The 51,396-nt window shown below is 39.0% G+C and overlaps 2 protein-coding genes across 8 annotated transcripts; both read right to left on the bottom strand.

The window, feature by feature from the left end:
- Positions 1 to 6,719: 6,719 nt before the first annotated feature.
- On the bottom strand, positions 6,720 to 10,621 carry Nbr (exonuclease mut-7 homolog). Its single transcript, XM_065221294.1, has 9 exons — positions 10,292 to 10,621; positions 9,861 to 10,221; positions 9,376 to 9,796; positions 9,135 to 9,316; positions 8,886 to 9,069; positions 8,335 to 8,831; positions 7,791 to 8,277; positions 7,374 to 7,545; positions 6,720 to 7,304 (listed from the first exon to the last, which is right to left on the bottom strand). The coding sequence occupies exons 1-9, from the start codon at positions 10,352 to 10,354 to the stop codon at positions 6,795 to 6,797; spliced, it is 2,877 nt and encodes a 958-aa protein (XP_065077366.1). The 5' UTR covers positions 10,355 to 10,621; the 3' UTR covers positions 6,720 to 6,794.
- Positions 10,622 to 18,105: 7,484 nt separating this feature from the next.
- Positions 18,106 to 43,921, bottom strand: sqd (RNA-binding protein squid). Of its 7 annotated transcripts, none has more exons than XR_010517590.1 (8): positions 43,549 to 43,921; positions 39,886 to 39,926; positions 39,362 to 39,636; positions 38,879 to 39,143; positions 30,411 to 30,551; positions 20,447 to 20,524; positions 19,335 to 19,710; positions 18,106 to 18,796 (listed from the first exon to the last, which is right to left on the bottom strand). XR_010517590.1 is itself a non-coding variant. In XM_065221388.1 (7 exons), exons 1-7 carry the CDS (start codon positions 43,656 to 43,658, stop codon positions 19,628 to 19,630), a joined length of 1,011 nt encoding a protein of 336 aa, XP_065077460.1. In that variant the 5' UTR covers positions 43,659 to 43,921; the 3' UTR covers positions 18,909 to 19,627. The 7 variants fall into 7 exon arrangements, 1 of the variants encoding a protein (XP_065077460.1); XR_010517589.1 differs by having other exon boundaries at positions 19,335 to 19,731; positions 20,450 to 20,524; XR_010517591.1 differs by having other exon boundaries at positions 19,335 to 19,731; positions 20,450 to 20,524; positions 30,474 to 30,551.
- Between the last annotated feature and the right edge of the window lie 7,475 nt (positions 43,922 to 51,396).

Below are 51,396 nucleotides of genomic sequence, written 5' to 3'. Positions count from 1 at the left end.
TTAATTGATTTGTCCCGCTTAGCGGTTCCTACTCGGGACATCCCAGGAAATTTATCAAAATTAACTTTTCCCGATTTCCTTGAGTCTGTTCCTCTAAGGAGAAAGTTTGAAGAGACTTTCAGAGGAACTCCAAAGATCTTCTAAGGGAAATTGGAAGAATGATCCAGGATAAGCCAAAAGGAAATTTTGGGAGCAGGTCAGGAAAGCTTTTGGGAGAATCAGAAGACATTTCCATGCGAAGCCAAAAAGACTTATCAAGCAAATGGGAAGAAACTTCCGGGATGTAAAAAAAAAAAACTTCAGGGCAGTTAAAAACGGTTGAATAGAAACTTCCAATGAAATGTTTAAGGAACTTGCTGAAGAAGTTGGATGAACCTCTCTCCGGAAGTCAAAAGAAGCTGCCAGGACTTCTGGAAGAAGGTTCCGATGAATCAGATGATAATTCCTAGGCAAGTTGGAAGAGACTTCTGGGAGAATTCTGAATTATCTTCTGGGTCAAAAAAACTACCGAGGGCAGTCGACGAGAAAATTTTGGAAGAAGTTGGAGGAAAAATCGAGAGCAGCTCGCAAACATTTTCTGGTGGAAGTAAAAGTATTAAAATTAAGTGGTTAAACTAGAAGAAGTTAAATACAAACATTTTGATGAATAACTGATATGAATTCAACTTATTACCATTCTGAACTTTGAAACACTAGTTCTTATGTTCTTAAAGCTTCCCTAAGATTCTCGTCTCAACTATCCTGAAACAAATGGAATTGTCCAGAAAATCATAAAAAATCCCTGATGTTCTTTGGACATGTGAAGATTTCCGAAATATTTATGATGTTTCCTTAAATGCACTGGAGTCAACCGGTGAACACTCGTGTTTATTTCAGTTACCGTGTGGACGTAATTTGTGATAAGCCCCGGTCCCTTTCAAATTGTATCATTATTTATGTACGGTCCATATATTTGAAATGACGTTTCACATTCATCTAGTGATGGCCGATTTTCATTCGAATAATCGATTAATCGATTAACGAACCGAAAAGTAAACTATTTGTAATCGGTTATATCATGCCGATATAAGCATTAACTACTCCAGAGGATCATCACCGATCGTTTCAAACATTTGCTGCTCTCTCATTGGTGGAAAAATTGCAGCACAGCGAACAAAAAATAATTGATTAGTTGTTAATCGAGTAATTAAAAAATGGGACGCCTCTGATTTTGGTGTGTTTGTTTTGATAAAAATGAGCGCAAAATTTCATCTCTACCAAGGGGGCACCAAAACCACAAAATTACCTTGAATACGGGGGGTATTCATTGGATGAAAGGGACCGTGAAACCAAAAGTTAAAATAATCCACCAAATGGTTCAGAGCCTTAGTATTCATCTTTGGTTTTATCCTCGGTTTCATCTTAGTATTCATCTTTGGTTTCATCTTAGTATTCATCTTTGATGAAACTGTCTTTAATTTATCGGAACTTACCCTTACAGATCTTGGAACTTACCCAACAGTTTGGACGTTTCTGAAGTTTCAGAACTTCGTAAAAGTTCCTACAGTTTTCCTAAAGCTTATGGAACCGCAATAAAGTTCTGGAAGTCATTCAAGTTCCAGAGAAGTTTGTTTTTATTATCTAGTTCGTTTTTTGGAAGGCTCAATCGCGTTAGCTTTACGGAGCCGATAATTCATTGTTCATTGTATCAAAATTCACTAAATTCTATGTCTAGTAGAAATTGGTAGCACAGGCATAGAGGTAACTCTAAGACCAGAAGGTCCCGAAGAAACGTGCTCAACTTTTTGGCTCAGCTCTGGTACTCTCTTTGGTCCCAAGCTAATCGATACACCCCTCGAAACATAGGAAAATCCACGAACCCCTCATTTTATCTGTCAAACTTTCATAGCGAATCAAAACAAACATAATGTAGTACTAGAATGTTGACTAGAATGGGGTACGTTAATCGATTTGCTTGGGACCAATAGGCTAGTCAAGTAGTGAGCCAATTTTAAATCGTTAGTTGCCACCGGTACAGGCTACAGGTACAGGCTTAAAGCTTTTGGAAGACGACGATGACGTGTAGGCAGCTGGATCAGCAAATCGGACCGGACTATCCCATATTCTTCGGTTCAATGAATATCAGTGTCCATCCAGTTAAAGCTCCTCCCCTTTTTAGTTTTTCTCAAGTTGGTAAATCTTAGTCTTTAGCAGAAAGACGCTTAACACTTTTTTCGGCGAATTTATCATCTTGTTTCACGTCATGGTTCTTCTCTATGCCTGTTCAGTAGTCGAACTCGAACAGCAGAATTGCAACCTGAACCAAAAGCGGTGCGATGCTAGTTTTCATTGCTACACTAAACCTATGAAAAACGTCAATTTTACCTAAAAATTCAGGTGACTTCTTAAAACCAAGAATATAATAGGATTTACATGCTATACGTAAAATTCAACGACTTAGTGATGAAATTTACTGGATTTACTGGTCGAGTCCATGTGTCATGCTGGTGAAGGTTGTGTGAAATTCATATACATTTTACGTGATCTCATGGTATGAAAATGTTCTGTGCGTAACCTCGGAGTTCAAGATGGTGACAGAGGAAAGTATAGGCATTCCCCATTGTTGGAAGATTTGGGATTACCAGACAGCTCAGTTTTTAACTTTCATTGGAATTCAAAAAATTATCTTCATTTTTATTAATCCAGAAATGAAATAGCGAATGCAGGATCAGATTACTTGGGCTACTTATAATTTCAATTGGCGACCTACATATATGATTATTCCAACAAATGGGTGATTTTTTTTTCTGGCTAAAATAAATGGTAAGAATCAACTATTTACATTGAAAAAAATAGAACGATGATCAATTTTCGCTTTCCATTCTTTTATACAGAAATCAGCGATCTTAATGAAAATATCGAGCTCCCAGAAACTGAAGCCCTTTCTTAAAGTACAAAACGTGAGTCCTTATCACTGGAAATCCTTTGTATGAGTGCTCATTGCAAGACAGCCTATATTACGTGATATAGGCTGTAATGTGAACGGGGTATAAGCATAGAGGTAACTCTAAAACGCTGTCCAGACTGGAGAGTTATAACATGTTATAACGGTTGTCAAATAATTGCAACACAGAAACCACCATCAAGATAGCGCTATAACATGTTATAACTCTGTAGTCTGAACGTAGCATAAGACTAGAAGGTCCCGAAATAACGTGCTCAACTTTTTGGCTCAGCTCTGGTACTCTTTTCGGTCCCAAGCTAATCGATTCACCCCTCGAAACATAGGAAAATCCACTAACCCCTCATTTTATCTGTCAAACTTTCATAGCGAATCAAAACAAACATTGCGTAGTACTAGAATTTCGACTAGAATGGGATATGTTAATCGTTTGCTTGGGACCAATAGGCTAGTCAAGTAGTGAGCCAATTTAAAATCGTTAGTTTCGTATTGATTGTTGGTATAAGACTAGAAGGTCCGGAAGATACGAGCTCAACTTTTTGGCTCAGCTCTGGTACTCTCTTCGGTCCCAAACTTATTTTTGCACCCCTCGAAACATAGGAAAATCCACAAACCCCTAATTTGTGTCTGTCAAACTTTCATAGCGAATCAAAACAAACATAGTGTAGTACTAGAATTTTGACTAGAATGGGGTACGTTAATCGTTTTGCTTGGGACCAATAGGCTAGTCAAGTAGTGAGCCAATTTAATATCGTTAGTTTCCACCGGTTTTTATAACTCTCCAGTCTGGACAGCGTTTTAGAAGCCGAGGGGTGAAAGTCAATTGGAAGATTCCCGCAAAAGCTCAATGCAGATGTCGCCACTGCATAATGATGATAATGTTGACAGACTGCATATAAAATTCGTGAAAATTAGCATTAAATCATAATTTTCATCAAGCCTGCGTGAAATCCTTCCAATATAACATTCAAATTGAAGAAGAAAATGTTTTTACGATCAGACTGATGTGCATCTTTGACTTTTCCAGGTGAACTTTCATAAGATATATTCATTTCATTTCACGGCTCCATCAATGCTGCATGGTAAATATGATGGTGAACAGAAGTAAATTGCTCAATTACTCAAAATAAAGGTGATTTGTCATATTGTTATCACTTTGAAGACCATCTAGCACCATTTTATAGCATGGTGCGTGTTGAGTAAATCAAGTTCTGGTGCGTTTTCCGTCGAAAATTGTGAGTATCAATATGTTTGCTTAAAAAAGGCCATAATGTACATTTATTGAATATTGGCGTCCTATACAACCAATTCTCCATTACCACCAGCATGATACAACCTTTCCTAAGTAAATTCACTTAATTTCCACTTTCATCTTGGTGAAAATCGCACATATTTACCATTTTCTGAAAAATGCAGCTGCGCAGGAGGTAACCTCACCCTGTGGGTGCAAACTTGTTATGCATAATTTGCCATGAAAACATCTCCGATCCATACCGAAATAATAACAAATAGTTTTCAAACACGTTTTCTTACAAGGAAAATTATTAGTTTTTCTTTATGGACCGATTTGCCCCAAAAAGCGTCTGTTTTACTTGGTAAGTTTGGAAACTATCCTCCTTCTAGTAGTTCTCACTTCGAAATGTAGGTGGCGAAAGCTTGGAAAAGTTTCACTTCAAGACGCCAATTCTTTTAATCGCTTTCCTCTTTTGATGACCATGGCTTCACTAACCTATTTCGCACTATTTCTGCTATGCTCTTTTATCACCCAGAACAACAAACGTATCAATGAATGTGTTTGCCGTCGAGTTATTAACGAAACAGAAAGTCGATGAAGAGAATCGATCGAAACCACTTGCACCCCTGCTTCCAAGTTTCCAACTCTGGAAAGCATTTTATGTGGTCGTTGGGGGCGTGTGGTTCTGAATGTGGCGATGAGTGTGCAAAATGTTACGAAATTGCATCCTCCCTTTTCGCACACGCCCGAAGATAGGAGGCCAATGCCACATCGACATGTTTCGTCTAGAAACGATTCTCTGATGACTGTGTTGGGGAAGCAACATATGCATGTACGTAATTGGTGGTTTTGTAAGTTATTTCGACGCTTTTGGACAATGCTTGACATTTACCACCTTTCCAATAGTTTCTTGTTGTAAATCATCGCATTGCGGTGGAAATATTTCTGATCGATTGGTGATAAAATTATTGAAATTGGTCCGGGGGCAGCTGAGTTATTAACGCTCAAAATCTTTCATAATTTCGTTACATGTTCCATTTTCTATTTTCACAAAGTGTACCCCTATATTGAAATTACAGATGTAGTCCTACGTCAAAAGTTTCCGGGAAATGTTTGAATTAACTTCGGAAGGAAGCCACGAACTCTTCTGGAGGAAGTTTGAAGAAACTTTGCTTTTAGGAAGAGTCGGAAAAATTTCCGGGGAAGTTAGTCTAACATTTTTTTTTAATATTTGCTCTAGAGAAAAGTATTTTGTTAGACTTAAGCCTATAGTATACAGATCGAAGCGAAACGAAAATTGAAGCACGCGAAAAATCATGAAATTTCGCTAGTTGTGAAAAAATGTTTGTGGAACATTTTCCAGTTTCCTTTTTTTGCAGTTTACAGTTCATTCGAAACGAAATCGATCAGTTTACACCTCCGGTAAAGTGAAAATCTGACAGATACGCTCTCCCGAAACGTCAACTTTTCGCTTAGCTGCTGCTCTTTTCGCGAGCGCTGCATGCGCGAAAAAAAATAAACGTAAGCGAAAAAGATGCGATCCACAAAATTAGATTTCGCTGGATCGTATCTGTTTAAGCCTAGTATACAGATCGAAGCGAAACGAAATTTGAAGCACGCGAAAAACCATAAAATTTCGCTAACGAAAAAGGTTGTGAAAAAATGTGTGTGGAACATTTTCCAGTTTCCTTTTTTCGCAGTTTACAGTTCATGTGAAACGAAATCGATCAGTTTACACCTCCGGTGAAGTGAAAATCTGACAGATACGCTCTCCCGAAACGTCAACTTTTCGCTTAGCTGCTGCTCTTTTCGCGAGCGCTGCATGCGCGAAAAAAAAAATAAACGTAAGCGAAAAAGATGCGATCCACAAAATTAGATTTCGCTGGATCGTATCTGTTTACAGTTCAAAGCGAAGCGAAATATTTGCCAATTGCGTTTTTCGCGTAGGTGAAAAATGTAGTATTTTGTATGAGATTTTCGCTTCGCTTCGATCTCTATACAGGCCTTTAAATGAAACGGATAGTTGAAGTAGGCGTCAAGCATTAAGCATGCAACCGATTTTTTGTTTTGTAAAATATGTTCAATAAGGTGGTTTTTAAGAGGGTGGTCACATTTCCCCACAATCCCGCGTCGAAAACCATCTAAAATTTACTTAAGAAAACCTCATACAGTCACATAATCAACAATCATCCCATGCTGAGATACTTATTTGCAGTAATCATTATCATGAAACAATCTTGCATGAATATCAGTCTCCAGTGCTGCAAAATTGATTACACTATCAAACCAATTAGCCATCTCATTACAAGCGCCCGGCGCAAAACTATCTACTTATTTTATTCAATTGCCCCGAAGGCAAACCGGGAATTATGAATAGCGTGCGATTATTCGCAGCTGACCTGTGCCCTTTCGCCAGACCTGCAGACACACCTTCTGCTAACATTAATGTCCCCAGCTGGCACGTGTATCAAAGGTAGGCACAAGTATTACCGGTTGTTGTTCGGCATCCATCGATTGCAACTAGGTATAGTTTCCTATGCAAAACGGTTAATACATATCTTTATTCTCTCTAATCATATGCCCTCCCCCAACACATACACTCACAGATAGTAGCTTCTCCTAATCGTACTTTAGCGTGAGTAAATCGGCCAGCTTCCCGGCGAGAATATTCTCCAGATGCGATCCATCCCAGTAGCACCGGCCGCACCCATCACAAATATAGAACACATCCACATTGGCAATCACAGCATCGCTTACGTAACCGATTTCGATCGGAACACCGGCATCCGTTCGGCCATCGCTTCGATGGCGCTCGCCGAGGGCATCCAAGATCCAGCTGCGATCGAGTTTCATCCGATTACCGCCACCGTACTCCTCTTCCTCCGGGCTGAGCGGATCCCTCCGGTGGATTTCCCGGAAATTGGTCGGCATGGAGTTTTGGTTCTTCAACACGTAGATATCCTCGGGTGTCGCCGATAGGAAACGACCACAATTGCACAGCTGACACCGACTGAAGATGTTCTCCTGGCGGATGACGACCTTGTAGTACCGGAGAACCTCCAGCAGTTGATCCTCGACGCGATCGTTGCCGATGTTGTAGCAGTGACCCGGGGGAAGGTATTCACAGAACTTCCGGAATATAAGAGGCATATATGTTAGCGGTGATGTGTATGGGACTTCATTTTGAGTGAAAGATACCTTGACAAAATTGGCTCCCCTGGTCAGGACGTATCGGCCTTCCTGGAGCGCCACGAAGACACAGCGATCGCCTTTCTCATTCCGAATTGCCACCGTATCGATCCCGAACCGTCGCAGCATCTTGGCCAGCCCTTCCAGCATCCGATCGCACACGAAACGTACCTCCGAGGCTCTAAAAGAAATCGCGAATATGATCCAAGCTTTAATCGATCGATCGACTTGTGAAACGACTATAGTAATCACTCGTCTGCGGTCCCCAGCTATGTCGGTATGTATCGAAATGAGAAGCATCTTGGGATCATGAGATGAAAACAGTTTTAATCGAATAAGAGAAATAGGTAGTAGTAGCAGTTCAGGTTACAATTCACATATTTGTACGTATAACTGGGTTACTGTGTCAGTTTCGTTCCAACTTACAGTACGGATTTAAGGTTTGGACCGTCAGGTTGCTGTTGTTCGCGGGAGCCAACACCTTTGGATTTGTTTCGGTTCTGCTGATGATGAGGATGATGATTCTGATAGCCTCGGGAAGAATTTCCTCCGCCCCCGTCGCTGTTGTACGTCTGTCGCTTGTTGTACTTATCACGATGTCCTGCGCCGCTGCGTCGCGAACTGGATGATCCATCTTGCTTTCCGGACCGCTTGGTGCCACCCTCGTGCGACGCCGATCGAACGTCATTCAGCAGCGCATTCAGGATCTCGTTTGGATCAAGCTGAATCATCGTCAGTTGCTTCTCGATGGCTTCATAAATTTCCAGCAAGCAGAACGCATCCAGAGCAGCGTACCGAAGCTGTTCCTTCCGCAGTGGGCGCTGGGCCCAATTCGAGAATTGGTTAGATTTGTCCAGTTTCTTACCCAGACACAGCTTGACCAAGTTGGCAAGATTTTGGTTCAGAGATTCCTCTGGAATTGAGGATATTTGTAAGGATTGTTGTTTGATGTTGATGGGCACAAACTTACCATGGAAAGGAAACCGGAAGCTATCGTACCGTTCAACGTGTCGCCACAGAAGCTGCAGGTCCAGTATAGCAGATGTGGTCTGCGAACTGTACATCACATTAAAAGCAGGCAGTGCCTTTTGGAACATGGAAATATCGGTGGAAGGAGCGAATGACAGCTTCAGAATATCGTCTCGATTGAACACATTCTTCGCCAAGGAAGCCCAGTCCAGGCCTTCCAGCGGGCAGACCATCACGTCGATCATGTACACGTCGTCCCACGTGGCCAGTTGAATCAGAGAAACTTCATTAGCACCACCGAAGGTGGGCTTCCACTCCGAATCGAATGCAATCATCGACTGGCGAGTAAGGTCCGACAGCATGGCGTAGAACTTATCCTTCGTGTCTACCAGATGTACATGGGATTCGTCCAACCGAAGAGCGTGCGCTGGCTCACTGTGCGGAGCATCCCACTGTTCATCCTCAAAATCTTGACGAGTCTTAGGCTTGGTGTCGTCTCTAAAATAAAAAATGGTAAATTTCAACCGACAGAGATCTGAAGCCAGCACTCACTGTTCGATGATGTAGTCCTGCACCAGTAGAGGAAGTTCATTCAGCTTCAGCTGGAAATGATGGGCCCACTTGGCCGCTTCCGGCTGATCGTTGAAGTTCGAACAAAGACAAACCAGTTCCAGCTGTAATTCTCGATCGGTCTCCGAAACAGTGTCCCGCACCATCTCGTCCCAGGAGTCTTTGTCTAAGAAGGAAGTTCCCAAAATCATCAACTACAATCACCCCCAACTACACTCCAACGATACTTACTCAAACTTTTCTCGTAATAGCGCTTGTGAACCAGAAACTGCAGGGCTCCAAAATTCTTCATTTTATACACGTTCGGTGTGAACTGCTTCGGGATGTTATAGTTCTTGGCCAATCGTTGCACCAACTTGCTCAACGGTTTCTGGTGTAACTTGCTGTAGTATACATCGGTAACGTTGTGTTCTCTAAATAAAAACCATCATTTACCGACCATTCTACCATCTGATAAAGCTCTTATACTCACGAAATATATCTCGAGCAATGGTTCTCCACCGATTGTTTCTTATCGAAGAACGAATCCAGCAGTTGCACAACGGGTCTCTGCAGTCGTTCAGCTTTGTTCAGATAGTCCTCAGCGATCGAAATCTTGTCCTGCAGAAACAGTGGCATCACAAAGTCATGCTCGTCAAATTCGTCAAACAGCTCCAGATCGACCGCAATCTGGCCGGCTTCTTTGTACTGCTTTCGGTCCAGGAACTCCCGCACCTTGGCAATAAACAACTCCCGACAACGCAACAACTCAAAAGTATCCACCACCATACGAAACAACACGCAGTGGCCCTGTTTGGCTACGAAATTGAACGCCACCATTCGAAGGTTATCGTCCACCAGCTGGTCCGCTTCCAAACTATACTGCTTCTTGAAATTGCTCATCTCCTCCAACACTACAATCAAACAGCATCAATCAACCATCTCCATCCGTCGAAAAAAAAATGTGAAACCACTCACCCGTGTACGCCAGCGAATTGCTCTTCGGCGAATTATGATCCGGACAGTTGGCGAACAACTTCAACGCCCACTCGAAAGGATTGCGCGTGTTCAGGTAGAACATCTGCAGCCGTTGCGAAATCAGCGGACCCTTTTTGAATGTCTTGAAACTCTCCCGGAACCCCTCGAACCAGGTGGCAATGTTCTCGTCCAGCTCGATGTCGAAGTCCCGCTCGTCAATACCGGCGTGCCACCCAATGTGCGGCACAATCTTGATCCGTTCGTCCTCGAAGCACCTACCACCTACTTCTCCGCTTCCGCCGGAAGCCACTGAAGTGTTTGACATCGACATCATCAGCATCTCGTCTTCCGTGTTGTCATCCTGCCTCCGAACAAAACTCCCCGATAAAACATTTTTTTTTTTCATCCGACAAACCAAAAATAATACTCACGCTATCGTATTCGGCTGGCACGAAACGAGGCTGGTTCTGTAGAGGGGGATTAGAATCGCTCATGATTCATTCGAGTGGGCGACGCAAGCAAGTTGAAGAGAGCGATGGAAATCCGAAAATAAAAATCAAACAATCCGACGCTTGCTGTTGTTTAGCATTCGATCGACATACTATTATTATAAATATACAGAAGATCAATTGGCCTGGAAGAGGTTTTTCGAAAAATGACTCGGAAAAGGTACGCGACTGCAGCGGAAAACGGGAAATTTTTCACGGGAAAATCAGATGTTTTGGGGGAGTAACTTTTGACAGATGCAGTAGTAAACAGCTTTCGTGCTGGTGTGATATAAACTTCAACGTGGGCACTGTCGCGGGGGAATAGGCTGTTGCAGTGTGAAAGTATAGTCTTTTTCGAGGCAAGTTATGCTGGACCGCTGGACGTCATGATAAGTTGAGCACAGTTTTAATTACCGGTTGAAATCAAACCGAGTTCGGTAATATTTTCTAAGTGTGTACATATGTATACGTGCGTGCTGAGTTTGTTTGCTTCGGTGAACGGAGAAGATGATTCTGATTGTTTCCTCGAACAAGATGATTCAAATTAATTTTTATTAATTAAATACAGATACATAGCTGAATCCAGAGTCAAGTAACGAGTTCAAACCACGAGAAGATGTTCCGGACGGTTCTGCAGGGCATGCTTGGCATGCACAGTTGTACACACCAACTGCTCAGGGCCCATGCATTAATTATGTCACGCTAAATCGAGGAGAAATTTACCCCCCCCCCCCCCTATCGTGACGTTTTTCCTATACCTAATGCATTGCTTGTCACAAAATCTTAGACCCCCCCCCCCCCCCCCCTAGAGCATGACATAATATATGCATCAACCCTGATTTGTTAATAATTTTTCGCTCAGTTGTTGAAATTTGTTTAAAGTAATTGATAGATTACGATCATAGCTTACTACAGCAATGAATTTTTACACTTTATGTCCGAGATGTGCAGCGAGCATTTCTCACTTGGTTTTTACAACACAAAAACAATATTACAGTTTATTACTAGAATGGATCACATCATTCGAGCAGTTTGAAATGACGTTTCCTACCACTCGAACTTTAACGTGGAACAATATTATAATATTTTTTTTCTTGTACAACCTAGAGAAAATACGGTCCTATTTGTAATATGCTTGAAAAATCTGGAATTCATTGTTTCATTTCCGTAAAATCTCTGGTAGAAGGTCGTTCCAAAACTGCTCGACAATATGATAAATTAAAATCTACTTTTTCGTACACTTATTACAAGCTTAACCTTTTTTCTATCTTTCGGTTGTAGCCGATAAACTTGCAGAATATTTAGCCAGCCTTTCTGCCATCAGTGGGTCAACTTTTCATCAGACGCAATGCTACCTCCTTAACGTCGTTAGATAGAGTTCCCCTTCCACAAGACGTCTCCTCTCTACCGATCAACCAACCTTTCTCCTTGTTGGAGTTAAGCTTTGCCCTTGCGAACAGTAATGGTAAATCTGCTGGCCCTGACGAAATTGGTTACCCATTGCTGAAACACCTACCACACACCTCTATCTGGTTCACATTTGACAGAAAAGTGGTTCATTTTCACCCCCGTATTAGCATAGAGGTAACTCTAAGACCACTGGGTCCCGAAGAAAATCATTATTATTTTTGGCTCACTCAGTACCAGAACAACGGTCCCAAGCAGTCCCAAGCTATTTCACTCACCCCTGCATGTTCTGCATGAATCCACACACCCCTGATGTTATCTGTCAAACTTTCATAGCGAATCAAAACAAACATAGTGTAGTAATAGAATTTCAACTAGAATAGGGTACGTTAATCGTTTGCTTGGGACCAATAGGCTACTAAAGTGGTGAGCCAATTTAAAATCGTTAGTTTCGTATTGATTGTTGGTATTAGGTCGTATGAATAAAATCGTTTACTTTACTTTTCCCGTAAGAAAAGCACAGGAAAGTAAAGTAAACTCTTTTTATTCATACGACCCATTGTCACCTCTTCTCTTAGGGACCAACCTACAATCGCTGCATAAGAATATATAGTATCTGCACAGACAAACAGACATAACACATTGAATATTTCTCACTGTAAAACATCGTAGCTAAAACATTACTGCCGTCTGTTGAGTACACTGTGATGGGCACTTCGCTGGATAGATGGCGGTAGTGTGTAAACGTCAAACGCAAGGGAATTGACTATGCGTGCAACAGTTGGTGGTACTACCAACTATGATACTTTTAAATAAACCGTTAAATGTTTGTTCGATGAACAACTTGTGTTATGTCTGTTTGTCTGTGGTATCTGGTTTGCTACCATCCACGCCGGCGTCGTCAGCGTGTGTCGAAGCTGGAGTGTTACCTTTCCATTACATCATGGCCATAACCACCTGCTCGAGAGCTTTGAGCTTCATGGAAAAGACATATGGAGATGAGGAGGGAGTGTTCCTCCTAAGGGAGGCTAACAAACTCCTTCAGAAAATGGCGCATCAGGAACTCCCACCGGTAGCTGAATTAGACCGGATCGGAGGCTAAGGATGGGACTCTTCCAAACCGAAGGTCAGCTGGTATTTTCAACGTCGGAGAAAGTAAGGCTGGAGCTATAAGTACTTTCAATCGTATGACTGCGACGACGTTAGCTGGATATGATTTAATATACACCGATGGTTCCAAGGCCAATGGCAGAGTAGGTGTTGGTGTGTCAGGAAGAGATCTTGTGATACACCAGCGGCTACCAAATATGTGCTCAGTCTTCTCGGCTGAGGCCATAGCTATTCATCAAGCAGCGACCAATACAAAGGCAACTTATACTGCCATATTATCAGACTCCGCGAGTGTCCTTAAAGCTCTTGAAACGGACCGTATACGTCACCCATGGGTACAAATGATCCGGGCGACAGTGAAACCTAACACTCTTTTCGTTTGGATTCCTGGACACTGCGGCATCCCGGGCAATGAAAGCACAGAAAAGCTTGCGGCCTGGATGAGGTCGAGATTCGCAGCTACTTACCACACAGATACCCTTTTAAGTGCTTTTAAGATGCCAAAACCTGGGTTAAAAACATAATTTCGGTAGCTTGGGCAGTAGCATGGCAACAAGAGAGAGAGACCTTTTTCTTCGTAAGGTCAAAGGTGGAATGACCAAATCAATAGAAAAGATCAACGAATCCTATCAAGGTTGCGAACCGGCCACACACGAATTAGTCACTTCCAGTCGGGACGATACGATCAAAGCCTATGCGATTTTTGTGGGATTTGACAGTCTGTCGAACACATTATTGCTGTTTGCTGTTATACGGACTAAAAACTGGTATAAGAGACATTGTTGCTAACGACCCTTCAACAGAAACAGCTTTGCTCTGTTTCCTTAAAGACACAAAACTGCACGAACGAATTTAGCTGACATGCGCCACTACAGGACTACGATTAAGCTTTCTTGATTAACAACTTTACTGACTTGATGATGAACAACGCAACTAAACCGAACATTTCAATTTATGGAACTTTATAAAATAATTGTTACGAAAACTATGTAATATGCTTTGCCAAGGGGGTCTCCTTCGATGCCTCTTCTGTTAAATAAAGAGACGAACCAGACTAAAGGTTGAAAGTCTCTGTAATAAAGACAAAAAAAATATTCTATCTACTGCTTCAAACAGAACTATGTTTTGTCAATTGTGTGCAAAGTTATCTGCAAATGAGCAGTTCGTGACCAAAACTGTGTATGCCAAGTGTATGTCTTGGAAAACAAATATCCAGAGATGTGTTTAGAGACCTATGAACACCTTTTTCTTTGAAATAATTCCTGAGTAACGTGGTATCACAGACAAACAGACATAACACATTGAATATTTCTCACTGTAAAACATCGTCGCTAAAACATTACCGCCATCAGTTGAGTACACTGTGGTGGGCACTACGCTGAAAGGATGGCGGTAGTGTGTAAACGTCAAACGCAAGGGAATTGACTATGCGCGCACACACAGGTGACGGTACTACCATAGAGGTAACTCTAAGACTAGACGGTCCCGAAGAAACGTGCTCAACTTTTTGGCTCAGCTCTGGTACTCTCTTCGGTCCCAAGCTTATCGATTCATCCCTCGAAACATAGGAAAATCCACTAACCCCTCATTGTATCTGTCAAACTTTCTTTCATAGCGAATCAAAACAAACATTGTGTAGTACTGGAATTTCGGCTAGAATGGGATACGTTAATCGTTTGCTTGGGACCAATAGGCTAGTCAAGTAGTGAGCCAATTTAAAATCGATAGTTTTGTATTGATTGTTGGTTCGACGTGGTTCGACTGTGTCATCATGGACGACGAAACTTATGTGAAGGCGGATTTCAAGCAGCTTCCGGGACAGAAGTGTTATATGGTTTTATCTAAAGAGCCTGAATTTATATATTTATAAATTCAGGCTCTTTAGTTTTATCGCGTCAGGAAAAGGGAAGGTGGCTGAAATTTTCAAAACCATCAAACTATCGAAGTTCCCGAAAAAAAATATCTCGTCTGGCAGGCCATATGCACGTGTTGTCTAAAAAGCGGCATTTTCATTCATACTACGGGAACCATCAATCGTTCAGGAGTCATCGACAGTCTGACACATCATCAAATTTCCTTCATTCAAAAGTATATTCTCGAACATACAGATATACAGTTTTTCTGCTTTTGATGTTATTCTCAGTCATAAGGTGATACTCTAAGGAAGCCTTAGCGTGAAACTTTAAAGGCACAAATGTCAGCTTCCACAAAACATACAAATTTGAAATTGCTACTCCTTGTTTGCTGTGCTACTACAAACAGAGAGTAGCAATTTCAAATTTGCATGTTTTGTGGAAGCTGACATTTGTGCCTTTGAAGTTTCACGCTAAGGCTTCCTTAGAGTATCACCTTTTAAAGTTTCATGCTAAGGCTTCCTTAGAGGTACCTGTAAACTCTCGTCATAACTGTAGCAGCTACATTGTTGTGTGTGTGTGTATTCCCTCTAACCCCCACTGGCCGGCAGTGTTATTATGGAAGAACTCTCTCTACAATGTCGCATTTATGGTCATTGTAGACAGCTTTAGTCCGGGAGTTAGAAGGTGATAGCTCTATTGCAGATCCAGTAACCCATTTCAGAATGTCTGGAGAGTCACGCCCATTCCGAGGTTACTTTCACTCACAATAAGCCCGCATGTATGCATCACCGTTATCAAATGGATATTGGTTATACAGTGGGGGAAATTCGTTTAAACGCAATGTCATTTTTGCGTTTATTTTCAACACAAAAGATCGAGACAAAAAATCAAATATAGTTTGTCATAGCCCATCAGAAGTCTCGTATTTGAGAACACAATTTGAACGGAAGTTCATTGTGGTCTCTGAAAAAATCCAATAAAGGTGATTTTAGAGGGGAAATTCGTTTAAACGCACACTAACGTAAAGCCGCATTGAGCGTACCTATGCTCCTGTTATCTTGCGCATCTGTCATATTTACACTGTATAGCCCTCGTTCGCCATTAACACGAGTTTAAATTTGCGTTGCGCGGTAGTTGTTGCTTGTTTTCAGCAAAATGGGTAAAGGAAAGTATTTAAGCCAGTCGGAGCAAATACTGGTTCGAGAACTCAAAAGTCGCGGTGAGAGCAATCGCAAAATTGCACGTGTGATCCACAGATTGGAAGCAGCAATCAGGAACCTGCTGAAAAAAGGCAAGACGTATGGCGTAAAAAAGAAAACAAAGGGAAATTCGAAGATCACCAACCGTGTCCGAAACCAAATCATACAAATGGGAGACTCTGGAAACTTCTCTGCTGCGCAAATCAAGCAAGAAATGGAGCTTTCCATTTCTAAGAGGCGTGTACGGCAGATTCTACATGGAAGTGGCCACTTAAAGTACACCAAAAAAGCAAAAAAACCCAATCTTCAACCGGCCCACATTAGCGCCAGATTGAATTTCGCTAAAAAATACATGTCTTGGACTACGGAATGGGACAATGTTATTTTCTCTGACGAGAAGAAATTCAATTTGGACGGCCCAGACTGCACCGCATATTATTGGCACGATTTGAGGAAATCTCCGCAGGTTAAGTTGAGCAGGAACTTTGGAGGTGGTACTCTAATGTGTTGGGCCGCTTTTTCGATCCATGGAAAGACCCCTATTGCCAGCATTTCAACCAGGATGAATTCGGGAAAGTACTTGGAGCTTCTGGAAGATGTTTTGATCCCGTTTACTGAAGACGTTATGCCGGAAAATTTCGTATTTCAACAGGATAATGCAGCAATTCATGTCAGCAAGCAATCTTTGAAATGGTTTTCTGAACGAGACATCAGTCTTTTGGATTGGCCAGCTCGTAGTCCGGATCTAAATCCTATCGAGAACTTGTGGGGCATCCTGGCACGACAGGTTTACAAAGGCGGAAGGCAGTTTAAAACAGTTCGTGAACTTGAGTCAGCCGTAAGAGAAGCCTGGAGCTTGATACCTGATACAACTCTGCAGAAGCTGGTGAAATCAATGCCGAACAGAATTTTCGAAACTATTCAGAAAAACGGAAAGCAAACGAAGTATTAACTATTGTTTATTGTTGATTTTTGAACTGTGAACTCGATTTGATTAATAAAACTAAAAGTGCGTTTAAACGAATTTCCCCCCCAAAATCACCTTTTTTGGGATTTTTTCAAAAGTCATTATGAACTTCCAATCAAATTGTGTTCTCAAATACGAGACTTCTGATGGGCTATGACAAACTATATTTGATTTTTTGTCTCGATCTTTTGTGTTGAAAATAAACGCAAAAATGACATTGCGTTTAAACGAATTTCCCCCACTGTATATACACACTCCAGGTTCGAAAATATTTTTTTCAAACCTGGCATGTATTTAGTTTAATTTTGATATTTTTTTTAAATAATTGGAAAGCTCTCACCATATTCTGCTCTTCCGCCGTCGTCAATTGCTTATTTTGGAATCCCTTGGACATTTTCTCTAACGCTTCGTATTTCATTCCGTGCTTCCTTCACCAGCAATTTCCTTCCGTAGATCGTCCGGCTTCCGGATCATTATGCACTTGTAACTAAACCCAAATGGACACGATTCAACAGCGCGTACATTAGAAAATTCAGCGGAGATCTGCTTTTTCGCAACATTTCACGGCGGCGGCGAAGGAAGAAGAAAAAACCCGGTTTGTTCACTCGCGGTAATCTTATAAACTCTTTCAATAATTTTTTTTTTAAATAACCAAACACAGCACTAATAAACACACGCGAAAATATTGAAAAAGCTTTCTGGTGTCCAAAATGCACCAGCTAAAGGACTTATTGCACTAATGTCGTTTTCGTTTTTGCGGTGTAGCACTAGTGTAGTGTAAGCAGGAATAAGCGCGAGTCTTTGACAGCTCAACAGCATTTGCTTGTAAACAAAGGTGCATCCTATATCTACACCCTAAAATATTTCGGTGTACGGCAGTGTAGCACCGGTGTAGCTACACCGCAAAAACGAAAACGACATAAATTTTCAATAAACTTCTCAGAAAATAAAGCAGCAGCAAATTCAAAACACGTCAGGTTTCAATGCACGGCCTACCTCGATCATAACTGTAGCAGCTACATTGTTACTTTGATACTTCTTTTGACAAAACACATGAATGGAACGTGTGGATTTTGAGTGTATTTTGAGTGCTCCATTTTCCAAAAATACACAACGGAAGACTGGTCATCAACGGTGAAGAAGGGATGCGTGATTTTTCCGTCACATCGAATCACGGTACTGTATAGGGATTTCTCAAGCTGAAATAAAACAACAACGTTCTATTGTTTGGCGACTGAGACTGCTTTTATTCAGTGAATTGTGTGTTTTAAAAATATAATACATTATAGAGATGTTATTGTTGTTTGGAGCCTTTTAATCTACATAAAATATATGTAAATAGTTGAATTTTTGTTTTTGCTTTAAATTGTCAGTGTTCTTACTCGCTAGGGGCAAATATATAAATTAGTGGGGGAGTATTATCTACTTGCTTTCTGTCCGTCAGCTTTGCATCAGTTTTTTCTTCTTCTTGTTTTTCAACTGCCTATCATAGGCAGTTTGCATACATACTCACTAGTCTGTGTAGTTACGGAAAATAATCTTTTGCTTTTTAAATGCCACAAGGAAAAAATTGTTCAACAATATAATTTAAAGATTACATACTCCACAATCCTACGTGTTTAGGCGTCCATCAATGGACGCGTGTGTTTGTGTGTGCATGCACACTTAAGTATCCAATTTGTCTTACTTTTATCGTGCTTGCATGCACATTAAATACATACAGAGTTATGACGAGAGAATGGGGGGGGGGACACGACAACTAAATGTATTCATCAGTCCTGTTTTGTTCTGTGTATTTTTGGGTTAACGAGTATAGAAAGAGGGAGATTATCTTGATCCAGATACTTCAAATCCAAACAGCCAACAAGAGAATCATGTTGAAGAGTAGTCACGGTGGGAAACTTGGATCCTACGGGGAAAGAAAGATCAATATTAACGGAGGTAAACATTGAGTGAGATAATACCAATCAAGGAGAAGCCGCAGGAAACTTTCGTCGGAAACCAAAATAGGAACTACTGAGTTGATGTGTTTAAAATGTGTTTTATTCGTACTTTCGCCTGCGGAAATTGTATGAGGTACAGGAAAATGTAATACTGCATTTTGTTCCTATGCAACTGTTTAGTAACTTTCACAATGCAGTAGTTTCACATGAAAATGAACATTACGTCTATTTGTTTGTAGCTGTGTTTATCATCGTTCATTTTATTCGAAAACTGAAAAATGACATCAAATTAATCTCTAAAGTGACTTATGCAAATCCTCAATGTTTTGTTGTACTAGGTATTCAAATATAAAAAAATGAGACTTAAGTAATATACTGGTTCTATGTGTGAAAGGTGCCTTATTACTGGAAAAAGTACCGTAAACATGAGGTGACATTGATGGAAATGGGACATTCTCCTCGGTTGGCATCATCATTCTCAGCAGGTGTGAAACCAATATTTACCCTGGAAGGTGTACGACTGTTGCTGCCTTCCCTCTTCTCCAGTGTGGACGGGATGTCCCGTGTGTGTATTCAGTGTGTGTAGCGGAAGAATTTTATCTCTCTACATGTTCAGTTCTCTCACACGCTCCACCTATGCTCTCTCTCATTCACTCGCTGTCTTCTTGGATCTCGAATAGGAATTATTACGGGGGCTTATCTCGCTAGTATTTAAAGGGTTGTTTTGGAGGGGGCGCTAAACTACTAGTCTATAGTAATTAAAAGGGAAAGGACGCTGTGTCCACTGTCTGCAGCATCTAGTACGGCGTATGCCTTGGCTGGCGGTTGCCACCGCCTCCACCTCGCTGCTTACCGCCCTGATATCCGCCGCCACCGCCGCCTCCACCACCACCGCCGGAGCCTATTTATGTTTTGGAACATTTTCAGGAGAAGAAAAAGAAGGAATAACAGAGCGAAGAGCATTAGTATTGCGTTCGAAGAGCGTCGAACAGCACAGGGGTAAACACTAGGGAACGAATTCTGATGGTGCAACTATTCTAAATTGGTACGAACATTCTGAAATGACGAACACACACAACGGCATACTTCATTTCAGCATGAACTTACACAGCAAACGGTTCAGTTGAGTTCTGTTATTAAATTTGGTTCGATAGAAGGACGATTTCAAAACTATTTTCGTGTAATTCACCAGAAGGAACACTTTGGGCACGAGAATGGGCCGATGTATCTTTTAGATAGTAGGATACACTATTATTGCTCACTTCTGGACAGTGTCAACATTCTAATTTTACAGCATATTAGTCGAAATCAACTTAGAATAAAGTTTAAAAATCGAAGATGACATAGCTGAAACAAGTCACCAATGAATTAATAAATTAAGAAGGTTGGGGGGGCCAAATAGTCAAAACATCCAATCAATGTTGGTCGCAGCGACGGATCCCAGCTATGCCTCGTATATAATTCGGAATAAATTTTGAAAACATGGTATGTATGCAGGTAGTAAGGTGAGTAACAGAACAGCCGGAATGGGGGCAAAATGCAGGCAAATAGAGAATAAAAAAAAGCACAAGCACAAACGCAAAGAGCTACTACATAAGATTGCTGTATAGTCCAACTACCTTTACCCCCGCGAGGACCACCAAGTCGACCACCGCCGTTGCCGTAACCGTCGTTGTAGCCTCCGTAGTAGTCGTCTGGCGAACAGTAGGTACATTAAATAAAATAAAAACGGAGGAAGGAAGCGAGAAATGTTCAAGTTTGTTTTGTTGTTGCTTGCAGTTTGAATTGATGTGTTTTGGGGGGGGGGGGGGGGGGGGGGTATATTTGGAGAATTTAGGTGTGGAATGTTGATTTCAAAATAGGGAAAAATAATGCTGGTCATCTACGAAATTGACTAGAACAGAAAATCCACCATGGAAAAACAGATAAAGCGTAGGGGCCGCGGCTAGGAGGAGCTTGTGCTATAAGTTATTTCTAGATTAATAGATACTACGAACAAGACTGAACACTCGTGAGTTCTCAGGGGTCTGGGGTGGAGACGAATCTAGTGCGACATCAACTGTAGGGTAGAATTGGCTAACAAGTAGTTTGACTTACAAAGTCACATGATCCACCAATCTTTAAATTGGGCTTTATGGGATAGGGATCTGATAAATTTAGTCCGTCAATGTTTACCTAATTTATGATAACATGATAGAAAGAAATTTTGAAATATAGGGGAAATGCAGGTAATGTCGGCCTAAGTGTCCCTAATTTGGGCCCATACATAAATTCAGCAAATGACTAAATTTTCAATAGCAACCAAAAATATCCATTAGTAATGTCCCAATAACGCGTTCATCTAGATAAAATTGATGAATAGCAGATTTTTAGCGATGGGCCCAATCTTAGATACATAGGCCAACATTAGAGACATTTCCCCTATTATCGGAGTGTTTTAGAACCTCACTGGAAGAGACTATGAAGCCTCGTCTTCAGGTCGATATCGTGCTGTAGAACTTTATAGAACCAAGGACGGAGAAAAAAAAATCGAATTTGAGAAATTGCCACATTGGGGAAGTATAGTGAGCTTCCTGTGCTTCGAAAAAAAAAATTAATTGGTTAATAACAGTGGCGTTTCCTTAACCTCAATTTACCTGTGCACCAACTATTAAAACATACAATTTTCAAAGCAATGGATAGATATCGAGTAAACTAGAAGATTAAGTGTATTTTTCAACCGATTCGAGTATGAATATGGCATTAAATCTGGTGTTGAAAGTTGGTACACAGGTAAAAAGTGAGGTTACGGGACGCCACATTCGACCAAATATTGCTCTAACATTAGTATAATTTCTACAAATTCGAGCAGATTTTAATACAGTCTATGAGTAACCGTGCTTTTAGAAAGATTGAGCAAACGGAACTTAAATTGGAAATAGATTCTACGGCCGTGTGTATTTTAAGAACCGCTCCTTTTTCATTTATAGATGATTCAAATATAGTAATTCTACATGATGACCAGTAAGTAAATCCCGATTAGCCATTTCCCCGTTTGTCTTCCCTGATTTTTAGGAATTTTCCCGGTTGTGGGAATGCAATTGAGTCGAAGGGATCACCAGGTTAAATGGGTCATTACGAAGACAGCAGCATTCTCTTCCTGGATTTTGAATGCATTTCTGCGGTCGAAGTCTTCAAAATTTGATATCTTTAATTTTGTCGAATTTTGTGGAACCCCTTATGATGAGTTTTTGAGTTATGTTCTTTTAGTGGTGCTGGGTACTTGGCACTGAGGAAATCTACCAAGTAGAAAGCAATTAACCACTTCATTCGAGCAGTTGAAATGACGTTTACTACCACTCGAACTTTGAAATAAAACATTATTCTGAGGCCGTTCGCAATGCTGAGTTTCAAAATTGTTTTAAACGACTTGACAATTCTATAATTTGAAACTGTCAAAAATAAAACTGCAACACGATCAGCGCAACGCACAGTTCTAAAAGATGTTTGTAATCACCAAGTTCCATAAAATTTACTGTTCTCTATGAAGTTCATAGAGTTTTTTTGTGAAGCTCTTCGAAACATCTTTAAATACATACAGAAATTTGAAACAGAGTTCCATTCGTGTTTCAAACTCGCTCAGAAATAAAACAGAATAGTCGAGCAGTTGCAAATCTGGTGCAAAATAGTGCTCGAATAATGAAACTGCAACTCAGCATTGCGAGAGGTGCGTTTCTGTTCTAGTTTCAAATTGAAACAGTCCTTATAAAATACAACAGCATTGCGAACGGCCTGAGGATTTTTTTTAGAACCACGAGAAAGAAAAGTAGCCAACATCAGTGAGTTTCATAAAAAAAAATAGCACTTAGTTGGTCGAGTTTTGTGAAATCGCTGGTAGAAAGTCACGCCAAAACTGCTTGACAAAGTGGTAAATTCTCGATGAACATTTCAATAGGTCCTACACCTGCTTTGATCGATTATCTTCATCGACTTTCTCTTTTGAGAACCACTGATATGCAAACAGATTTCGCACTATTTTTACCACAGTTCGATAAAAAAAAAGGTTCTTATCTAGCGTCAAAAACGTCAAATCAAGACCAACTCCATTATGTGAACAAACCTTGTAAGGCCATTTTGTCCTGAACCGAATTCCGCCAACGCAAACCAACAAAATGAACAGGTAAGGGAGATTCTCCTCTACCCGATTGTGTTTTAGGTTTGTGAATGTAAGTTTCGGTTCGCGAGAAAATGGCCTTTCAAGGGTTGTTTACAAAATGGAGTTGAGGCCTTTTCAATTATTGGTCTTGAAATACAACAGGGAAAGGTTTTGCAACTGAATTATTAACGAAAGAGAAAGTCGATGAAGAGAATCGATCAATGCAGATAAAACCTTTTGAAATGTTTATCTAGAATTATAACGGAATTAAAAGACAATTCTAGAGCCACAATTGAAATAGACGGAACAACCAACCGTAAACAATGACTTTAAACGCAAATTTCCTGAGAATAAATACACATCCACGAGATCTAACACCAGCATCTGATAGAGCAAACTTCCTTTATCGAATGGCATTGTTAGGTTTGCGTGGGTGTATTTTGATTCTCGAGAAATTTGCGCCTAAAGCTATTGGCCCTTATTAAGGGTGTCACTTCACGGTGAAAAGGAAGTGAAGAGACAAATTGTCTTTCACGGTGAAGAGATTTCCGGGCAAATCAACTGAAAATCACTTCACTTCGTATTCACGTTTAAAAAAAAAAAAAATGGACACCCGTAATAGGGACCATTATTTACGATTGCCGCCTATTTCAATTGTTGGTCTAGAAATAACTCAACCCTCTTCTCAAAGCTCTTCTTCATAATTTGTTAACGTTTTAACTACCTTGAATATTTGCTGATATATACAGTGGTGGCCTTTTAATTAGCACAATAGGCCGATTGGCATACAAACTAGCCAACTTTGGCATGTTGCAACTATGTTTTACTATGCTGAAATTTTGACACAGAACAACAATGCTGAATTTTGCGTGTACGAAATATCAAATTATTGGAAGTGCTTGCCGGAAATTGACTCGCTGGTTGAGAAAATGGTCAACTAATTATAGCGCATTTATAGTTCAAAATTTCCGAAGTGCTATAGTTTTGAAATTTTCAACCAATTGCCAATAAACGACGGCGTGCTTAAGAAAGTTATTTACGATATAGTCAAAAATTTCCGAAATAATAGACTTCGGAAGTTTTGAATTATAAGTGTGCTAATTAGTTGACCATTCAACTAGCCCGTCTAGGCCCACCACTGTACATTTTATCGGAATTAATAGTATGTTCGACCAATTTTGGGACGACCTTCTACTTCTAATGCCAGCGATTTTAAGAAAATGAATAATTCCAGATTTTCCAGCTTAGCAAAAACAAGACAGAATGTTAGTGGAATGTTCTTAAGAATTTCCCTTCACGGAGTTCTTTTCAGAATTTCGGAAGGTTTCCGTTCATAATTCTTTTTTAATTTGGCTTGAATTCTACTTGGAATTGAAATTTTCGTTCGTATTTGCTCCTCGGGCTGAAGCCTCCTAAAAAGGCAGCCAACCTCCTGAAATTTTCAATACAATTCAGAATTCTCGCGTCACTTTTCAAACAGACCAATCTACATTGATCGATTCTCTTCACCGACTCTCTCTTTCGTTACTAACACGGCTCCAAAAACATGTTCAACTAGTTCAACTGTTCTTATTGTCCAATACACTTAATAATACTTTCTTCTAACATAATCACCCATTCTCGTTTTCGTTCGAACCGTATTTACCATACAAAAAAAAGTTTTTTTTTGTATGGGAAATACGGTTCGAACGAAAACAAGAATATGGGTGAATATGTAGAGAAATTTGAATGCAGCCAAGTTATTAAAGAAAGAAAGAGTCGATGAAGAGAATCGATCAATGTAGATTGGTCAATTTGAAAAGTGACGCGCAACATGAGAAAAGGGCCTGTCATTGTTGTTCGATTTTCTTCATCGATTTTCTCTTTCGCGAATAATCCGACTGCAAATGAATTTCCCATTCAGTGTGTTGTTTCAGGCGCAAGCTAACATCATCTTCTGTCGAACTGTGCTGCGAGCTTAGCGAGAAATTCAAGACCAACAATTGAATTGGCCTTAACTTCATTTTGTAAACAAACCTTGTAAGGCCATTTTCTCGCGAACCGAAACCTTCATTCGCAAACATAAACCACAATCGGGTAGAGGCGAATTTTCCCACCTGTTCATTATGTTGGTTTGCCTTTGCGGACTTCGGTTCGCGAGAAAATTGCCTTACAAGGTTTGTTTACAAAATGGAGTTAAGGCCATTTCAAATGTTTGTCTTGAATTCGTTTATGTTGGTTGCCGTCAATGAGCTGGATTACCGAGGTGAAGCAATCGGTTAAGTTGTGTGAGTAAAACCCCTGTCCGATACAAGCAAGTAGTGACGTCACTACTTGCGTTTACGTTGATTTTTTGGTTTACTAATACAACCATATTTCACGATCTGCTTCACCTATCTCTGTACCTCATTGGGTTGCCGTGGTAAACCAAAGAGAAAGTCAATGAAGAGAATCGATCAACGAGGATAGGCCTTTTTCAAATGTTACGCGAGAATTGTCATTGTAATTTGCTCATAATTAGCTTGGAGTTTTCCTCTAATTTCAATTACAATTATCGCTAGAAATTCTTATCGAGATGCCCTTGAAATTATCCTAAGGATTCCCTTAAAACGCTTCTCAAAATTGATTTGGAATTGCACCCTCAAAATTCGATTGGCATTTCCCGCGGTTCAGAATCATCATTAAATTTTGTACAGAATTACCTACTTAAATATTCAACTCTGAACTCAAATTGGCTCTCTTGGAGTCTCCCAAAACTGCCTAGAAAATTTTCTCTGGAATATTTTAGTGTTATCCCTAGAATTAATTTTAAAATCTCCTCAAAATTCCTTTGAAATTTAATCTCTTAACAGTTCTTCAAGTAACTGTATTCTGAAAATTTAGTAGTCCTAAGGTCCAGAATCTTTTATCGAAGCATATTTTTAACAAATTTGTCATCGAAAATCACGGACTTCTCTCGAACTCCAGGCTTTTTCCTCGGCTTACTGGCCACCCCTGCTATTTTGGGACTTAAAATATCGTCAGCAACTTCTGCCCTTTTGTAGATAAAACCGTCTTTGTTTAAGTCAAAAGTGTAGAATTAGGTTGTAGTATCTTTAGTTTTAATTTAATATTTGAGAGAACAAAACAAAATTGGTGCCATTATGTTATGCTATGTTGTAACCTTCCGTACTATGTGCATCAGATAAAAAATGGTTTACACCCGAAAATTTACCTGTTTAAAAATTATCTGCACCTTCAATTGCAATAATATTTTAAATTTAATTTTTCACATATTTTTAAACGGTCAAGTTACCTAAACTTCCACCCATCGTTTAAAAAACAGCGTACCTATGTTTTTTAAACCGCGCAGTAGGAATGTTTCCTAAATTTTCCAAAACATGATCAGGAATGCATGACAACTAAAAATCGAGTTTTTTTTTCTAAGAAGGCTATAATTTACCGAACGCACATAGCCAAATTGAGAAAGTAATAATGCGGTGATTGGTTTCAACAAACGATTAGCCGCAAAATGTAGGTCATGCGACTAGTCACACAAGCCATTAACAAATAACTAAGATTCTCACACTTCACTGAACTTGTCAGATGCACCATTTATCATCAAGCCAACGGCACGCTATTTGCTATTGTTTTGCCTCGACCTTCCCTTTCTCTTCCCACAGCTCACTATTGCGCTCTACACATGTACCACTACATACTACTAATCGTATAATGTTGTTCGTCGGGTGGAAAACAGGGAATTGATTGTCGCACAGAAGACGGGGGAAAATATATGATTAAGCAGGCTCTCTCTTCTTTTTACACAAAGCAAAAACACACTGTTGGTTGTTTTTCGTTTCACAGATTTTCACGTCTGCTCTGTTTTATTCGTCTTCTCTCTCTCTCTCTCTTCTTTACATCCTCTTCTTTGCTTCTTCTTCTCCTTATCTCCTGCGCTTTGATGGCGACGATCTTCTTACAAGTGTACTTTTTTCATGTTCTTCTTCATTTTTTCGTCGTCACTTAGCTTTGTGTGTTCACAGTGTTCAACTGTCTTTCTCTTCAATTTTGGAATCTCTGTCCTTTTTTTTTGTTTTGAATAAAAATGATGATCAGTTGGTAGATTAAATGAGAAAATTCTACTTGGGACATAACCATCACTCATGCTCTTGCTGTGTGTATGTCTGTGTTGCATTGTTTGAATTTTTCTCTACATTGTTTTTTTTTTAGACGCTTAAGGCACCTGCTCTTCTTGCCTCATTTTCCCCCACTTCTGTTTTCCACTGTTTCCACCCGAGAACTTTTGTCTTGTCGTTTGTTGAAATTTGTCTTCTCTCTCTCTCACCCTTGCCCGCGATTGACATAATTTTATCGTTTTGATTAAACACTAAGAAATGAAATCTAATCTACTTGAAGAAAAATTAATTATTCGTGTAAAAATGAAAATTGATCTGATTAAACGCTAAAAAAAAAGAAAACACTAGATACTACCACTTACTATAATAAGCCTAAGTTTATGAAAACCGTTACCAGAAAAATTGTTAAAAATTAAAAAAAAAAGCAATTGAAAACTTAACTAGCGAATAAGAAAAAAAATGTTTCATGTTGTAAGAAGTGTAATATTCTAAATCTAAGGGGAGAATATAATATTTTTTTTGCTCAATTAATTTCGCTGCTAGGATAAAGAGAGAGAAGGAAGAGCACGCGCGCGAACTTCTTTTTTGTTCATCGAAAATTACACAACTACTGCTAAATGTGTCCATAATGATAGGTAGTTTAAATTTAGCAATTATTCACAAGCAAAATAATGAAAAGTAAACCAATGGAACAATGGCAAATTTCGTATGACATTTCGCTGAGCTTTGAGGGCGTAGGTCATTTATCTATTGTTTCACCGGAAAATGTCATCTGACACGGAAAATAGTTTCCAAATGTCAGCGAAATGTCACCAAAAGCCAATCATTGTTTGAAAATAAGCATTGGTATGTATAGATGTGTGTGTGTGTGTGTACGGCAGAATTCGAAAAATCGTAAAAGAAAATCCGAAATAAATCGATCATTTGCGGTGGTGGTGGTAACAAACATGAGAGGGAAGATAGGGCATTACAAATAACAAAAAGTTACAAATAGAAAATTGGCTCGCTTACTAATAACTGAAAAATGTGGTGTTTTGATTGCTGTTCTGTTTGTTTACAATTATGCTACAACAGTATTATTATTAGTAACTGAGTTTGGTTGATGTTTGATAAATTGAAAAACAAAACCGGCGGCATGCATGCAAGTAAAGAATCATCTGTTCTTGAGAAGAGACGGCAATCGCGAAGCGGAGCGAGCAAGAGTGACAACATTCGCCATCCCTCTTGCTCGCTCTGCTATCGTCGATTTGCTCTCTTCGATCGTTCATGTCAGATTTACGAATGGAGAAGCATGAGTGCGTTTTTCTATACATTTTGATTTACGATTTGATTTCTTCGATTTTAAAATTGGTAGTTTAGCAAACAAAAGTTGTACGTTAATTTCCTGACGTTCTAGGTTCTATCGTTCTTTTTTTTTTATCTGAATCAATATCAGAAGATCAAATAAAGTTTGTCGAAAATTCGATAAATCTTGCCACAAAAAAATACTTGTCGTATCTGTTTCTCCACAAAGGACACTTGTCGAGAAGAGGAACCGGGCGCTTCACCAAAAAAATTGATTGCGCCTCCGGTCGTCGCATTTCTATAGGACTCTTTCTCTCTCTCTTTCTCTGTCTCATCGCTGACCTTATTGCTAAAGAACTTAAACAATAACAATGTCCTTTTCGTATAAAAAATAAGACTCTTGTGTGTAGCAAACTTCCACTCTGAACTTCCTCCTTGATTTTCCCCATTTGATTGTATGTCTATCACAGGCAATTTTTGCAGTCAGTTCGCTTCCCTCTCGGTCGCTCATTCGACCGATCCGGAGGAAGATCCATACACACACACCACACACATTGGTAGTCGGTGGATGGATTCCTACGGAGCTGAGCGGATTTCGACCCGAGAGGAAGTTTCGTTTGATTTCGTTAAAAATAAGGGAAAAATATTCGCACCAGAGTCTCGCTTCTAATAGTAAAATCGAAAATAGGTTCAAAACGATTTCTTCAAAGCATCGATCTCGTAATCTCATGTTGTTTGTTCCTCCTTCTTCTCGAAACTCTTTCTGCAATTCTTTCGTTTCATTTCTTCCGCCTTCCTTTTTCATTCATTATTTGGGGGGGTGGGGGAAGAAACAATTTCCTTGCTCCTCGTCTTTTCAAAACATTTGAACTTATTTTTTTTGCAATATTGAACCCCAAGTCAAGAAATGTATGCATATATATGATTTTATATAGGAAAAAAGAAAGACAAAAAGATGATGGAAAAAGGCAGAAAAAACAACAACCATTAACATTAACAACTCTCTTTCTTAATGTAAGAAAACAGTTGACCAGAAAAGCGAACCGTTTTTCGATTATTTTCGATTTATACTTTAGCTTTTTGTTTGTTAATATTTTGTTTTCTAACGACAAACGTAATAAAAAAAAATATATTTGCACTTTGAGGTATTTCGGTGTTTTCTTTGATTTAAAAAAAAAACTGTGTCAAGCAAATTTAGGGTATGATTGCAAATTGAGGCGACGCGCGTCTCGCAATTAAAAGCAAAATATTGAAAAATTTCGACAAGTTGGAAAGAAATTCGATAATTAAATTTGTTTGTTTGTGTACAAATGTGTGGCAATAGAAGTCGAATTAAACAAAAAAAAAATATTAAACTGGAATGGACCAAACGCGCGCGCGCGGAAAACCTCCCGACGGAAAGATTACTTCCAAACAAGCAAACAATAGACAGTAAAGAGACTTTGCTCGACTCTACAAATTGCTTCAATTGAGAATATCAAAACAGGTTTGGCTTTGTCTGCTCCTGTATCTTTCTGTAATCGTTACGGTTTTTTTTTAAAAACAAATGCGGTAACTACTATTCTTTTAGCGCAACTTAGATTCTGTGAGGTATTTCTCGTTGTTTGAATTTAAACGTTAAATCAATGCAGCAAAACTCAGCAATCATCATTTCAAGTGAAGTGCTTTCTGCTTTTACTTTACTTCTTTACTCTCGCAAGAAAAAGGAAAATATGTTGATCAGTTATCAGATTGGAAAATTAACTCATGCTCTAAAGAACTCTAACTTTTGTTTACTTGGAACCCACGTGTTTGCAGTTAAATGCTTTACTTTTTTTGTTTGTTTGAATCAAATACGTTAATAAACACACCTCCATTCGAAAATTTGTATCATCGTAAGAAGAACGAGTGAATTGGCAAAAACAAAAACTTCAAATCTCTTAAAAGGTTATCAATTATTTCTTGTAGGTAAAAAAGGCAAAAAAGTAATGGTGGCGGTGGTTGTTGTATAGAAAGGTAATAAAAAGTTATTCAAGAAGAAAAAAGTCTCTCATTGGTAGTGTTTCTGTGAATGGTTGTTGAATTTACCGTAGTGGGAGTAATCATAACCGTTGTAGCCCCATCCCGCCCAATCGCCACCATAATAGTCACCGTATCCATATCCGCCCTGGTTGCCATAACCGCCGCTGCCGCCGTATCCTCCTTGTCCGCCCCAGCTTTGTCCGTAGCCTGCAAGTGGGAGAAAGGGTAGAGAAGAAGAAGAAGGGAAGTGTTCGTTAGCTCTTTTGGTTTTAGGACTTCGTTCGACGTCGACGTCGTGTTGGTGGAAGATTTCAGAGCAGAATTTATAGGGGAAATGTCAGCTTCGGCAATACCTTAACCTATTATCGTCAAAGTCTTAGAGCACTCCAATTTGGTCAAGAGATGCTCTGAAACACAATGTATCCAACATGCCAAAATTCAGCTCTCAAGAACGTTGTTTACCCTCCTGATGATAATAGGTACAGGTATTGCCGAAGCCGACATTTCCCCTAGTTTACTCTCAGTATGGGGACGTATTCTGCGTTTTGGAATAATTGCCTATTTTTAATAGCGCTGCACAAAGGTCCAGAAGTCGTATTTAGGTGGAATAATTCGTGAATTCAACGATTTACATTGCTGAAGATGCTGATTTCAAATAACAGACTAAAGTGGTAATTTTTATACGATAGATGAGGAGATGAAAGTATAGAATCAATAGTTCCGTCAGAGTACGGCAGTGTGAAAACTGCATATAGAGAGTAGAAAGCGAGCAAGGACAACTTTAGGAAGGTACAAATGATCATCTGGTAAGGGGCTGTTCATAAACTACGTAGACAGTTTTTTGGGATTCTTAACCCCCTCCCTCCCCCTGCGTAGACAATTGTCCATACAAAAATTTTAAAATTTGTATGGGCCGTGGATAATTGTCAACCCCCCCCCCCCCCCCCTAAACTGTCTACGTAGTTTATGGACAGCTCCTAAAGAGACATGATCAAACCGATTTGTACCTTGAATGTCTTTTTTGTTTAACTCATTAAATTATCTTTTGAAAACGACGGTTTTTTTTTTAATGAAAATTGTATACAACTTTCCAATAACAAAAAAGATATTAAGTTTGGTGCTTCAGCAAAAATGTGCATCTTAAGAAGCTCAAGAAGTGTCTAGCACAAATCATTTACGAGAAATCAATCCATAAAAAGTTAATTTAAGAAAATGCAAGGGTCACCACCCTATGTTATTTATTAGAAAAATTAAATTATGATAGATAGATTGCTTCCTTCAGCACAGCTGCTTCAAATGAATTGTTCTACAACTTTGTCACTTGCAGAACAATTCAATAATTGTCGGAATGTTAGACAAAATCAGGGGAAACATTTTAAGAAGGGTCTAACTCGAAACGCAAACAATGACTTGGATCGTCGGTTTCTTACGAATGACAACACACTCACTCAAACTAGCTGAATCATCTCTGGATCAACAATAGAAAAGGGCCCATCAGCATTTGTAAACAAACCGTTCCAAAGCCCCCTACTCACAAAGCGAAGGCCACCCACGCAAACCAACACCATCATCGGATAGGGGAAACTTATATCTACACGATGATGGTGTTGGCTTGTATGGGCGATCCTCGATTTGTGAGGAATGGGCTTGGAACAGTTTGTTTACAAATGCTGATGGGCTCTTTTCTATTGTTGATCCAGATCTGACAGAGCAATGTTTCTTCTATGAGCTTAGGGGCTGTTCATAAACTACGTAGACAGTTTAGGGGGGGGGGGGGCTTGACAATTATCCACGGCCCATACAAATTTTAAAATCTTTGTATGGTCAATTGTCTACGCAGGGGGAGGGGGGGGGGGTCAATAATCCCCAAAAACTGTCTACGTAGTTTATGAACAGCCCCTTAAGAGAAATCGACGTTCAACGTCATTGTTTACGTTTCGAGTTAGACCCTTCTGACATGCTTCCCATGAAATTGTAGATTAATTTATTTGAAGCAACTTTTTGCTGGAGGAAGCAACATTTTTGATTTAAAATCGCTTATTACTTTTCAACTAAAAGAGATAAAATGTGCGCCATTAAAAACTTACAAAGTGTCTAGAACAAATCTCGCGTCACTTTTCAAAAGGTCCTAAGTAACAAATGTAAACAAATCGAGTTAAGTGATACAAACTATTGCGCTTCCATCATTGTATGCGATACAAAAACATCCATCAAAATTTACTTTCATTTATTTAAGATAATCATAGGTTGAAAATTGTCCAATATACAGTTTGTAATGATGTGAACATGATTGTTGCTTCGGTCATTCGGACTGCTTAACATGATTGGTGCTCATTTTCTAAAGGCGGGGCCAATCTGAAGTTAGGTACTCTACTCTGAAATCTGTGAAAGGGAATCTAGTATCAAGTAGAACCAAACTTCCAATGGACAATTACGCGCGTTTTCACTTCTTAGAAAGTGTGCTAAAAGTGCACGTTTACGTCAAATCGTTTTGGTGTTTTTGGTATCTCGAATAAATAAAAATCACTTAAATTAATAGTGTTTCCAGGCCAAAAATGACCCCAATTGCACTAGAAAGGTTAGGTCATTCGTGAATTATCCGAGGATGAGATTTGAACTAGCTAAAAGTTGATAGATAGAACTCATCAACCGCGTAAAAGGACAACCCTAATAACTTGGAACATCAAAAGATTGACTAAAATAAATGAAAGACACTATTTACCTAAAATGTCACAAACACTATTATGCCGTTATTCGCATAACAATCTTATTTGCTATTGATTTCCTATCTATATGGGACTGTTATGCGAATAGCGGCAGTATTGGTCTACCTAAATACGACTTCTGGACCATTGGCAGCGATATTTAAAAAAAATAGCCCAACAAACACAACGTTTTTTTTTGTAAATTGATCTTAACACTGAAAACGAATCAAACTCAGAGAGTGAGTCACTTTTCGTCATTCGTATGAGACATTTCTAAAAGCGTCGGTTACTCATGCGCTGAATGACCTACGCTATCGAGTAAACAAGTAGTGTATTTTTCAACCAATTCGAGTATGAATATGGCATTAAATCTGGTTTCGGTTCAGGCATAACATTTGATAACGACACAAAAGCATTTGTTAACAAACTTTCTAAGGCCCTTTACGCGTTTATAGTCTGGCGGACCAATTGAGCTGCAAAATAGCGGAACTAATCGAGCAAATGACGACCAACAACAGAAAAGAGCACATGAGCTATTGCGAACAAAATTTCGGAAACCGTTTTCTCGTGATTCAAGGCTCGCCTACACAAACTAACACCATCTTTAGGTTGTGGAAAGTTTCCCCTGTACGATGATGCTGGTAATTTACCTTCGATTGGCGAGGAAAGAATAATCAACGTTTTGTTTAAAAAAAAGTTGATAGTACCTTTTCAATTGTTGGTCTACAATATATTGAGTTGGTTCCGCTTTTTGATGGATCGAAATTCTATCCACCAGACTATGAATATAGCGACTATATTGCGGACTCACTCCACTCACTTTGTTTGTCAACTGGGAGCTACACGGTGAACTGTCAAAGGGGAGCCTCAAATGTATCTAAACTACCTTAATGTGCGCAGTTTTCAAAAACCTAAAATTATATGATATTTTGAATTGAGTTGAATGTGTAAGATAGTTATTATTCACCCCTATTCGGTAATCCGTTCAAAACGGATCATTCATTCAAACAATTTTTGGTGTGTAGGAAATCCGTTTCGAACTGGGTAGAGAATAGTGGTGATGATTCACTAGCCTATGAGGAAAATCAAGAGCCACATGTGAAAAGGGCATACAGGCTTTTTGTAAACAAACCAGTGGCGTCCCATAACCTCACTTTTTACCTGTGCACCAACGTTCAAAACCAGATTAAATGCCATTTTCATACTCGAATCGGTTGAAAAATACACTTAATCTAGACTAAAATTTGAAAGGGGCGGAAGAGCCAAAATGTAAACAAACCATATTTTGCCACATATAGAGAAAATAGTTCACAAACTACTCGATAAACACGAAAAAGTAGAAGAAAATATCACTTCAAATCATCAAAAACGTTTCTTCTTACATGGCGTATTTCCAACTTTCAACTCTAAGATGCATCTGGTTGTTACGCCTTGGACCAGAACTACGAATTATATCGTTTTATTATGCCAAACGTATTGAGTCTGAAGTATCTAGTCACGCCCGATTCATTTGAAATGCATCCGATTGATAGTTCACGTGTAAACAACGAACAAAAAGAAGACCAAAAAAAAAGGCGGGCGTAATTCCACTCTCACAAAATTTGCGAACGAAGAACCAAGGCGGAACAACAAACAAAAAAAACCCGAGGGTGTACTTCCACGGCGTATCACCAGTGTTGGCAGTTCAAAGGGTGGAAGATCCGGGGGGTAACAACATGTATGAAATTATCAGGGCGTATGATGTTTTCTTCTCGATTTCACGACAAAGAAAACTTTTTTTGAGTTTTTAGTGATGCATGATGATAGATTACACTATTAACTATATGTCAAGCTTATAAAATCATCCAGAAAATGGAAAGTCGTGAAATAGGATTAATTTTTAGGTCATCAAAATTCAGAAGCGATTTTCTCGATATAGTCATTTTGGAATTACGCCCTTTTCAAATGTTAGTCTAGTAATCTTCTAGTTTACTCCACACTCCAAAAAATATGCACGTCCGATCTACGTGAAAACATAGGTAGCTTTCGTCCATACTACTTTTCACGTAACATTTACGTTAATGTCATGTAGCCAAAAATATTCGCATTTAGTGGTCAACGTGAACAGTAAGGTAAATTTTACGTGATTTCCACTTAACTTGGAATAGATTTTCACGCAATGTTTACGTGATTCTTAAATGATATTTACAGACATTTATTGTTTATATTACGTTTACGTTTCGTGATTTTTACTAATATTGAAATGGAATGTTTACGTGATCTTGAAGCAACGTTTACAGGATCTAAAAATACCATCATTTTTAGATTTTTTAATTAAACGTCAAGCATTTCTCTATTGCCATTAAAAAATTAACACTGAACATTTCGTTGCCTCAAATCTTTGATCAGGACCATTCTGATGCAATATCTGTTTGCGCTGTCTTATTCAGAGTTGTGATATTGATTCCAGCCTCTGAAATCTAAATAAATAAAATTATTTGCGCGGTCTTCGAATGATGTAAAATAGTATAAAAACAGCTTCTAGTTTATGCAGTGTTAGTGTTAGGAAATCCAAAAATGAGAGCAACTCTTCCTCTAATGAAGTCGACGCCATATTGAATAACTTTTTCATACATGTAAATCACGTAAACCCATTTCACGTAAGCACTTTCATCATCAGCTCCAGTGAACATTACATGGTATGTTTGTCAATTTCACTACCATCATGTGAAAATGGAAGTTGAAGTAATCGAAATGGCTACTTGATTTTTCACGTAGGTTGAACGTGTATACTTTGTAGAGTGTACATGCTTATCACATTCTTTTTACGTGAAATTCCCGTAGTATCAACCGACATGAAAATCACGTAAATTTTATCAAAATTCCATTTGACATTGATCTGCGGCACGTGAAAATGATTGAAGTGGGGTGTTTAAGGGGTTACGTGATTTTTCACGTAGCATCAACGTGAAGATTTTTTGGAGTGCATATCTCCGGAGAACTTTGAGATTTGGGCGTAATTGTTTTTTGTAAAAAAAACACGTCAATCGCCGATTTCTCACGAATAAAAGCTCAATCTCGCAAACAAACTATACCAAATGAAATAAGAATCATTCCTTTTCCTGTCTGTGTTATTAGTTTTTAAGATTGAGCTTTAATTCACGAGAAATCGGCGATCCGGATCTATCCATTGTAAGCAATATTTTGATAATTTTTAATGTTTTGTTTGAGTTGTTGCACTGGTAGATTGAAGTTAAGGAAACGCCACTGAAACAAACCTTTGTAGGTCCTTTTCTCGCCAACCGAGGGTCGGCCACGCAAACCAACATCATCGGTTATGTTGATGGTTTGCGTTGGTGTCATATGGGTGGTGAGAAAAGGGCATAAGAAGGTTTGTTTACAACAAGCTTGTATACCCTTTCACATGTTGTTCTTCGAAATTTAAATTAAGAATAATTACAATAGCACATATTGGCAAAATGAGTGGAGTTGAGTGCCGCGCAAAATTATGGCACTTCTCTCTGTGACTTTTCTTATCTATCTCAAGTATTGTAATCTCATAGAAATGAATCATACTTTTAATAACTATTTGCACATTATTAACTGTTAATGCTTTCTTCACTCGAAAGGTTCAGTGAAGAAAGCATATAAACCAACACAGTTTGGATGTCTAACCTCACCTGTTGTTCGACAACTCTCAAAGCGTTAACAAATAAAAATATATTGCATTGAACCGATACAAATTAGTCTAGAAGGACCCTATGCATTTTGAGGCCTTGAATATATATATATAGGGGAAATGTCTCTAATGTTGGCCTATGGATCTAATATTGGGCCCATCGCTAATAATCTGCTATTTCCGGAGTGATTTTAGATTTGGGCGTAATTGTAATTGTATTTGTAAATAAACACGCCAATCGCCAATTTATAGCGAATAAAAGCTCAATTTTAAAAACTAATAACACTATGAGGTAGAGGTATGATTCCTCTATCATTTGGTATAGTTTGTTTATAAGATTGAGCTTTTATTCACGAGAAATCGGCGATTGACCTGTTTGTTTACAAATACAATTACGCCCAAATCTCAAATCACTCCGGATTTATCAATTTTATCTAGATAAACGCGTTATTGGGACGTTACTAATGGATATTTTTGTTTGCTATTGAAAATTTAGTCGATTGTTGAATTTATGTATGGGCCTAAATTAGGGACACTTAGGCCGACATTACCTGCATTTCCCCTATATATATATGATTCTAAATAACGTTCTCAAAGTGGTTAACAGGCAAAAAGTGAGGTTACGAATAAAACATATTCGTCTGGCGAAACAATAATGTATCATTAGTCATGAGGGCTCTCAAGCACTTCTGGCTCACAACTTTAGGCAGGATTCAACTGGAAGAAAAGCAAATCAGTTTTCCATTGATATGCAAAATACGATCGATTGAGTCCGCAGAACCCAGCTCATAACATTAAAACATGCATTCCGTTGTTACCAACTTTAAACTCAATATATCCAGCTGAAATTTCAACCATAGTTGACTTTAGAATGACATCGCCGGTTCGTCGAATCACTCACGTTGATTTTTTTTTTAAACGAACAAAAAAAACTGCCGTAGAGATAAGCTGATTTTCTACAAAAAAAAAAATGACGCCTATAAATTAGGTGTTTAGTACTGCTTCTAACCAATGGCGTCTTATTCTTTTTCCTTGCTTTTCGAACTTATTGCGTCCTAGATTCACTTCCACGGTAATTAATTGATAACTTTCGATGCCTGTACCATTTTACATTAGTATAATTATAGATAGAGCTGGAATGAGAGCGCAAATTATTAACAATGACTCTCGATGATTTCTAGGAAATAAAGGCACGCCCACGCAAACCAACATACCCGATGGTGATGTTGATTTGCGTTGGCGAGCCTTAACTTTCTAGAAATCTAGACCAACAATTGAAATAGACGGAGCAACCAAAAGTAAACAATGGCTTTAAACGCAAATTCCTCGAGAATCAAAGTACATCCAAGTAATCTAACAGCATCATTTGATAGAGTAAATTCCTTTATCAAATAATGTTTTGATTCTCTTTAATTTTGTGTTTGAAGCGGTTGTTTACGTTTGGTTGTTCCTTCTATTTATATTATTGTTGATCTAGAAATCATCGAAAGAAGTCATTGTTTACAAAAGCCGTGACGCCCTAATTCCAGCTCTATCTAGAATTTTGTGGCAAGTACAATCATGCTATATGCCCAGGCAAGTCGAGAAATTCTCCAACCCGAACAATTTCTAGACCGGTCCGGTCCGGGAATCTTTTCTTTTTTAATTTTCACATAGGTAAAAAGTGAGGTTACGATTTTCATGGGGAGAATCCATAGTCTGTATGGGTGTGCTAGCAGTACCAACAAATTGACGATCGAAGCCTTCGTTTACAAAAAAACAAGTTGCATCGATTTGAAAAGCACCACTTACATTATTCCAAACGGCAGTTATGCCTAATGGCACTATAGGATAAGGAAGGGCAAGGTTGAGTCAGCTAGTGCATGTATTACTGAGGCTTATTCTGCACCGCGAGTGTGGTGAGATGTCTCGTGACTGAATAAATCAAGAAGATAACCCATCTTACTCCCATTAAAAATCTGGATCGGTCACACCAGTAACTCTGCTTGTCAGTTATTGAAGCGATCTTTCCTATACCATGAACTGCAAATCAACGCATTTTTTAAATACTGTTGCTTTCCTTAACATGACAAAATAGAAAGGCGTCCGTCATTCACTTTGTACGTCAACTTAGATGGATGAAAAGTGCGTCTTTTTCGTCCGGTAGCAGAGAGTAGGGATGTTACACTTACTTTTGGGTCCTCCAGGTCCCCCGCGTCCACCTCGGAAGCCACCTCGCGGCGGTCCACGCATGCCACCACGTCCACCCATCGGACCACCCATTCCCATGTTGTCGGGTTTGGGAGTAGCTTTCTTTACGTCCACCTCCTTGCCGGAGATGGTTTGCTTTGGCGTTTTGAGCAGTTCGTTCACCACCTGCTCCGAGTCGAAGGTGATGAAGCAGAAGCCCTTGCGCTGATTCTTCTGCTTGTCGAATGGCATCTCGACTTCGACGATCTACAACGAGAGTTTTTTAAAGCAAAACCAAAATATGATTAGTAAAATTTGCTCCCGGAGATTTTAGCTGAACATCTTTTAAAAAGAATGCGTCAGAAATTTTGTGCTTAGGGTAAATAGTTTTAATCACGGTGCTCATAAGCAGAACTGAATAAGGGTGATCATCATGTAAAATCTTACAGAAGTATTGTAAAGACAAGTAAAAACTTCCAACTCACATTGCCAAACTGTCCGAAGAAGGTCTTGATCTCTTCATCACTGATCTCCGTGGTCAGTCCACCGACGAAAATTTTGCCGTGACGGGCCTTGGCCTTCTTTGGGTCGACCTTCTTGTTGTTGATGACGTGATCGCCGGCGGCGACGACCTTATCGATCGAGTCGGCATTCTTGTACACGATGAAGGCGAATCCTCGCGAGCGACCCGTGTTGGGATCTGTCTTGACGTTTATGCTCTCGATTTCACCATACTGGCCAAAGTGTTCCTTCAGTTCCTCTGTTCAATGGGGGGTTGGAAAAAAGACAACGTTAGTAAATCTGATGGGATTCTCTTTCTGAGACGTGACTTAAAATAGAAAACAGATTGGGAGGAAAAATTAACATAAAAGGGTTCAAAATTAGGAAAGCTTAACAGAAAAATAAGGACACAGGAATAATAGTAGTTTAACAAAAACCGAAAAAAAAGGAAAACTAAAGAATTTTTGTGAAAATGTTTAATAATATAAAAAGGAAAAATGTATATTACTGTCTGATGTTTCCCAACTAAGTCCACCAACGAATAATTTTCTGGAATGTGACGAAAATTTACGAATTAGAATTGATCCTTGCAACTTGTTATGCGTGTTCATTTACTCTACAACTCTAGAAAAAAATAGTTAAAAGTTTTGATTAATGTTTGATTAATGATTACAAGTTACTCTGGAATTATTGATTAATATCTATTGTAGAAAGCTGATCGCACAAAAGAAAAAACAATACAACCGTTCTTCGTATTCATTTGACAGTTTATTTGGAATCGTTACAATCAGAATTTGGAAAATACGTTACAGCTAAATGGTAAATATGGAACAATTTCTTTTAGTTCTAGAATTTACGTTACCGCTAAGTTAGGAGCAATAGCAATATCATCGTAAGGAGCCACCAAAAATCAACGAACTCGAGTTTTTAGACTTTCAGACTGACTTATCACACGCCTATTATTATTGAAAAATTGTCATTAAATTGGAATTGTAGATTTTTTTTTTATATATGGAAAGAAAATAAAAACTAAAGGGGAGTAACGAAAAAATAACGGAAAATCATAAAAGGGGAAAATGATAAACGTGTATGTGTGGAAAGGGTTTTTTTTTTTTGGTTTAATAAATCGGTAAAATTGATTCTCTGAAGGAGATGACTTGTTTCGACTATTTTTAGTTTGTTTTCCAATTAGTTTTTTTTTTTTTTACGAAAACAGAGTTTTTTTTTTGGGTATTATTTGGTGTTTATAGTAAAATAAATACCATCTTGCTTCTCTTCGAGAGTCCCTCGCACTCGCCTGGTGCAGAATCATCCCACTTCCTGTGTCTCACTCAGCTGTCCACTCTTCTGTCTTGTCTCACAGAGGCTCTCTCACAGGGTCTCTGTCACACTCAACAACCTGCCGGAGAGGAACTGGGTTAGTCGTTCGCTCTAGACGCAACAGGAGGATCGGATCCTAGCAGATGTGTAACTGTTTACTAAGACTTTTTTTTTCTTTGGCTTTGTTTTAAATTTACTTCTCTATTCAACTCTTTATAGTTTAGTTTTTGGAAGCTCTCGAGAGATCTGACCAGTGGTGGTAGTTATGCTATGTATCGTTTACTCTCTAATAAATTGCAAGTGCTCACTAGAATGTACAATATGTTCACAAATGATTTAAATCTTACAGAATAGACTATATAAAGTTTAAGAATTAATTAGCGATAAAACACAGATCAATAATGAAGGTATTTCGTTTTATGAAGAAAAAAAAAACGCAGTTGGGTCAATGCTATGATATATAAAAAAATTTAGGCCTATTCCTATTTTAACCACTGATTGGTTATCTACATTAATGTAAAAACACAGAAAAATACTGTACTGAAGCTTGGTCTCATCAAATCTTGTTACATTCAAATGTCTCTCTCGTTAACGCGTGTGATCGACTTTAGTGTTATTTCGAACCTAACACCAATTAGCATCAATCGATGCAAAATATAAACCATATTGTATAGAAGCAACAATTCAAAATAAATAACAAATAGCTACCTATTAATTATCCGGTAGTGGATGCATTGACTTATACATATTCCCTTGAAACTTAAAAAAACTTAACTAACCCTATTTTCAACCAAGTTGTTGACCACCGTGATTAAGTTCTGTGTTCCATTTGGTGAATTTTTCAATTTTCGAAAATTGCCCATCTGTCAAATTTAAGTGAAAATTCATCAAATAGAACACAGCCTAAGTCCCTAATTTTCTGGCAGTTTTGAAAATTCCAAAGAGAATGTGTAATATGGATATTATTAATTGAGCTAAATATATACTTAGGTATTGTTGCTAATGTATGGGAATAATCTAAATTTCGAAAATATTACAATACACTTTAAAATGTTAGCAAAATGAGCTGTGTTGGGATGTCGCGCGAAATTATGGTAATTTACAGTGAACACATTTTGATTTATTTCTCCTACGCACATGATTCAAATTGTTTCTTTCTGCGGTTCGTATTGCAGCACCACATGGTTTTTTCAACTTTTAAATTAGGAAACCCATGCTTTTTTACGGTTTCTTTATGCTTATTTCCGAGAGTGAATGTCAAAGAATTTACTTATTTTTGAATTGGGATGACTCGAAATTGAACAAACGAAAAAAATTAGCTATTAATAGAAGGTTTTGATCTTAATGACCTTAAGTTTTCAGTCCAATTCTACAGAAGAAACCTAACAGCTGTATTTGATTCAATTGTTTATAAATTTTCACACGAGGCCTTTGGATGATCATTGAATTACAAGGGAAAAAAATATTAAATATAGATAAACCACTTCCACTCTCGTGTCCCCTGCTTTGAACAACCACGTGGAGTATCCGGTAGAACTAGTAGCCTATAATTACCGTTGCTACGGTTACAGAGTTTGAATTCAAATGTCCTTAGCCTACTGTTACTGTGTTTACGGCGTCATTTCAACCGTTTAAAAATGCCCTACCTATTCCGCTTAGCAAATTCTTCCTCGTGTTGCGGACTACAGATTTTAACGGGACCAAGCTTCCTTCTTTTCTACCTTTCCGGAACAAACCCAACCAACAGACAAAATACATTCAAAATTGACCTGCCGAATTTACAATCTTTTGATTTTTACACAAAACATACTGACAGTACAACAATTGAAACATTGGGTCGAATTTCTCCCATTCGGCAAATATGGAATCGGCTTCCTCTAGGCATAGAAAGGTCGTTAATCTCGTGAAAAGATTCTCACAAGCAAGCAAGCTAGGAACAAACGCACTGGCAGAGCTGACGTCGGATGTTGATCACAGATCCTGATGGGCCTTCTCTAGAGCACTCTCTCTGATCACATTACGTTACGTTACGTTAAGCCATCATCATTTGAGAAACCCTCTTCTTCTGAACTTTGCGTCTATCGGAGGAAAACTGTACTAAGGATGCAAATCGATAACGCTGATGCCGGCATTTTCTACCTTCATTGTAGTCGTCGGCGATATTACTAGCATTATTATCATTACTATGTAGGAATAGGAAGTTGAAAAATACAAATACATATACAAACCCGCGGAGCTAAAATGGCAAACTGCTCGCTACTCTCTTCCTGTCCATCATCGGTTCTTTCGGCGGTGTGGGTTAAATGTACTAGAGATAACGCCAGGAAGCACTCGAAATTCAAACAACAGCGAAATAGAAACGGGACTTTTGCCTCTTTTCGCACACTTCCCGCCGCAAGTAATACTAATTTATAGTCTTCCGAGCAACGTTCCGCGGCGCCGAATACTTGAACCCGGCATTTTTTTTTTTAATTATTTTGCAACGTTAACTTCGAACGCGAAAAAACGGAAAGAGGCCAACAGACAGAAAGGAAAAAAAAAATATCGCTCACGCAGGCAAACCGTCCGACAGCCGCCATTTTGAATCGAATCGACCGAGAAAAGCACGCGTCTCCCCCGTGTGACACTGGGGAGGACAAGAAATCCGTTCCACCGGTGAACCGGCCTACCCTTCGCAACGACCAACGTACCAAACGAAAGAGAAAATAACCGACTCTCTAGCGTGTATCATTTTAATTGAATCATGAAAATTACCTACGCAAAATATCTTCTTTGAAAAAAGTACCTCTATGGAAATACATATGGGACGTGGCAGAGAAACTTCCGTGCCCTGGCCGGGATTCCAACTTACCTGTCGTCATCACGAACCGACGAGCCCTCGGCTCCGTTCTCCTTCTGGTCTCCGTTGTGGTCCTGCTGGTCTTGACCGTTTCCGTTCATCTCTTGATCCTGATCGGCCATTTTACTTTTTCTGCCTTAACACTTAACTCGGTTACACTTTCTACTAGGTACTAAGAGCCCCGAATGCGGTTAATTCCGTAAAATAAACTGCTCTTCACTTCCACGGGATGCAAGTTTAAAATTTGCAAGGAAAAAGTTGCTTTTTCCTTCAAACTAGAGATCCTAAAATCACTATTAAATTTAGAAACGCGATTTCTCAGCGAGTAGCGTGTGATCGCGTCTTGCTCCAGCGATGAACCCGAAGAGAAAGAATACTGCGCACTGACCGGGATGAGCGTCTGCTTCCTTCGTGTTATGCTGTGAGGTCTTCGAGCGTATGGTGCTTGCGTTTGTGTGAGTGAGCTTTGTTTACGTCACGAACGACAACGGTCACAACATTACTCACGATTTTGCTTGTCTACAATCAACGACTTTTCCGTCAATTATTTAACTGAAGCTAAATTCAAGTTTTATCACTTCAATCACGATTGTTATTCAAGTTTTCACCAATCACAAAATAAATACACCATCATAACAAAGCGTTTTGTGACTGTGTGCAATACACACCTCTGAGTACGTGAATTTTATGCTGACCCGTTTCCGTTTGGTTTTCGCAAGAAAATTTCCGGTACGAAATTCTGCTTTCAAGAAACCGGCTTGCGCTCAACTAACTGGGGGTGAGTCATCTCATACTAGGGTTCGGTCTGTTGTATGTCGACTGAACGAATGTCGACTGAATACTTTTCATTTGAAACCTACATTTCAGTGCCAACATTTCAAAGGGGCGTAATTGCATTTGTAAACAATGGCTTTAGCCATCGATTTCTCGCGAATAAAAGCTCACTCATGAAAAATAATGACACCATTAGGTAGAGGAATGTTTCCTCTACCAGCTAGCATTGTTATTTTGAAGAGGTAAGATTTCATTCACGAGAAATTGATGGCTAAAGTCATTGTCTACAAAAGCAATTACGCCCCTTTGAAATGTTGGCACTGATTTGGCGAATTTTCACTTACATTTGACGCTTCGAAAATAAATTTTAATGTTCGAAAATCCCTCTGTTGTTGATCATCCGATTTTCGAGAAGGTGTTTGTTAAAATTGGTGTTGTCAGAAATAAGTCTGTTACAATAGCAGGTTTATATGAAAAAAATCTGTCAAATTTAAGTTATACCCCGTTCACATTACAGCGTATATTACGTGATATACGCTGTCTTGCAATGAGCACTCATACATCTAATTTTCACTGGAAATCCTATGTATGAGTGCGCATTGCAAGACAGCCTATATTACGTGATATAGGTTGTAATGTGAACGGGGTATTAAAATTCACCAAATGGAACACAGCCTCAGTATACAGATCGAAGTGAAATGCAATTTGAAGCAAATGAAAAATCACGAAATTTTGCTAGCGAAAAAGGTTGTTAAAAATGGTTGTGGTACATATTCCAATTTGCTCATTCCGCAGTTGACTCACAGTTCACGTGAAGTGAAATCGATCAGTTTACGTGAAGTGAAAATCTGACAGATACGTTCTTTCTAGAAACGTCAACTTTTCGCTTAGCTGCTATGCTCTTCACAAGCATTTACCGGCGTGATAAAAGTAAATGTAAGCGAAAAAGAAACGATCCACAACATCTAATTTTGCACGTGAAGATTTTCACTTCGGTTCGTTCTCTACGAGGTTCTCTAACTCTAAAGGCCCAAACGCAATGTGGGCGGAAGCGGAACGGAAACGGAAAGTCTGACAGTTGTTACTAATGACATCAAGATGCCTAGCCGAAGTCGATTTGTTTTAACTAGCTTTCAATCCGACAAGTAGGCTTACTCAGATCAGCCTTTTCCGCTGCCGCTACCGTTCCGCTTCCGCTTGCGCTTGGGCCTTAACTCCTAAAACTAGAAATACTCTGAGTGGTGCGGAGAAACACGAAATGGTTGTCAAAAAGAATCCAACTGGTGCTGTCAAAAAGAATCCAACGATTTAGAGCTGCTAAAAGTGATACTTTTCTCATACAATCCCCGTCGGCAGAGAAAGTATTGTGGTCAATGTTGAAAATATTGTCATTTCGGCATTTTTTTACTAATATTCTTCAACAAAAAACTTGCTCAAATACTCGGATGTAAACAATGTAACGAACGAACGAACCTGCACGAACTGCTGAAGAAGGAATACAAACAAACTTTATAAGAGTCATGTGGGTAGGTGCACTCCCAACACCATGTACACGTTATTTATGGAGCAAAGGGTGAACTTTCGACAGCATGTATATGCAAATTGTGAGCAGTGCATTAGCAAAACAATTTGTGATATCGGAAAATTTTCAAGTTGTTTCCTGCTGACTTGCAAAACAAAAACGGCTGTGTTCGCAGTACCCAGGAAATACTCAAGAGCCACACACATGAGATCCGTTTTGCTTTGCGTTGACGTAAATTTAACGGTTAGACCGAGGGGGGCGACTCTATCTACGATGCTGGCAAAATTGTATTTTAATGTGGTTAGCTGTGCACACGCTGAGTAGCTAGAAAGAAGATTGATGACGATTCTGAAGATTTCCTGCGAAAAGATGATGCGCGATGCACTAGGGTAACTATTTCCTAGAATCCGACCATATTCGACTACACATACAGCATTCATCAGCTGTGGCGTGGAGCCTACGTAAGACGCTTATACGCGTGCCGGCACCGAACTGACATAATAAATATATTTTTGTATTTGTAGATTTTTATTTATCAAATCGAGTATCAAATAAAGAAAATATTTGGATTTAATATTTATTAGAATTGAATACTAAAAATGATTTTATAATCTTCAAAATACTTTTATTTAAATTGAAAATGCTTTTTGTGTAAATCAAAACAGTACATATAATTTCAAATTTACCACATTTTCATGTCAAAAATTGGTTTTGAATTGAAAAGAACCCACTTTTAATTTCAATACGCCGTGCTTTTCATTTGACAGGAGTACAATTCATCTTAAAAGTTTTAGCTTTTAAAAGTAGTGAACGGAAAACTTTTAATTAGACAATTGGTTGACTTTAGTTTTGAAAGCTAATTAGTTAACCGCTTTCTACCAAAAAGAACCAACGCAAACTTTTAATTTTACTAATGGTTTTTTTTAAATTTTATCAACGATTTTTTTTTTGTGTGAATGGGGAAACTTCGAGAGACGGTGTGGTCGAGAGGTGTACACTTCTTGGTATGAGTGCATGGAATTAAAATACGTACACGGATAGAAATTTCCTTATACCTTTTGGCAAATTTCCATTGCTGATTATTCATAAAATGTATAAGTCAACTAATAAGCAGACGCCTTGCAAAAAGTTAATAAAGATCATGTGTCAAATGAAATGTATAAGCGGTCACACATACCTTTTATGCATTCTAATATTACCTATGTGGTTTGTCTTATGGAATGTATAAGGCTGATGCTTTGGCAAAAATGTATAAGTGAAACACATGAATTAAATAATTGATTTTCGTTTCGTGTATGTAGTAATGTAATAGTAATAAATTGAATTTAAATCAGGGCGAGAATAAGGGGGTAAGTCACTCTGCCACATTGTGTTAACACCCACAAAAACACACTCTGATACACTCTAAATGCCTTCTTCAAAGATAATTTTTCATCAATTTTGGCACCACTTCCAAGAATGTTTACATCATTATTTGCTGTTTATAATAGACCAATCCATGATCTGGTTTTATCATTCATATTTGACAGAATGATGTTTTCGGTCAAGCCGACACTGTATCTTAATCTGAACATTACATTAGGTTCTATGTAACATTGACAGATTCTCTCCGTCGACTTTTTTTTTGTATCTCCACGGCCATGTAAAGACATTCCCAGGTATTTTCAGCACACAGATCGATAAAAGAAGTTTTCATCTAGCATCTAATACGACGAATACAACAACGAAACAACAACAAGAAACGATTATGTGCTCATGTTATTAACGAAAGAGAATATCGACAAAGAGAATCGATCAATGTTATCATTTTCTCCCTCATTTTCTCCGATTTGAACATTTCGATGTACTTCTTTCCGGTGTCCTCGATCACCTGTTAGATCTGATACCGATTCTGCGTGAAAAACTCCGTCGAAGTAATCTTCAGCGAGTCGAACAATGGAAGTGTATGGTTCCCGAAAACTGTATCCGTTATGCTGACCATATTTTGCTTTTCTCATACGCCCTTCTCCCAGTTGGGGTGCATAATCTTGTTGAGCTCCTTGAGCGTGATCTCAGCTAACTTCTCGTACTTGAAGTGGTTTTGTTGCTGCGGTTGCCTAAACGCTGAAAGCATAAAAATAAATAACTTGCATTTTAAATCTCGATTATCGATGTCTGAACGACACTCACTTTTGTGAGTGTCAACACAATGTGGCAGAGTGACTTACCCCCTGCATGATAACCATGTGGAAATTCGCCAATAAAAATGTGTCAAACTTTATGAGTGAAGAGGTACCAGATATCAAGCTGAACATTGCATTAGGTCCTAATTAACATTGACAGATTCTCTTCGTCGACTCTTTCTTTGCATTCCCACGGTCATGTAAAGACATTTCCAGGTATTTTCAGCACATAGATCGATAAAAGAAGCTTTTATCTAGCATCTAATACGACAAACACATCAAGAAACGGTTCTATGATCAAGTTATTAACGAAAGAGAAAGTTGATGAAGAGAATCGATCAATGTTACTTAGGACCTAATATCCGAGCTAATACCAAGCTGAACATTGCATTAGGTCCTAAGTAACATTTAATATCATTCTACACAGCAAAAAAAATGTAATATCGATCAACGTAATTCAAGCTGATGTATGAAATAATGATGTAATAGCAAAAAACAGATACAATATCAGGCATAACATTTGATAACGGCACAAAAGCATTTGTAAACAAACATTCTAAGGCCCTTTACACGCGAACTAAAGTACGCCCACGCAAACCAATACCACTTACAGAAAGGTGATAGTTGCCCCTATGCTATGATGTTGTTGGTTTGCGTGGGCGTACTTTGGTGTAAAGGGCCTAAGAAGGTTTGTTTACAAATGCTTTTGTGCCGTTATAAAATGTTATGCCTGATATTACATCAATGGACGTAATTTAGTTCGCAAAATCGATGTACATCGTACAACGTAATATTACACAACCAGCGGAATGATCTCTGTGCAACTGTTTAGATCAGTGCTAACATTTGAAAACGGCACAAAAGCCATTTGTAAACAAATGGTTTGTGGGCCCTTTACTCACTACTTGAAGTACACCCACGCGACACAACAGCAACATCGGGTAGGGGAAATTTTCCCCTTCCTGACGATGCTGTTGGTTTGCGTGGGCGTTCTTCGGGTAGCGAGTAAAGGGCCCACAAACCATTTGTTTACAAATGGCTTTTGCGCCGTTTTCAAATGTTAGCACTGAGATGTAATATTCAACAACTTTTTTTTCTGTGTACATGCTATTTCAAAACTACCCAAATTTGGATAGAATCCACCCAGATCGGTCAAAAGTGAACCTACCCAAAAATGGGTAAACGGTGTTGGGAGTTACAAGTTGACAAATGAAAAACATCGACATGAATCCGATCGACGTTGTTAATTTGTCAACTTGTAACTCCTAACACAGTTTACCCATTTTTGGGTAGGTTCAGTTTTGACAGATTTGGGTGGATTCTACCCAAATTTGGGAAGTTTTGAAATAGCGTGTAGAGGCTCTATATAGACCTTTTTGACGTTTAATCGTCTTTTTCTATCTTGCGCACATGGATGAATAGACGGTTTGTTTTCCCACTAATCTGTTTCCCTCTTGCTCGCACACGTTCGATTACAATGGTGCAGTAGTGTGTGAAGATTAAACCATGGTTGGTATATAAATGGTGATACAACTTTGTCACTATATAGGCGAGGAGGTCGCGGGGGGGGGGGGGGGGGTAGTGTGGTTTTAGAGCAAATTGTAAACAAACTCGGTTTCTGTCCCATACAAAAATCCATCATGGCTGAATCATGAATTTGACACATTAGAACTAGAAATACTAGAAGGAGAGATGAGCGGAGAGAATGTTTTGAGCCAAATGAACTGTCAAAATCTGAGCCAAACGACCATTCCCATTAGAATTTTTCCGAGGATTTCTTATTCTTACTAGATTACATTTGAGAGTATTGCAATCGAACAGAAATTCAATCACCTTCATGTTTCGTGTGCTTCTCAAATTTAACTAGTTTTTGGAATCAAAACCAATATTCTAACTCTATTGATTAATTGATCTTAGTTGGTTAATTAATGGCACCAAAAAATGTGGAATATATTGCGATGCAATCAATTATTAATTTCCACGTAAATCGAATCAAAAGTAAAAGTCATGTGAAATGCTAAGTTTTAGCAAGGGTTGCAAGATAATTTAGATACAAATCCCTGCTGCCAATTGTATTTTATGGTAAGCGTGATTACCTCTCACCCCAACAGGCCTGGGTTCAATCCCAGTCGGTGCCGCCGGGATGTTCTGAGGCATAACATCTCTGATCACGCCTTCCTTCGGATGGGAAGTAAAGCCGTTGGTCCCCGGTCGATAGGTAGGGTCCAGGTGTGGGAGCTGCCTTCCTGGCACGTCGGTAGCATTGGTGCTCAGCACGGAAAACAAGATCGACGGAAAAAACAAACCAAAGGAAAAAAAAAAAAGAATAATTCTGGAATAAGGGCGAAGGTTGCAAGTGTAAACAAACTGAGGTTAATACATCACGTTATACTACTATTAAAATGCTACAAAACGATACTAAAAAATGTTTGGACAAATAATGTACTTTCTTTAAAAAACGCAAAAAACATAAGGGCGAAACCAACTTTTTTTTTATTACAAATTGAGTTAGCTCTTACGGCCGCTTCCTCCCATATACATAGATGGGGCGAAACAGACATATTTTCTCCATACAAGGCGAAAGATATAATTTGAATCTTTTCACTACTCCTTGCAATTACCGGTTGGTAATCAAAAGAAAACATTGTTAATCTGATCGAAATAAGCGAAAACACCCCAACACATGAATTTATCTAAAATCCAACAAACTGCAATAGGTTGATAGTAACAAACCATCAGGAAAAAGAACGTAAACATTGAGCCGAAACAGACAATGTCAAACACTAGCAGGCGAAACATAGGGGCGAAATAGCTTCTGTGAACGCAGCCGGGCGAATAACCTCAGGGCGATACAAGATACTCTAAATCAAAAATAATAATATTTTTATTTATCTCCCCATAATGCTAACCAATAATGTAATAATTAGGAACAGTTCATTTCTAGGAATGGGTTTATAGTTTAATATATATTTAATAATTTTTGTTCAAAACTTCAGATTCATTTTTCTCACTTCAAGCCCATTGCGACATTGGCCCTAATTCCAGCTCTATCTAGAATTGTATTTTGTTTTCTCCGCCCATCTCTCCCTCTGAGTATTTCTAATTAGAACACCTATATGTAGGCACCTTGGATTAAACGTCAAAAAGCTCTCTAGAGTCAGCACCCTATCCCCTGAGCTATGTCCATTCCCTCACGTCAAAGTGACATTCCTTTCGTCGACTCGAACCGACACTTTCGTCGATGAAAATCTCTTGTTAATCGACTTTTGAATCCGCCGCCATCATTTTGGTACGCGATCCCCTGTTTGTGTGCGTGTGACCGCCTCTATACATGCTACGATATCTACCACCTACCGTACCGTACCTGTACAGTACGGTAGAATCCGTATCATGCAGTCCGTA

This window comes from Ochlerotatus camptorhynchus, unplaced genomic scaffold (genome assembly GCF_037179485.1).
Source record: "Ochlerotatus camptorhynchus isolate MF236.1 unplaced genomic scaffold, CSIRO-AGI_Acam_v1.1 ptg000141l, whole genome shotgun sequence".
In the NCBI taxonomy this organism is placed as follows: domain Eukaryota; kingdom Metazoa; phylum Arthropoda; class Insecta; order Diptera; family Culicidae; genus Ochlerotatus; species Ochlerotatus camptorhynchus.
This window is presented reverse-complemented; position numbering and strand designations above follow the sequence as displayed.

What these genes read in the sequence shown, in the direction of transcription:
- Nbr (XM_065221294.1), bottom strand. Translation starts at nt 10,354, where the DNA reads ATGAGCGATTCTAATCCCCCTCTACAGAACCAGCCTCGTTTCGTGCCA. An exon ending in TGCCAGCCGAATACGATAGC is followed by an intron (nt 10,222 to 10,291) that starts GTGAGTATTATT and finishes GTTCGGAGGCAG; the next exon opens with GATGACAACACGGAAGACGA. An exon ending in CTATTACGAGAAAAGTTTGA is followed by an intron (nt 9,070 to 9,134) that starts GTAAGTATCGTT and finishes CTTCCTTCTTAG; the next exon opens with ACAAAGACTCCTGGGACGAG.
- sqd (XM_065221388.1), bottom strand. Translation starts at nt 43,658, where the DNA reads ATGGCCGATCAGGATCAAGAGATGAACGGAAACGGTCAAGACCAGCAG. An exon ending in TAGTTGGGAAACATCAGACA is followed by an intron (nt 39,637 to 39,885) that starts GTAATATACATT and finishes CCCATTGAACAG; the next exon opens with AGGAACTGAAGGAACACTTT. An exon ending in TCTTCGGACAGTTTGGCAAT is followed by an intron (nt 39,144 to 39,361) that starts GTGAGTTGGAAG and finishes CTCTCGTTGTAG; the next exon opens with ATCGTCGAAGTCGAGATGCC.